We start from the raw sequence: 52,528 nt of genomic DNA on the forward strand, positions 1-52,528 counted from the left end.
TCCGGTGCCCATATTAGGCGTTGCTGTCGTCAATGCTTACCAGAACCCTGTAGAATTAGGAAAATCAGCAACAATAACAAAATTACTTAAGGAGTGATTCTCAAAACCGTTCTCTTTTTTACAGCTCTTCAGGAGAATGGGTTTATTTTTGAAATCATATATATATAGAATACCGAAATAGTCTAACATACACTTTTTTATATGCAAGTTGTTTTTATAGAATTAAAGTAACAATGAAACTTATCACTATCTTAAATAAATCTACCATATATTATATTAGCGTTATTAAGCCTACTTTAAAGGTCCCTAGTATTATGTTTTTTTTAGATATGTGTATCCAACTGGATATTGATATACGATGACATTTAATTGAAATATATTCACGTGATGAATAATTTCAAATGTACCTGACGTCTTATCAGTTACAATTACAAGTACAGATTTACGAATATCTTGCTTTCTATAGTATTAAGCAGTATGACATGACCTCATATAAAAGATTGATGACGGACGAATGTTTTATTTTTACCTACACTATTGGCGCATGTGAGCAATATTCTCTAAAGACGGGTCAAAGTATATATGAATATTAGCTTTATATGCAACGTGTCGTGTAGAATAGCTTACCATTATAGTTACACTATGCCGTAATGACATTTTTGTGTTACTATATTTGTATTCGAGGTGAATGCTTACTTCATTAGGTCTCTCACTAAAAGACATTTATGTAGAAGAATAAGTACACCCGCAGTGCTTTTAAAATGAACTTCGTTCTTTAATGCTATAAATGTCACATTTCAACATACATAATATATACAATAGTTATATTCATGGGAGATGTATATTGATATAAGTACCACCGTCGTGTGGACAGGCTGTGTAAAAACAGGTTCTTTAACAACCAAACAAATACAAAGGAAATTAAATTGTATTTAAATATTTCAACGACATTCGTTCAAATTTAAACATTCTGCATGTTGAGGAAATTAAACCGAAATTAAATATCTCAGCATTATTTATATTCGTGCGTAATTATAAACAAAAAATAATCTCAAGTAATCTCAATGTATTGATTGAAAGCACAACCCGTTTGAAGCACAGTCGATAAAAAGGATCCATTGTAAATATTAACAATAGAAAATACCATTGTTCTAAGTACAATGGGATAACCGATGTTGCAATACATTATCAAATCACCATTTCGTGTCTTTAAAAATCTTATTGGGAGTATAATGCATAGTCATTTTGTTACGTTTCTCAAATTTGATTTAATAACGAATCCCAGGATATATTCTTTTCATATTGTCACCATAAAAAAAATATTTATAATATATTTATTTGTTTTGGCGGTAAATCTAAATTTTCAAAATTATCACATTAATTGACATTTCAGAATATATAATAGTGTTCCAATCAACATCGTGTGCTTCAGTACCTGTCTTTGAAGTGTACAAGGTAGTCGCTGTTAATGAGAAAATATTTAATTTGAATATTGCGTTAATTACAATTGCACTTTCTTTCCCGACCAAGAGCATTTTCCAAATTTGGCTATGAAAAACTGCATAGCTAAACAACCGTAAACTGTACAATATAGGCTATTAGAATACCTGCCAACCAGATCAATACATTAATAAATAATAAATAGTAACTTATAACAACAATACATGTCTGTATAAGGTTGCCCACTGTCACGAAACCACATGTTCAAGCAGCATCATCTATCGTGCACTCTTCATTGTTCTCAGTTGTACAGAAGGATGTCCGTGAAGATGGCCTCCAAAATGACGCACATGCCCAGAAAATATAGAAACCATGTCTTCTCTTTCGGAAGTTCGCCTTGCCGGATGAATATTATCTGAAAATGATAAGATTTTGAAAGTGGCAATTTAAGGCTTATATTTCCCATTCGATGCTTGTATTCCTAGAATGGGTGTATCAATGTATCATACTGCAATATTGTTGAAAGGGAACGGAAGTCAAAGCTTATGTTGACGGAAGCACTAAGATAAAAATACAAATGACCATCTTTTGAGGTTAAAGGTTTGCCGTAACCCTGCACTTCACGTGCTTAATCAAAATGAATATTGGCAGGATTCATAATGTAACATGTGCTTAACGTTCTTTTCAAATCCAATTCATCTAAAATCATGAAATTTATCTTATCATGGAGACAATTGCACCAGTTAAATTTTGACATTTCTTTCGACCTGTTTCGAGGACGAAACAGCTGTATAATACAGTTTAATCCATTTTTACTCGCTCGAACTCTGAATTTGTAATAAAAGAAGCAGATATCTTACGCACCTTTTTAACATGCAATCCAAATCAACCAGTTCCAATTAAAACATATGACTTATTAAAAGACGAGTGGGAAAAGTCATGAACGTTTTTTATAGTGTATTCCCATTCTGCAACTTACAATACAATTGCAAATGCATATTCATTCAAAGCTATCAAACTCATTCAAAGATGTAAAGCGTTTTTTGAAATTACGTGAGATATTACCAATATTATTTCCAGAATCACATATCCAACCAGACAGACTCCCAGCATGAAGTACAGGCCGCCATTCTCTCCTACGACGATTCCGCGGTATATGGCAAGTACTACGCATACCTGTAGAAGAGGATGGGGGAAATGATATGTACTATGGCATTAACTATCCAATCCGGGGTAAGTATACAAATTATCAATGCGGACGTAATACTATGATTTAATTGATACCGTTTATGGCAATATCAACAGGGACTTGGCACAAATTTCCAAGACACAGTGAATACACATGTATTTTATGATAATATATATATAAATGCATGTCCTTTGGGATGAGGATTTATGAAAAGTCCCTGTGGTAATATTGTAATATCACATTCATTATATACTGTGAACCAACTTATTTCCGTGGAAACTTCTTTTTGCGTTTTCATGCCTAACGTCTTTTTCGCAGCGCGATTAAAACTATTACGCGAAAATTAATCGCACACGAAAATAATTTGGTTTATAGTAACAATCGAGTATACCTACCATGACCATTATGATGATCAAAACGACGAATACAATCTGCAACGCCCTCTACAAACAGAAAAAAACAATAGTCCGAATATAAGCCGCTGAGTGTGGCATAGGGTACATATCTTTGACTCATTTCTTAGTAAAATGAGCCAGGATTTTAAGCAATGTCTTTTGACTCATTTCTAAGTGAGAGTTGTCAGAATATTAGCCCATGCTTTTGACTCATTTGAAGTGAAAGTTGTCAGAATGTTAGCCAATGCCTTTGACTCATTTCTAAGTGAGAGTTGTCAGAATTCTAGCCAATGCATTTGACTCATTTCTAAGTGAGAGTTGTCAGAATTTTAGCCAATGCCTTTGGCTCATTTCTAAGAGAGAGTTGTCAGAATTTTAGCCAATGCGTTTGACACATTTCTAAGAGAGAGTTGTCAGAATTTTAGCCAATGCGTTTGACACATTTCTAAGTGAGAGTTGTCAGATTTTTAGCCAATGTCTTTGACTCATTGAGCCATTTCTAAGTGAGAGTTGTCAGGATTTTTGCCAATGCCTTTGACTCATTTTGAAGTGAGAGCAGTCAGATTTTTTATCCAATGCTTTTGACAAAGTCTCGTTGTAATATGAATATTTACATATTTTCAATATTGAGAGTCGTATAACGTCATTTATTCATGACGTCACGATAACTTTATTTACAATATTTATGACAAATTAAAAGCTATTTACCACATATCCCGAGTTTCCTCTGGTCCTTACGTCATGTCTTGTGTAGGAGGAGGAAACTCGGGCAGTATTGAACCTATCATCCTTTATAATATTCAGCTTGGTTTTACAGCTTTACGTTTTAAATGAATGACAGCACGTAAACATCGATACAAGGCCCTGTTAATGTCGCCTCCACTTACTGACAACAGATCTAAAGGTCAGTTCTCATCAATTTCATATTTAAGATACATCGATACAAGGCCCTGTTTTTTTGTCGCCTCCACTTACTGACAACAGATCTAAAGGTCAGTTCTCATCAATTTCATATTTAAGATACATCGATACAAGGCCCTGTTTTTTTGTCGCCTCCACTTACTGACAACAGATCTAAAGGTCAGTTCTCATCAATTTAATATTTAAGATACATCGATACAAGGCCCTGTTTTTTTGTCGCCTCCACTTACTGACAACAGATCTAAAGGTCAGTTCTCATCAATTTAATATTTAAGATACATCGATACAAGGCCCTGTTTTTTTGTCGCCTCCACTTACTGACAACAGATCTAAAGGTCAGTTCTCATCAATTTCATATTTAAGATACATCGATACAAGGCCCTGTTTTTTTGTCGCCTCCACTTACTGACAACAGATCTAAAGGTCAGTTCTCATCAATTTCATATTTAAGATACATCGATACAAGGCCCTGTTTTAACGTCGTCTTCATTTACTGACAATATGAATAACTCATAAATGATGGCCGTATGACGAAATGTCATTATAGTAAGGAATTGAACAATTATACACGTTTTGATAAAAGACGTACAGAACGATGCCCAACAATGCAAGTTATGGATGACAAAGAAACATTAATGGGGGTAGTCGAAAAGGATTCAGTAGATGAAAGAGTGAAAATCTTACGGCTCGTGGTCCCTGCCATTTGTCATGGTAAACAGCGTTGTCTTCGGTAGAGGTTGTTTGCTGATTTCTCATCAATGACGTCGAGTCGTCTGCCATTTTGAAATGTCAAACTTCCGTATATCGGACCGAGGCTGTTTTACAAACAACCATGTGAATTTGATAAATAAAACGTCGCGCTATTTAGAGTGGATGATGTGATACGACAATGAGCGTTTATCTCGCGTCAATAGCGATGTCTTGTGAGCCCTTATCACATGATGTTGTGTCAACATGGCGGGCGGCGAGGTCACCAGCACGGAGTCTAACGCTATTTACTATGAAGTTTCTCCGACAATTGTATGTATAAATATATGTAATTTTTACTATAAGATTGTCGTTATATTTTCTTCATTTAAGGTTATTACTATTTGAAAAGAAATGGATAATTGATCTTGATTTAAATAGTCCACAGGTATCGTGGTGACTCATGTATATATATACACTGTATATATTGTGTTATTTATTGCCAACCAATCGCTTCCTGTTTCATCTGTTATGAGGGAATACGATTGTTTGTCTGCTAATCAAGATGATAATTTTTGAGTGAATTTTCATCTAAATGGCTTTCTATAGAAATAAAATGTCCTTAAAGATTTGCATGTCTTCAGCAACATGGTTTACTTTATGTTCCAGGCCTACCTTCTGCAATTCTGTAACTTACTTTGCCCAAATTTATTGCCTTTTTTTAAATCAGTGTTTTTCTATCAATCTTATGACTTTGTATCGTTGCAGACCTACGTTCTACGGTTCGATAACTTACTTTGTCCAAATGTTGCCGTTTTTTCAACTCAGTTTTACTATCAATAAAAATGACATTAGCATGGTGTGTACGTTTTGACTTTTTATCGTTTCAGACCTGCCTTCTCCGGTTCTGTAACGTGATCATGGCACTAATGATAGTGGTAAGTGTTGTCCATTCTTTGTTTCTTATGCCTTTATTGACCCCCATTACCCTCATTCTGTCCGTCCGTCATAGATTTGGTTCAGAGAGAATTGTGCACTTATAAATATAGATGAATAAATATTTTTGTTGAAGTAAACTTCTATGTTCAGCTGTCAAACCTGGTATTTTTAATACTTTGGCAAGTTTCGACGTTCAATGTTTTGGCTACAGTTTCTAGATGGAAGGTTTTGGTTTAGAAGTTTTGTAGAGTTTGTCATTCATTCATTTAGTACTCATATGATGCTTGTATTTCCCATGTTTGTTTCTTTGTCTGATATTGTTTTACTCCAAATCAACAAAACAACATTTTAACAAAACATTTTAAAATTCCTTTGTTTTATCTGCGCTTTCAATGTTGTCTCCAAGCGGGCTCTTCTTCTTCTTCTTCTTCTTCTGTTCACTATTTAGAGATGGAACATATCAATTTCATGTTTTCTTGAAAAATGTCTTTTTTTTCATTTTAAAAGTGAAAACAATGAAAATTTGAATCTTTGAAAAGAGCCATTTCATTAATGATACATAAAATGTGATTATGTTTATTTAGACTTTGGCTGTTTTTGTTTTGTGTTTTTTGTGTTTTGTTTGTTTTGTTTTTGTTTTTGTTTTCGGTTTGTTTTCTCCATTTTTGAATTTGAACACATTTTCTCGTCTTTTGATCCCCTCATGCATCAAGAATGTATAAAATAACGGTATTGTTTGTCTCTGTATTAAATTAACGATACAGAAATCACTCTTAAACTTGGTGTCTGACGATCGATAAGTTACAAAAGCGTGCCTATTTTAATGTCACTCTCCGTGTATGAACTTTCCTTTCGAAACATATCCTATATCCAGTGGTATATATGCCTTCTTTGCTTATGCTTTTACGTTCTACCATCGACTTGATTCATTGGGACCTTTCATCAATAAACTGTTCTGGATAGAGGCGGCTGGCCAGTAATAAAGTATTCATAATCGGGGTTTTCTATCAGAAGACTTCCAATCTACGCTGAAGATTCTTTATTTGATACTTTGTCTGCCAATGTTGTCTTTATTGGTTTTGTCCCGGTGTTAACGTCTTCTGTAATAGATAATGTATATATCTCTTTCCTAGAGGAGGCTAAAATAGGTCAATCAGTTAGAGCCCCGGCCACGAAAACTCAGATGATGATCCGCGGTACGTGGTTCGATGCCCCTTCCCATGTCGGTTTGTGTTTCTCGGAAAGCTGAGGAACTGGCTGGTCTGTACTGTCGTGGTTGTGTCCCTGGGCAAGACACTTCGCCGTAATTGTTCTGAATGGCATGTGACGGGCCTCCCGTATGTTGGTCGGTGAAGTAGTCAAAAGGTATCTTCGCGCCACGCGGAGTGAAACGTAATCAGTGGCCAGCGAAGATGATCAAAAGGAGACCTCGCCTCAAAATGACCCTTGCTGTTCTAGAATCGATAAACCCAGCAAACAAACAAACAAACAAACAAACAGACCTTTATGTAGCATTATGATGGTAATGAAATTAATATCAATAAAACATAACTTTCCTGTTGTAGATATCATTTACCATGTGTCTGGTGGAGGGTCACCGGAATCAGACCTTCTACCTACTGGCCTGTAATACCGTCAGTAAGTATACCTGAATCGTAACAAGTGGAAGCTTATCTCGTGTAGAATGTACACTTAGATGAAATGCAAATGAGCGTATCATTAACAGAGACGGTGATATATATATACATGTAGAAGTGTTTATTATGCAGTCATTTCTCCGCGAAATGTAGGAGTCGTATGCCATATATGAACATAACGAGTTCCATTTGTGATTTCTTTCTTATGAATTGTGGAATGTATGATATATAGGGACTGAATGGATTTTGTTTCACTTTTATTGCGGCTTTGAATACTAAGTAGCAGTAGTTATCTACATACCCCGTGGTGCGCGTTAGCATACCTCGAAAGATATGCAAGTCAAGTATTTCATTAATATTTTTACAGCCAACCTTTTATTAGAACGTTTATAACCAACCTTTCATTGATACTTTTACAGCCAACCTTTCATTAATATTTTTACAGCCAACCTTTTATTAGAACGTTTATAGCCAACCTTTCATTAATATTTTTACAGCCAACCTTTCATTGATACTTTTACAGCCAACCTTTTATTAGAACGTTTATAACCAACCTTTCATTGATACTTTTACAGCCAACCTTTCATTAATATTTTTACAGCCAACCTTTTATTAGAACGTTTATAGCCAACCTTTCATTAATATTTTTACAGCCAACCTTTCATTGATACTTTTACAGCCAACCTTTCATTAATACTTTTACAGCCAACCTTTTATTAGAACGTTTATAGCCAACCTTTCATTAATATTTGTACAGCCAACCTTTTATTAGAACGTTTATAGCCAACCTTTCATTAATATTTTTACAGCCAACCTTTCATTAGAACGTTTATAGCCAACATTTCATTAATACTTTTACAGCCAACCTTTTATTAGAACGTTTATAGCCAGCCTTTCATTGATACTTTTACAGCCAACCTTTCATTGATACTTTTACAGCCAGCCTTTCATTGATACTTTTACAGCCAGCCTTTCATTGATACTTTTACAGCCAGCCTTTCATTGATACTTTTACAGCCAGCCTTTCATTGATACTTTTACAGCCAACCTTTCATTGATACTTTTACAGCCAACCTTTCATTGATACTTTTACAGCCAACCTTTCATTAGGGTTTTTACAGTCAATCTTTCATTAATACTTTTACAGCCAACCTTTCATTGATACTTTTACAGCCAACCTTTCATTGATACTTTTACAGCCAGCCTTTCATTGATACTTTTACAGCCAACCTTTCATTGATACTTTTACAGCCAACCTTTCATTGATACTTTTACAGCCAGCCTTTCATTGATACTTTTACAGCCAACCTTTCATTGATACTTTTACAGCCAACCTTTCATTGATACTTTTACAGCCAACCTTTCATTGATATTTTTACAGCCAACCTTTCATTGATACTTTTACAGCCAACCTTTCATTAATGCTTTTACAGCCAACCTTTCATTAGAACGTTTATAGCCAGCCTTTCATTGATACTTTTACAGCCAACCTTTCATTGATACTTTTACAGCCAACCTTTCATTGATACTTTTACAGCCAACCTTTCATTGATACTTTTACAACCAACCTTTTATTAGAACGTTTATAGCCAACCTTTCATTAATATTTTTACAGCCAACCTTTCATTAGAACGTTTATAGCCAACCTTTCATTAATATTTTTACAGCCAACCTTTCATTAGAACGTTTATAGCCAGCCTTTCATTGATACTTTTACAGCCAACCTTTCATTGATACTTTTACAGCCAACCTTTCATTGATACTTTTACAGCCAACCTTTCATTGATACTTTTACAGCCAACCTTTCATTGATACTTTTACAGCCAACCTTTCATTAATGCTTTTACAGCCAACCTTTCATTAGAACGTTTATAGCCAGCCTTTCATTGATACTTTTACAGCCAACCTTTCATTGATACTTTTACAGCCAACCTTTCATTGATACTTTTACAGCCAACCTTTCATTGATACTTTTACAACCAACCTTTTATTAGAACGTTTATAGTCAACCTTTCATTAATATTTTTACAGCCAACCTTTCATTAGAACGTTTATAGCCAACCTTTCATTAATATTTTTACAGCCAACCTTTCATTAGAACGTTTATAGCCAGCCTTTCATTGATACTTTTACAGCCAACCTTTCATTGATACTTTTACAGCCAACCTTTCATTGATACTTTTACAGCCAACCTTTCATTGATACTTTTACAGCCAACCTTTCATTGATACTTTTACAGCCAACCTTTCATTGATACTTTTACAGCCAACCTTTCATTGATACTTTTACAGCCAGCCTTTCATTGATACTTTTACAGCCAACCTTTCATTAATGCTTTTACAGCCAACCTTTCATTTATGCTTTTACAGTCGACCTTTAAGGCTATCAAAAAACCTTCTAAAGAATGTACATGCCGAGTCCAGTTTACATAGGAACCCTTAACAGTATGTGTAACAGGGTGGTTTATATACATTTTTCGTTATCTATTTCAGTCAGTGCGCTCGTTGGAGTAGTAGTGGTAAGTATTATATCTGTTCTTAAGAAATGAAAACAAGATATTTAACATAACGATGTATATTTTTTACTGGAGTTACCTATGGGTAGCAGAAAGGACATAAATCCATTAAAACAAAACCATTGTCAAAAACATATCAATAAAAATCCTTTTCAAATCAACATATGTTATGGAACAATTAACGTTAAAAACCAAACCAATAGACAAGAAAACTAAACCAATAGACAAGAAAAACACACCAATAGACAAGAAAACCAAACCAATAGACAAGAAAATCAAACCAATAGACATGAAAACCAAACCAATAGACAAGTAAACTAAACCAATAGACAAGAAAACCAAACCAATAGACAAACGGAAATCATTAGTCTCGGCTGCAGAATCAAGAAACCTAAATTAATGAACTCACAAACTGACGCTAGATGCAAAAGACACCCAAGGTATTAGCGCCATTCCAAACAAAATGAAAATTAATCAAAGTAGAGCTGTTTCGTCTATCTAGGACTCGTCAGTGACGTTAGGGACATCATGCAAATTGTATGTCCTTCTAGGACTTGTCAGTGGTGTAAGGGACATCATACAACTGTTTCGTCCTTTTATTTTAAGACTCGTCAGTGTTGTAAGGGCCTAAAGTGACCATAGGAGCAGATCAAAACTCAAACCGCACTAACAGTTCAAAAGAAATGTCAAATCTGGATAGGTGGTGTAGAAGACCCATTATTTCAGTAAATATTTTGTGTAAAATAATTTTCAAAATTTTCATTATTGCATTCCAAAAGAACATAAAGTGCGTGTTATATTCTGAACCGTGTGACTATTGAAATTAATCTAAAGTGTGACAAAAAGTTTACGATAAACCTCTGGCACTACAAATCCACTAGCAGTGGCTATCATTAGCCCGAGTTTCCCCTGGCCCTGACACCATGTAGGGGCCCTACACCAGACATGGCGTCAGGGCCAGAGGAAACTCGGGCTACGCTACCATCTGCAATCTCGAATGACTGTATGGAGGACACAAAAATATTTGTATTTTTCAAAACAAACTTTGATTTTGATATAGTGGAGCCAAACTGAACTAGACTGCATCATACAGCTGTTTCCTCCTGTTAGTATGACAAATGTTGTGACGACGAATTGAGCAAGCTTTGCAGGAACTAGCCTGTAATTGTCACAACGCTGTCATAGTGTATGAGCTGATGTCGTTGTCACAAAATTATCCAAGATTTCCCATCTCTATAATCTAATGATGTTATTGAATCGATGAAATGAATCATAATTTAATATTGATGAAAATATTAGCGATAAAATATTTTCCTTCATTTGTTCTCCTTACATTTCCGAGAATTGAAGCGAATGAACGATGAAATCGACGAATTTTTAATGAATTTATAGTTTTATACAATTTTAACTAATTCAATATCATGGTACCAAGGGGTTGCGTTCACTAACAATCCCTCAAGACGAGGTTACTAAGCGCGATCGTATCATATAACCATACAGGGTCCATGTATATTATCTTGACGAACATATTACCGTTACGTAAAACGGTGAGGGATATTGAAAAGACAGTATTAATTTATATGAGACCAGAATCTTTCGTTTCTATGTGAATTAACAATGCCAGTCATACAAAATGTATTTCCGGCGATATATTTGCGAATTTTCAGATATTTCTCAGAATATCGCAATTTGAAAATTTGACATACGATAGTGGCCAGCTGTATACTGAAAATGTGGTTATTTTCGCGAGTGGTTAATTTCGCGATTTCGATATGTTAACCATACGCGTGGGGGTAATTTTCGCGATCGATTCACCTTCGTTTATAATTCGAGATTACACAAATTGTATAATTTTGCATCTAACATACGTGTCCGGGGCTTCATGATGCATTTGAAAGTATGAAGGACACAAGTATATACATGTATATCAAATATTCTTTTCTGAATTCTCGCACAATTCTCAGAATATCGCAATTTTAAAATTTGACATACGAGAATGACTATGCTATTTATACGGCATTAAAAAGGTGACATTTTAAACAGTATTAATAACACAAGTATATGTAGTGAATCTTGTTTTTTTTATTCTTTATTGCTATTCTTTACTTTTTGCAGAACTGGTGGTATCGAGGTGGTGATTTGGTAAGTTTCTGATCAAAGAAAAATTGTGGTGATGGGATTGCTGGTCACAGGTTCATGGATAAACACTTAAAGGGACATTCCTTCGTTTGAATAAAGTTTAAGTCGTCAAAATTATACTTACTCGAAAATATATATTTTTTCCAAGAAGTAAGTAATAATCTTTACATTAATACAGCAGTTTTACTCTCAAGATAAACCAAAGTTCTTCGAGTATTAAGTCCTGAAAATTCTTAATTCGACCCGAAGTATCACTAATTACTGCAAAGACATACGGTATTTGTATACGATACACCCTTTTCCTGTACATTTCGGCGTTAATTTCATTACATGTAGGCACAAACACTCGTATAATCATCGTTCGGACATAATTTCATCAATAGAAATTGTGCATGTTTCTGATGTCCGAACGAAGGAATGTCCCTTTAAGAAGCCATTTTAATTGTTTCGATTGGTAACCGTTGTTAAGAGTGTTCTTCGACTCAAGAAATGTTTTTCAATGGCATTTCTATGGATAATGTCCATGAGTCTGGAACAAAGCCGAAATGTAAATCTATTACATGAAATCCCATGATAAAACTTTCAAAAGTCTTACACTTTCATTACCCGGCGAAACAAGGATATTGGCAGACTGATATAAAGTTGCCTTGTATTTGTTCCACTGTAAAACCCTACCTCATTTACTAATCATCCCTAGTTCTCATTTTGAGGACGTTACATTACTTGATTTGACCTAATTTTAAATGACTGATGTCATACACTTCCAAAACACCTGGTGATATTTTCTTCTGTTGTGCGTTTCCATGAAAATCTTGTCTTTTGTTGACATTTCGTATTGATTTATCTATTATGGGTTAATTTAAATGTTAATTTATCTTATTTTTGTTTTTGTTTTACAGAGTTCAGATAAATACTGGTACCTGTTCATCGTAGCGGCCGTGATAACATTTCAGTGCATAACAACAGATGTATACCTGTTCAAATCCACACCAGTCCACGACACAGACATCCATCCGGCAACTATTCGGACCACTCCCCGACCTATTAACCGGTCTACGATTACTGCAGCCACCATAAAGAATCTGATGGACTTCTACACACCCGAGCCGACTGAGTTCTAAAAACCAAATCAATATGGCAGGTCTAGAGAGGCAATCTGAGTTTTATAAAACTCCAACCCTCCACAGGACCAGAGAGAATTAGTTCATCTCCACAACCATCGTCACATAGGCGTTATGACTCCTCACCTGTAATATGAACCAGCTTTTTGTTGCATTAGAATACTCCGTGGACAGATTTTACTGTCGCTTTTCCTTTGAACAAGTTTCCATTTTCCAGAAGTAGTCTAGTCATGTCAGTGTAAGTGAACATTTTCACACCGCTTGAAAATGTTTATTCTTTTTTTTTTCCTTTTTTTTTTTTGTAAAATTGAAGGATAACTGACAAACAATACCATATCCAGGTAGTTTTGTGTTCATAATTATTATTCCTATTTTCTACCACAATACACTGTCTTATTCCACTCTCAAGCCATTGTATAAATGTCCCGACTGTTGGATAAATGTATGTTATATACCATAAGTGGAATATGATCAGTCACCAGTGTGACCTTCCCGTCTTTTGGTCGGTCAAGAATTCGAACTTTGACGCGAGCTGCAATTGTAATTGACGTCATCAATAATCGAATGACGTCACATCACCGGCTATCACCTGTACACCTTATTTGTATATGCAAAATAAGACTTGGCAATGTTTCACTTTGATTCAAGCCGATATCATTGTGGTAGAAACAGGTCACAGACTCGTGATTTTTGGATATGGAATTTATTTCACACTCAGGAGTTATTTTTTAAAAGTTACAAAAGACACTCGCTAAAGCTCGTGTCTTTGGTAACTTTTAAAAAATAACTTACTCCTGTGAAATAGATTCCATATCCAACAACCACTCGTTGTGTAACCTCTATATCTTGAATTACTACAAGTATTTAAGATTCTGTAAAACTGTCAAAATTTATCACCTACTAAGTAGTATGTACGGAGCCTTTGATTTTGTGTCGAAATATTACCAGGCTGCAAAAAAACGATACGTTTGTTGGGTATAGAACCCTTGGATTTTGAAAGTACATTAGCAAGGACCCTACACCATTGAATGGTGGTCAGTTTTTGCATGGGTGAAAATGTCAGATTGTGGAAATACTAAAACTATTAGTTTCATCAAAATTAACTGTAATGGGATAATAATTCGAAAATACTGAATTCCTTATTAAAACTGAACCCTTTCTCCCCTGGTTTTGTGTAGAATGACGCCTGTATATTATATATTTACATTTCAGAAATTCTGTTAATCAAATTAAGATTTCTCCTTGTTTAGTTTACTAGAATCTGAAATCAAAATCATCTAAATGATTGATGCCAACCTATAATATGTGATATCTTGTGCAACATGCAAAGCATTGAAGTTACACAGATCAATGTGGCACCAAAATATTAACGTCATCATATTATTGTCATGTGATCTAGAATGTATCTATACTTGTGTAAATACTATCAACATTTTAAAATATAAATATGTCCACTATGCCTTTGACATGAATTCAAATATTTAGGTGACCCCATGTTCTACTGTGTATTCTTAGTGTCAATACAGTTCGGTTTCAATTCCAATCACAATGTACTTATTTGTTTCAAACTTAATATTAATCTCTGCTGTAAAAAGCTATTACCAGAAATTAATTTTGTTGTTTTCTCACAATATTTGACATTTTTTTCCAGATTTCACCCAAACAATTTTTTTAGTTTAAAGAAAGAGACTTGACAGATTTGTTCTATTTTGTACATTTTTACAAATCATTCAATTTACTGACGTGATTGATTTGATAGTACTTAAATGCAATGCTTCATGTTGAAATCTTATAACACAAACTGATGCTTCATGTTGAAATCTTATAACACAAACTGATAATTGTTATGTTTTATATTTGGTTTTCTTGGTGCAATATAGCTTTAAGCATGATCTAGGATATTATATACCCATTTGATTCTTAGTCCAATACATGACAAGGTTAGAAGTTCATTTTCCTTATCCAAAGTGATTGTCATGAAAAATGATCATTGCAATGCACACTCCTGCACCGACATTTAGTTTTGAGAAACTGTAGAAATATTTGACTGAATTAGTTATATGAACAATATATGTAAACATATTTAGCTATAGACATAAATGTGAAATTAATTTTGAAATAAAATTTGCAAAAGTCCATGAAAATCTTTTCAGCATGAAAATCGCTGTGGCATCATAATCCTCATCATCGTTCTCATCATCGCATATCAAGATTATTAAATCTCGTCAAGGCAGAACCCATAATTATATTGATTATTTGCAGTATTTCATTTTCGATAAACCTTGACATTAAATTATGTAAAACAAAACAGATGAATTACTATTTACTGTATTGATTTTTTTCTATTTTCTTGCGTCTGGGGCTGCGGTGGCCAAGTGGTTAACATGTCCCGACACTTTAACACTAGCCCTCCACATCTTGGTTGTGAGTTCGAAATCTACGTGGGGCAGTTGCCAGGTACTGACCGTAGGCCGGTGGTTTTTCTCCGGGCACTCTGGCTTTCCTCCACCTCCAAAACCTGACATGTCCTTAAATGACCCTGGCTTTTAATAGGATATTAAACAAAATAAACCAATAAAAACTTATGTCTGAAATCCAAGGGAAATAACTCCATTTAAATTCAATTAGATTCTTGTTTAATATAGTAGCTACACTGAGGAATATTTCTATTCACACACCCAAGCATACACAATACATGTACTATTTAAACCGAATCTTCCTATTAATAATGTGTAAAACACATTATGAGCACTTTCCGGAAAAATTCCCCGGAATTCCAAAACGTCCATACACATTCCTTGTCCATTGTTCATTCTTCACAAGAGGATAGCAACATGTTTATATGAACTTTTAAGCTGTCTTTATAAATAGCACTATTGATCTGAAGCATTCTATCACATACGTTTACAGTAGAATTATGGTATTTCCTGTTATCGTAAGAAACCAATATTCTGTGAAGATACAGGAACCTCAAGAAATTAATCCTTTTGTAAAATTGCAGTCTTTACACAATTTCCATCGTCCATATCAACGACAATATAAACACATGCGTTCTTGTTGTGATTTCACAGATATTTAAATTTCCACAGAACAAAGCGTCTAAATCCTTTGGCTGATCGTTGCTATGGTTACTGGGCCATTTGCGTCTCCATAAACTTGACCATCCAGTCGGGTGCCGTTTGGTCGATTTTCTCGATGATCTGGTTGACTTGGAAACAGAGGCTCTGAATCTGTTTATCCCATGTGGGTAACGCCTCACGATCTGAGAAAAAACAAAAAGGGCAGCCGATACAGACTATATTACAAATACATGTCGTCATGACAACATTACCAATACCTGTCTTCACGACTACATTATTGAAGACGAAGTCATTTTTTTTTTTTTACAAATCCTACTTTCTATTTGTCTGCAACCCAGTGAATTTCACAAATATTCCTGAAACACAAACCCAAATTTAAATCACACTGGAAATTAAAACTAATGCATATTTATGCAATACAATAATCATATAACATTGGATTTTTCCAAATTTCAAACCAATTAAAGCATTAAGTTTTTATTTTTTTTAATTTTCGAGCTACATGATGGCAGGGGAGGTAATCTGGTCTTAGATTATGTTCTCCATGGCCGATTTTGTTTTTTCGGTCCAATCAGTTCGACCAGTTGGACCGGTGTTGTTCGTTTATGAAATAAAGACGGACCAGGTGATTTTATATTGTTTTCATACGAGCCTTGACAAATACTTCCAAGGCCTGTATTAACATTTGCCGGTCCGTCAAGATATATATTTGAAATATTACAGCAAAACTAACATGTACTCAAATTTTTGTTCCAAAGAAGAAAAAGATGTACCTTCAAAATGTACAATGGAGTCAATTTGATCTATACATCCATTCATTCTCTCTTCCGTTATCATCTGGGAAGCAATCTTTTCTGCCTGTAAATACATGTATAGTAAAACACATTCAAAATGACAAACAAACAAAAACAATTTTGATATAATTTAATTCCTTCTAAGTTTCATCCACTAAATGGAATTTCTTATATTTTTTTAAATCATAAAGATGACCAAAAGAATTAGATAAAAAAAAAATATCTAAGATTTGCAGTACTTAAATGGTACAAGATTTCAAAAATTATTTAAATCACAAAGTTATATATGAACCAACCAATTAAAATTGTAAGTGTGAATACTCATCAAAATATCCATTTGACAAAAAAAATATAAAAAATATTCAAAATACCTTTGTTGATGGAATTTCTAAAAGGGATCCAAGTTCATCAAAAGATATATTATTGTAAAGTTTACTGGCTGAGAGAAGGTTGTGCTCGATAACCGCTCGGTCTAGAATTGTAGATCCTTCAAAATACAAAAGATTACATGTGGATTGAAATCACCATGAACCAAACACAAGCTGCCAAGCAGTAAGCAACCAGAGGCTGATGTTCCCAACCATTTAACAATATGTGTATAATTATCTAGTGTATTAAGGTATTTATATTGCTTCTTAATTTCAGTCATATCATCAGAAAATGCAAGTTATTATTCAATGAATACCTCAGAACCCCTAAAATGTCCAACCAACTGAATTTCAGTAGGCAAAAAGGAAAAGGAACTATGATAAATTGAAGTATTTTGGCAATCATCAGTAAAAGACTTTTATGAAATGTACAGCAGAATTGTCACACAAAGTGTCAACCTAAGTCTTGGCAGTACAGGTGGGTATATGCTTTGTAATTAGAGCTGTGTATCGCAAGGTGGGAAGCGATATGATTTATATCGCGATACATGGGTCACCATACGATACGTATCATGATATATGAGAAGCTGATGACCTATCAGATATTTGATATTCCATCGTACAGTAGTCATGTTTTGTTTGTGGTATTTCCGGAATATTAGAGTCCCACAAAGGGTTCTTGACTTTAGATAATTCAGATTTGAAAGAACTCCAATGGTCAGCTTTATAAGCTGCTAGAACGGCCTTGTCAGCTGTGTTGTTTACTACAAAACATGTAAGCTAACGTTGGTCAAGGGAGATAACTACACATTTTCAAGTATCGCGATACAAATCAAGGACAGACGATGCACCACTCTGCGATCCAATACATCGATACATCGGTGAACTGTTACACCACTATTTGTAATACAAACATTTGTAGTAGGGTACAGTAGACACTCACCATCTGAAGTAACAGCTTTCTGGTGAGACTGTAAATATGATGCAAATTCCTGTAAATCACTGCTGCGGATTATTCTGTCCAAGTACCTGAAATTTTTCAACGAATTCAATAATTGTTATGAGGAATTAACAGTCAATGTAAAATTATAGTTTCCGAGACATAATGGCCACAATTTGTGAATACTGGAATGTTGATGTGACTTTTGATGCTTGAACCTTGACTGGTGATCACCAAACTTTAAAGCGACCAGATCTGTCGATTTTATGATCGTTAAACGGTGATTTATTTTTATAAACAGTGAAATGGGTTTAAGCAAAAGCGATACCAGTGCCTATACTGTTAAAAAAACATTCCATAAATATACAAGTTTTGAAACACTTTTCACCCTGGTTGATGTTTATCAACCATCAACCAGGGTGAAAAGTGTTTCAAAACTGATATACTTATAGCACATTTTTTTTGAAGTATAAGCTTGAGTAAAGAAAAATATACAGCAAAAAACAAATTGGGTCACGAGGGTGCGAGTGCATTGTAATGTTATTTGTTTTGAACTGGTTTAGGTATTTACAAAACAAGGTCACAGACACTTTAAGTGGAAGTCTTAAATATATGAAATATTTCTTAGAAACATTATGCCTGATAACATTTTCCAACAGTGATTTTTACAGTTAGTGTCGCTTTAATCAGGTGTAAAATTTCAAACTACAGAGCTATACAAGAGATCCCAGAGGGATCTTGGCGCCAACCATTGATTGATCTTTATAGGTTCCATGTCAGATTGATCTTTTCTCTATTTTCCCTTCCTCTTACTAATCTGTGCAAATTGAGAAACATCTCTCAAGAACTTTTCAAACAAGGGGAACCAATATATGAAATTTGAGAAAGATCCCTATAGCACTTTCTAAGAAATAGTGATAACAAACTTCAATTGTCAAAATCCAAGATGGCTGCCTGTCAGCCATGTTGTTTTTCCGATTGGTCTCAAAATGTAATATGCATAACTAGGCACCAAGGGGAACCTACATATGAAATTTCATAAAGATCCCTTCAGTACTTTCTGAGAAATAGCGATAACAAACTTCAATTGTCAAAATCCAAGATGGCTGCCTGTCAGCCATGTTTTTTTCCCGATTGGTCTCAAAATGCAATATGCATAACTAGGCACCAAGGGGAACCTACATATGAAATTTGAGAAAGATCCCTTCATTACTTTCTGAGAAATAGCGATAACAAACTTCAATGGTCAAAATCCAAGATGACTGCCTGTCGGCCATGTTGTTTTCCGATTGGTCTCAAAATTCAATATGCATAACTAGGCACCAATGGAACCTACATATGAAAATTGAGAACGATCCCTTCACTACTTACTGAGAAATAGTGATAACAAACTTCAATTGTCAAAATCCAAGATGGCTGCCTGTCAGCCATGTTGTTTTTCCGATTGGTCTCAAAATGCAATATGCATAACTAGGCACCAAGGGGAACCTACATATGAAATTTCATAAAGATCCCTTCAGTACTTTCTGAGAAATAGCGATAACAAACTTCAATTGTCAAAATCCAAGATGGCTGCCTGTCAGCCATGTTTTTTTCCTGATTGGTCTCAAAATGCAATATGCATAACTAGGCACCAAGGGGAACCTACATATGAAATTTGAGAAAGATCCCTTCAGTACTTTCTGAGAAATAGCGATAACAAACTTCAATTGTCAAAATCCAAGATGGCTGCCTGTCAGCCATGTTGTTTAACGATTGGTCTCAAAATGCAATATGCATAACTAGGCACCAAGGGGAACTTACATATTAAATTTGAGGAAGATCCCTTCAGTACTTTCTGAGAAATAGCAATAACAAACTTTAATTGTCAAAATCCAAGATGGCTGCCTGTCGGCCATGTTGTTTTTCCGATTGATCTCAAAATGCAATATGCATAACTGGGCACCAAGGGGAACATACATATGAAATTTCAGAAAGATTCCTTCATTACTTTCTGAGAAATAGTGATAACAAACTTCAATTGTCAAAATCCAAGATGGCTGCCTGTCGGCCATGTTGTTTTCCGATTGGTCTCAAAATGTAATATGCATAACTAGGCACCAAGGGGAACCTACATATGAAATTTGAGAAAGATCCCTTCAGTACTTTCTGAGGATTAGCGATAACAAGAATTGTTTACGGACGGAGGGACGGACGGAGGGACCACGGACCACGGACGCAGGGCGATTTGAATAGCCCACCATCTGATGATGGTGGGCTAAAAATGCAAGTGCCCTGCCATGGATAAATTTTTTAAGTTACCAAAGCCTCTGCAAGTCTTGAATTTGACAACTTAAACTGCTTCCTTCCCAATCAACACCATAAACCTGTCGTATCATTTCCTGTCATCAAAGCTATTAAATTTTTTTGACTTACATTTTTTCTAGTATGTGGTATGCTGGTAGCTGTTGGCATCGCTCATCTTTAAAAAGCGTAGCTAACATTCTAGATCTCTGTTGTCCTGTGAAAGAGAGAAACATTTTTTGATCAGATATAAAAAGAGTTTTAAATGTTATTACAGTTTTATCAAGAGACCACTGAATCCCAATATCACTGGTTTATAATACGGCTTTTGTAATTGAGTCAAAAAGGAAAGTAAGACCAATTTCATTTTACTATGAGTTCTTTAGCTGAACTCTATGTTTGTGTGTGGTAATGTGTATGCTAAGGTCGTATAGCTATAGGTGTTCTTGTTATGGGGCTGTGTTTCATTCATTTTATTATACAATTAGATTTCTAAAACATGGAAATAGAGGTTACACAATGAGCAGTTTGGTTTGTTTTTTGTTTAACGTCCTATTAACAGACAGGGTCATTTAAGGACATGCCAGGTTTGGAGGTGGGGGAAAGCCGGAGTACCCGGAGAAAAACCACCAGCCTACAGTCAGTACCGGGCAACTGCTCCACATGGGTTTCGAACTCGCTACCCAGAGGTGGAGGACTAGTGATAAAGTGTCGCGACACCTTAACCACTCAGCCACAGCGGCCACAACGAGCGGTTGTACTTTGTTGGATATGGAATTTATGTCACTCGAGTAAGTCATTTTTTTAAAGTTACAAATGTCATGAACTTACGAGTGTGAAATAAATTCCATATCCAAAAATCATGAGTAGTGTGACCTGTTTCTACCACAATTATATCGGCTTGAATCAATGCGGAACCTGGCCAAGTATGCTTTCCTGTATGCAAATAAAGTGTACAAGTGACAGGCGGGACCCGGTGATGTGACGCCATTCGATGATTATTGATGACATAAATTGCAGTTCGGGTCAAAGTTTGAACTCTTGACCAATCAAAAGACCAGAAGGTTTATATTCCACTAGTGGACTATACACTGAAACATATATATATCCAAAGGTCAGCACATTTATACATTGGCCTGAGAGTGGAATAACACAGAAAATAGACAGACAAATAGACAGACAAACAGGCAGACAAACAGGCAGACAGAAAAAAGCAGATATGTTTATATAATTACCGGCTGATGCTAGAATGGTACAGATGAGAGCATTTTTCAGTGAGGTGAGTCTCTCTTCCTCGGCTATCAGGGTACGAAATGACAGCTCATTGTATCTCTGAGCTGCTTCAATGAACTTTCTGCGGTAGTCCAGCACACGGGCATAACAGGCCTTTAAAAAACATCAGATGTGGATATTAAGAGTGTATGCTATCATTTGTGTGAAGAATTCAACACATAAGAGATTTAATTAAAATATAGAGACACATTTGATACAGAATTTACAGCACTACAGCAGCCATCTCTCACAGATACAGGGGATACAGAATTACAGCAGTCATCTCTCACAGATACAGGGGTTACAGCACTACAGCAGCCATTTCTCACAGATACAGGGGTTACAGAAATACAGCAGCCATTTCTCACAGATACAGGGGTTACAGAAATACAGCAGCCATTTCTCACAGATACAGGGGTTACAGAAATACAGCAGCCATTTCTCACAGATACAGGGGATACAGAATTACAGCAGCCATCGCTCATCTCCCACAGGTACAAGGGCTACAAGCTTTCTTACATCTCTCACATACAGGAGTTACAGCATTACAGCAGCCATCTCTCACAGATACAAGGGTTACAGCAATACAGAAGAATGATGAAAGCGTGATGTATTTACCTTGTAGTGTATCTGTAGCATGTATTTACCTTGTAGTGTATCTGTAGTGGACTGATGAAAGCGTGATATATTTACCTTGTAGTGTATCTGTAGCATGTATTTACCTTGTAGTGTATCTGTAGCTTGTATTTACCTTGTAATGTATCTGTAGCATGTATTTACCTTGTAGTGTATCTGTAGCCTGTATTTACTTTGTAGTGTATCTGTAGCCTGTATTTACCTTGTAGTGTATCTGTAGCATGTATTTACCTTGTAGTGTATCTGTAGCCTGTATTTACCTTGTAGTGTATCTGTAGCCTGTATTTACCTTGTAGTGTATCTGTAGCATGTATTTACCTTGTAGTGTATCTGTAGCATGTATTTACCTTGTAGTGTATCTGTAGCCTGTATTTACCTTGTAGTGTATCTGTAGTAGACTGATGTATTTACCTTGTAGTGTATCTGTAGCATGTATTTACCTTGTAGTGTATCTGTAGCATGTATTTACCTTGTAGTGTATCTGTAGCATGTATTTACCTTGTAGTGTATCTGTAGCCTGTATTTACCTTGTAGTGTATCTGTAGCATGTATTTACCTTGTAGTGTATCTGTAGCCTGTATTTACTTTGTAGTGTATCTGTAGCCTGTATTTACCTTGTAGTGTATCTGTAGCATGTATTTACCTTGTAGTGTATCTGTAGCCTGTATTTACCTTGTAGTGTATCTGTAGCATGTATTTACCTTGTAGTGTATCTGTAACATGTATTTACCTTGTAGTGTATCTGAAGCTCCTCATTGCGGGTATCTGCCTGTAGTAGTGATGCTCTATTGATGTAAGCTTCTGCCTGAACCGGATCCTCATCCTCCAGATAGAGTCTGGCTATCTTTAGGTACGTTTCTAGCTTGTAGTCTGTAGCATACTGCCTGGATTTACCAAAGAGAAATAAAACGTGATACAATGACTTCAACATTTAAATCATGTGCATAGCTACTGGCAAACCAAAATCTAACATGACAAATTAAATAGCCCAGGCATGATACATGTTCCCTACCACAACACATTGTCTAGTCATGAACTAGCATACTGGTAAGTATGTACAAAGCATTCTATTCCAATCTACACAGTACAAGAAGAAACTTATTCTTTGCTTGGCTTACTTTTGTCCTGTCTCTAGGGGAATTCCTACCAACACATTGGCAGCTTCTCGCCAAGACAATTCCCTTTCATAGATGTCTGCCAGGTGTTGACGTATGGCTGCCACCTGAAACCGTGCCAAAAAGAATAGTGTTTAAAGATAAAACAATATCAATCAGTTACATAACTGTAGATATATTTTCACATATTACTGTAAGCAAAAGCAAAGTGAGTCACAGTTAGCCGGGGCTCACAGATATACCCACCTCCCTCATCAACATGATAAATCTTTCCAGAAATTCATGAGATATCTTGTCTACCAGCTTTTTTGAAAGTGGTTAAGTTTAACCTTTGACCTTTAACTTTGACATTGACCATAAAATTCTGATCAGGTGTATGATAGGTATATATAACACCAAAACATAATTTTATGGTCATTGTTCAAGGTTAAAGGTCACAAGCTTTTTTTCTTTCAAGAGTGGTCAAATTTCTTTACAGCAATATTATCAGAACTTAACGAAAGCAAGGACAATTTTGGGCCATGAAGAAGAATGTGGATGGAATTTTCCCGTTTGTCCCAAAATAGGTGAAAATTGCCCTTAAATCTTGTCCCAAAATACTAAAAAATAATTTTTAAAAAATACAGAGATATAACCCCAAATCTTGTCTCGAAATATCGAAAAATTGCTCCAAATCTTAAAATAGGGATAAAATTACCTAAAATCTTATCCGAAATTAAGAAAACTGAGTATTTACCTGTTCCTCAAATGAGATAACTCGAGTGTGGACCTTCTCTAGTGTGAAGTGGGCCACTTGTTTGGCCAGAGGGTCACTCAGCTTGGACAAGTGACTACAGAAGTCGGACAGCAGCTGTCGCGAGATCACCAGACTGACATTCTCATTGACCACTGAAAAGTACAATTTTACACTGAAGATGATGTCCACATGGTGCTTATATTGCATGGATGAGAATGTTTGTGTTTTGAAATACTCAAATCGGTGGTTTTGCCAAAATTGAATATAGAAATACAATGGAAGGAAATTAAATATTTCCACTGAAAATGCTGGAAATTTTCACTTATGATATTGTTTACAATAAGATTTGTGAAAGACAATATAGCTCGCCAAGTGGGATGAAATTCAGAAATAGTTTTTTAAAATAAGGTCAAAGGTCAGAGTTAAGGTTAGCAGGTCCACAAATGTAGTACCAATTCAAAGGTCTTGTCACAACTTAGGAACACAATTGGAAAATACCTACTGGTAAGCTGTATCCTCATTAGTTTTGACTCAACACTGTTTTATAAAAACTTTAAACTAGCTGTCTACAGATGCCGACGACACCAGGAATATAGCAATAGTTCACTTAGCCTTCATCCCAGAAAGCAAAAAACTTCAACTTAAAATTATTCATCCACCTGAGTACTTGAATTTCTTTGAATTCATATATACAGTTACATAATACAATTTGTAATAAGACACATTTTCTATATTTTCTCAAACCCACCACCCATAGAATCCATACATTTCTGGAACATTGGGAAGTATTTTACTGGAATAGCCCTCATTTCTACTTTGATATTTAAGCCCATATCTGCAGTATCACTAGGGATTAGAAAAGTGGAAATTCGCTCGCCAAAGTGGAAATTCCTTCCACTTTTGGCTTAACCTACCAGAGTTTTTTTTTATTTCCACTAGTTTTTTTTATAGTATTATTATATTGTGCTCCTGAACAATGATTCAGGAGTTTTTGAGAAGAAGTTGAAAATGTGACAAGAGATCCCAGAGGGATATTGGCGCCCACCAGTGAATGATCCATATCAGTCAAATGAAACACTGATCTTTTCTCTTATTTTCCCTTCTTCACTCTCCTTCAAAACATTTGATAACTTCATAGTAACGTTATATTAACTATATAGCAGGAGCAACCTGCAATTGTCAAAATCCAAGATGGCCATTCTCTTTGAACAACTTGAGACCGAGGGGAACCTCTACATTCAAATTTGAGAAAGACCCTTAATCAGAGATGAAAATGGCATTTTGTGGAAAAGGCTGAAAGTGGGGGTTGCAGGGGGCGAAAGCCCCCTGCTCAGGGTCCAGGGGTGAAGCTGTAGAGTTTATGCCACAGTAAAACTGTAATATCTGTTTTAAAATTGACCATTTATGCAGCAAAACAATGTTTAAATAATTGGACAAATGGCATAATTTTCTCTTCTTAAAATGAGTTTTTCTCCGTGTTTTGTTGTCATCACGTGGTTTTTAAGTGAGGTAATACCCTTTTGCCCGTAATTAATGATGTCGTTGCACACTTCACAATTTGCCTTGCCGGGAACGTTAATCTTTTTGATGGTATCTCCGATCTTTATATTGACATTGCCCTGGCGAAGTTGCACAGAAATTTCCTTTTCCCCTCCCATGTCAAATTCCATTTGTTTTTGATGTTTTTGTCACAATTCCGAATTTCATCTGGTTTTGACAGCGTTTTTGCCATTTTTTAACCCACCAGGTTACTATGCCTCGGTGTCAAAGACGCTTGAAAATCGCTACAAATTCAAGCGTTTACCAAATCGTATTATCTCCCTTTGTCCACACTTTCGTTTTCTATATATATACCATACAATACTCATGATACTAGCGAACAGACGAAGGATTTTCGTGGAATCAAATACAAACAACGAGACAGGAATGGTTTAGAAAACGTCTTTTTTAAGTCTATAAATGTTATTATATCGAATATTCTTTTATACAATGACATAACATTAATCTGACAAAAAAAAATAAAGGCTAAAATTTTCTCAACGGTTCTGCATCGATCTCAAAAATGATAACAAGAGGCCCATGGGCCTTAACGGTCACCTGAGATTTGAAATATTTCAGTTTATTTAATTGACCCTTTTTGCCCCCCCCCCCCCCCACCCTATCAGCCCCTAGGGGTCAGTCAGGGCCAACATATGCATATTATCAAACATTCATTCCATGCTGAAAATGTTAACCAGAATGAATTCCAATAGAAATCAAAACAAATCAGTCAAAAATGTGATTTCCCTATATAAACTATAGTAAAATTTACCCCCTCCCCAGGGGCAAACTTGTGACCCCAGGGTCATGAAATTTAAAATTTCAATAAAGCACCATAAGACCCTTCAAACTATAAAGAGTATTTGATTCCACCTTATTTCAGTCTTGAGAAGAAGATTTTTGAAATTTCAGTCAATTTGAACCTTTTTAGCCCCGTCCATCAGCCCCAGGGGGGTCAGTCAGGGCCAACATGTGCATGCCATCAAACTGTCATCCCACGCTGACAATGTTTACAAAATTAGAATGAATTCCAAAACCAATAAAAGTCAAAAATGCTATTTCCCTATATAAACTATAGTAAAGTTTAGCCCCGCCCCAGGGGCAAACTTGAGACCCCAGGGTCATGAAATTCACAATTTTGGTAAAGAACCTTCAAACCCAGCCATCTATGAAGTGTATTTGATTCTATCATATCTGAGAGTAGAGAAGAAGATTTGTGAAATTTCAGTCAATTTGACCCTTTTTAGCCCCGCCCATCAGCCCCTGGGGGTCAGTCAGGGCCAACAGGTGCATGCCATCAAACTGTCATCTCATGCTGACAATAGTTACAAAATTAGAATGAATTCCAACAGAAATAAAACAAATTAAAGTAAACAAGAGATCCCAGAGGGATCTTGGCGCCCACCATTGAATGTTCTTCATAGGTTCCATGTCAGATTGATCTTTTCTCTACTTTTCTCTTCTTCTAAGTCTTACTAATCTGTGTAAATTCAGAAGAAACCTCTAGTACTTTTCAAACAAGGGAAACCTATATATACAAGAGATCCCAGAGGGATCTTGGCGCCCACCATTGAATGATCTTTATAGGTTCCATGTCAGATTGATCTTTTCTCTACTTTTCCCTTCCTCTAAGTCTTACTAATCTGTGTAAATTCAGAAACAGCCCTCTAGTACTTTTCAAACAAGGGCAACCTATATATAAAATTTAAGATTTAGCAATAATGGCTGTCTGTCGGCCATGTTGTTTTCCGATTGGTCCCAAAATGCAATACCAGGGACCAAGGGGAACCTACATATGAAATTTGAGAAAAATCCCTTCAGTACCTTCTGTACAATAGCGATAACAAACTTCAATATTCAAAATACAAGATGGCTGCCTGTCGGCCATGTTGTTTTTCGATTGGTCTCAAAATGCAATATGCATAACTACGCACTGAGGGAAACCTACATATGAAATTTGAGAAAGATCCCTTCAGTACTTTCTGAGAAATAGCGATAACAAACTTCAATTGTCAAAATCCAAGATGACTGCCTGTCGGCCATGTTGTTTTCCGAATAGTCTCAAAATGCAATATGCATAACTAGGCACCGAGGGAAACCTACAATTGAAATTTCAGAAAGATCCCTTCATAAGTTTCTGAGAAATAGCTATAACAAACTTCAATTGTCAAAATCCAAGATGGCTGCCTGTCGGCCATGTTGTTTTCAGATTAGTCTCAAAATGCAATATGCATAACTAGGTACCGAGGGAAACCTACATATGAAATTTGAGAAAGATCCCTTCATAACTTTCTGAGAAATAGCTATAACAAACTTCAATTGTCAAAATCCAAGATGGCTGCCTGTCGGCCATGTTGTTTTCCAATTGGTCTCAAAATGCAATATGCATAACTAGGCACCAAGAGGAACCTTTATATAAAATTTCAGAAAGATCCCTTCATAAGTTTCTGAGAAATAGCGATAACAAACTTCAATTGTCAAAATCCAAGATGGCTGCCTGTCGGCCATGTTGTTTTCAGATTAGTCTCAAAATGCAATATGCATAACTAGTCACTGAGAGAAACCTACATGTGAAATTTCAGAAAGATCCCTTCATTAGTTTCTGAGAAATAGCGATAACAAACTTCAATTGTCAAAATCCAAGATGGCTGCCTGTCGGCCATGTTGTTTTCCAATTGGTCTCAAAATGCAATATACATAACTAGGCACCAAGAGGAACCTTTATATGAAATTTGAGAAAGATCCCTTAAGTGCTTTCTCAGAAATAGCGATAACAAACTTCAATTGTCAAAATCCAAGATGGCTGCCTGTCGGCCATGTTGTTTTCCGATTAGTCTCAAAATACAATATGCATAACTAGGCACTGAGGGGGACCTACATATGAAATTTCAGAAAGATCCCCTTATTAGTTTCTGAGAAATAGCGATAACAAACTTCAATTGTCAAAATCCAAGATGGCTGCCTGTCGGCCATGTTGTTTTCAGATTGGTCTCAAAATGCAATATGCATAACAAGTCACCAAGGGGAACCTACATATGAAATTTCAGAAAGATCTCCTCATTAGTTTCTGAGAAATAGCGATAACAAACTTCAATTGTCAAAATCCAAGATGGCTGCCTGTCGGCCATGTTGTTTTCAGATTGGTCTCAAAATGCAATATGCATAACTAGGCACCAAGGGGAACCTATATATGGAATTTGAGAAAGATTCCTTCAGTACTTTCTGAGAAATAGCGATAACAAACTTCAATTGTCAAAATCCAAGATGGCTGCCTGTCGGCCATGTTGTTTTCCGATTGGTCTCAAAAATGCAATATGCATAACTAGGCACGAAGGGGAACCTACATATGAAATTTCAGGAAGATCCCTTCAGTACTTTCTGAGAATTAGCGATAACAAACTTCAATTGTCAAAATCCAAGATGACTGCCTGTCGGCCATGTTGTTTTCTGATTGGTCTCAAAATGTAATATGCATAACTAGGCACCAAGGGAAACCTACATATGAAATTTGAGAAAGATCCCTTCAGTACTTTCTCAGAAATAGCGATAACAAACTTCAATTGTCAAAATCCAAGATGGCTGCCTGTCAGCTAGGTTGTTTTCCGATTGGTCTCAAAATGCAATATGCATAACTAGGCACCAAGGGGAACCTACATATGAAATTTCAGGAAGATCCCTTCAGTGCTTTCTGAGAATTAGCGATAACAAACTTCAATTGTCAAAATCCAAGATGACTGCCTGTCGGCCATGTTGTTTTCTGATTGGTCTCAAAATGCAATATGCATAACTAAGCACCAAGGGAAACCTACATATGAAATTTGAGAAAGATCCCTTCAGTACTTTCTCAGAAATAGCGATAACAAACTTCAATGGTCAAAATCCAAGATGGCCGCCTGTCGGCCATGTTGTTTTCCGATCGATCCGAAAATGCAATATGCATAACTAGGCACCAAGGGAAACCAACATATGAAATTTGAGAAAGATCCCTTCAGTACTTTCTCAGAAATAGCGATAACAAACTTCAATGGTCAAAATCCAAGATGGCTGCCTGTCGGCCATGTTGTTTTCCGATCGGTCCCAAAATGCAATATGCATAACTAGGCACCAAGGGAAACCCACATATGAAATTTGAGAAATATCCCTTCAGTACTTTCTCAGAAATAGCGATAACAAACTTCAATGGTCAAAATCCAAGATAGCTGCCTGTCGGCCATGTTGTTTTCCGATCGGTCCCAAAATGCAATATGCATAACTAGGCACCAAGGGAAACCCACATATGAAATTTGAGAAAGATCCCTTCAGTACTTTCTCAGAAATAGCGATAACAAACTTCAATGGTCAAAATCCAAGATGGCTGCCTGTCGGCCATGTTGTTTTCCGATCGGTCCCAAAATGCAATATGCATAACTAGGCACCAAGGGAAACCCACATATGAAATTTGAGAAATATCCCTTCAGTGCTTTCTCAGAAATAGCGATAACAAACTTCAATGGTCAAAATCCAAGATGGCTGCCTGTCGGCCATGTTGTTTTCCGATCGGTCCCAAAATGCAATATGCATAACTAGGCACCAAGGGAAACCCACATATGAAATTTGAGAAAGATCCCTTCAGTACTTTCTCAGAAATAGCGATAACAAACTTCAATGGTCAAAATCCAAGATGGCTGCCTGTCAGCTAGGTTGTTTTCCGATCGGTCCCAAAATGCAATATGCATAACAAGGCACCAAGGGGAACCTACATATGAAATTTGAGAAAGATCCCTTCAGTACTTTCTCAGAAATAGCGATAACAAACTTCAATGGTCAAAATCCAAGATGGCTGCCTGTCGGCCATGTTGTTTTCCGATCGGTCCCAAAATGCAATATGCATAACAAGGCACCAAGGGGAACCTACATATGAAATTTGAGAAAGATCCCTTCAGTACTTTCTGAGGATTAGCGATAACAAAAATTGTTTACGGACGGACGGACGGACGGAGGGACGGACGCAGGGCGATTTGAATAGCCCACCATCTGATGATGGTGGGCTAAAAATGTTAACTTATGACGGATGACGCATGAAGTCAGATTGGAAAAGGTCATTGCAAATGAAATTTGAGCTTGATCAGTCCATTTGAACTTTAGTCATTGTTCTTCAATCTTTTGATCGGATCATCCCCCCCCCCAAAAAAAAAATGACTGCTTCCTCAAAAGCACCCATTATCACATGTCACAGTATGAGAGTTTGGAATGCATAACTAGGATTTTGTCTCTGATCGTAGTGATCGTGACGGCTGGTTAAGAGTGACAAGTTCCTCTAAATACTCTGTAGCTGTTCCATTTGTTGTGTACATAAAAATCTTGTACTGTGACCTTAATTGCATAGGTAGCAATGAATGAAGCACTGGAATCATGTGCTCCCTCTTTCAAGTATGGAAAACTAGGTGTGCTGCAGTGTTCAAGAACTTATTGTCTGGAAATGATGATGAAATAGGACGGATTAATAAACAGATGGATGGAGGGAGGCATTACAATATTCTCTTCCAATTTTTGAACAGGGGGCTAGAATTAAGACAATACAGTAAAACTCACTTGTGTCGAACACGGTTGAATCGAATAAGTCAAACTTTTCGTTCGGTCCCGATTTTTTCCCTTCTTTATCTTAGTAAATTAAGCACGGATGATTCGAACACTGTTGAATCGAATACTACGGTTGTGTCGAATATATTTTGATACACATGGCCGCCGAAAAAAATAGGAAAAAGTAAACGATAAATTACATATCTTCCATCGAAAAATGCACAGAAAAAATACTTGTCTGTCATTGATTTATTTATATATGCCTAAATTCTGAATATGACGATGCAATAGTAAAAATGATATGCGGGATGTTTTTACTCTGTTCAAAAGATCGTGGCAATGCATATCATGCAGCCGATAAACACTGACCGCAGCCTTCACCTTTGATACAAAATCAGCACGCGTACGGTCGATCATTTTTCCTGAACTGTTTATTGTTTAATATTGTTAAATTGTAGAACAATATGAACGGATTTCAAGATAATTAATAATGTTAGTACAATATATACATTTATATTCTTATAATGTATGTATCGTTTTCATAGAATATTATGCTGTCATTGTACGACTCCCGTGTGTAAATCGCGTGTCTATGTCAAAGATGATTTTACGCATGAACTGTTTTGATCTGTAAATGTGCACAATATTGTTTATTAGATAAAGGGATAATTCTTATCATGTACAATTAATTAATTTCTTTGTTATTATTTATTGCTTATTTTCGACTATGTTATCAAACACTTGTTCTGCATACAACCGATGATAGTCGGATATTTTGTTTCCGTATACACACGAACACGGATAAGTCGAACCATCGGATAAGTCGAATATTTTGCTTGGTCCTGTCGACTTGACTTATCCGAGTTTTACTGTAATTATAAATTCAATGATTCATAATATATACTTACAAGCCTCCACAAATGCCTGAAGGCATGGCACTAGGTCACTGCCACCTGTTTTTAATATTGTTTCCAATATCCCTCTGTATCTGTAAAATAAGCAAGAAAATTAATATAAAATAGCAATATCTTGTATCTGTACAAACTTACTGGGAGAAAGATGTGCTGTCCATGTTTTGAAGGAACCATGTTGTCCACTTAGTGTATAATACCTTACCAGTTTTATAACTCGATCATCAGAAATGAAGTGAGCCGAGTGTGCAGGACACAGTTTAAATATTGTATATATTGTCTTTAAAAGAATTGGCTCATGTTACTGGGAAAGAATTTCCACAAATTTAATATTATATGCTTATTTGTTTTACTTTATATGGTAAATTGTGGTGTACAATTTCTATGAGAACATAAGATTTTGCACAATTTAAAAAAAAAAAACATCTTATGAAATCCTATGGTGACATGTTGTTTCACCATAAATCCTGTTCGCCCTATTTATTTTAAAAGGGTTGTTTCGCACTATATCCTGTTCTCTTTAAGCATACAAAACCTACAAATTTCTTTTCAATATAACGATATTATCAACATGTATACGAGATGACTGAATGAACCTGTTCATTTATCACTGAAGTCGAGAACGGACATACCAGGCCTACTATCAAGAAAATAAAACATTGTAACACATTAAATTAATTTTAATGAAAGTTGATTTGTGACTAGAAAATATTGTACAAACCTAGGGCAAACAGATTTAGGGCGAAGCGACCCGGATTCAACCCTATAGCTAATTTGTGCAGAAATCCCTATTGTGTAATAACCAGTTATGACATATGCATTCAAAACATCCTCGAGTGCATGCTTTTGACTCTTGAGTTTAAAGGGACACGTTTATCTGAGATATATATTTTTTAACCATTCCAATTTCTGATAAATAGTGAACTGATAAAAATCAAGGGTGAACAGGATTGCTGACATTTAGGAAAAAAGAACTACATAGGCTCGTTTTTAATGATATAAGCTTATACGTTTACTTTGTAGCTCATTTCCTAAAAAAGACCCTCAAACTCTATTGCAACAAGGTAACAATTGCTCACAACAGCGAGATTCATAGCCCTTAGCCAGTTTACTTACACGCCAATACACGGTGATAACTTGTTACCTTTACACAGAGACTTGTATATCACAATATACAAGTCTCTGCTTTACAGTAGCCCACTGTATTCTTACTAACTAACACGAACTGGTTACCGGGAACATTATGATAGTAATTATACGCCAAAATAAACAAAATCAGAATGTATACGTATGAACTCCTATAAGTAAACTTGACGTTTCTAGAAATAAGCAAATATACTTTTCTGTGACTTCTTTGTGAGATCCCCCTGAATGTGAAAGGCTTGCAAGCTGCGAAAGTTGTTGACGAATGGAAGTCGCCATTTTGCAGCATGAACATTCGGCAATATAATTGGTTGAAATGTTATCATTTCTTAAGATAATTAATAATACTGAATGTGCATATAATTTTCAACTGTTAAAAATAGAAAACCGTGATTTTTTCTCGTGAAGTTAACTCTCATTTTTTTTCTCAAAATATTTACATTATCGATACCAATAAAAACTCAAAGATTAGTTTCTGCATTTTCCTCCGCGGAATACGGACCCGAGTATTATGGGATGGTAATGGTGGGCGCGTGATTTTGAACAAACACAGAATGCCTGCCCAGAGAACAGGTCTGTAGTATTCAATCGACAAATACAACTATGATATGTCACAGATATAGCCGTAGAGCAATATCTCATGAAGTAAATCGCTTCTTTTATTTTGTGATATATCGAATATTTGCTTGCATATTGACAAAATAATGGGACGACCCTTGCGTCAATTCGCCGCTTCGCTTCAGAAAGTTACGATTATTTTTATTTACGTGCATAAATAGGGTGCACGTGGCATTGCTAAACTATTGTCAGTGCTGTAAATATGAACAAGCTAGTGTGATTATGTCACAGTTGTATTTAAATGACAAGATTAATGTTTTTCGATTTCCATAACATGTTTCGCAGTTTAAATTTCCCTGCATTCCTGTCGGCATAATGGCGCGCCATTTGATTGCTATTTACTTATTGCGGTAGATAGCAAGTATCCACCTGCGAAATAAGTCTGTAAAACGTGCATATTTACCAATGCAGTAAAAGTAAAATAGTTTTGCAGCAACCGTTTACAGTGCATGGTCTTATCAGATGTGAGTTTGGCCACATTGTTCCCGGAAGTGACGATAAATACACAGCAGGTGCAGCTGAGCCTGAAGGCCTAAAGATCGTTGCAGCATGCATATTTTGAGACATTGATTTTTTACTGTTATAAAAGTATCTTTTAGCATGCACTATATAAAAGTTAGTTAATCAAAGATTGAAGAACATCTGTCTTATATAAAATTTCAGACTTTCAGTTTGATTGAACTTTCAGCTTGAAGACTAATATGATGTTAGGTATAATTTTTAACACAATTCTCATAGTTTTGTGTTAATCATTTTACATACTGTATTTTGAAACTTTTGACAAATATCTCTATATCAGAACAGCTTAATATGGATAACTATGGTATCCTTGCTAAGGTCATTGAAATAATCAATTCAATTAAACATTTCTGATTTAAAATGTAAAGAAGTATTTTCAAAAGAAAGTTTATTATTTTTATGACCGTAATGTATGTGATATTGAGATTTTGCAAACATTTTTCCATGGTGTTAAAATTTGGTTTTGTTGGTGTCACTTGTAAGTAGCACTTAGAAGTAGGTCAATATCAGTAATGCACACATGATGTGACCTAAATTGATTCTATATTTCAGGCATTGGAAATAATGAAGCTTTCACAGTTGTAACAGTTGCGAGTGATGGAATAAATTCTGAGACCATAAGCAGTTTAGAAAGTACTGCATCAACATCAAAGTACGTTGATGTCCCAACAGCTGTGGACTACGAGCCTGTCGAAAATCTGGATACCCCTCTGGATTCGTTTGTAATCTCTTCCACGCCTGAAATAGGTGGAGTGGAAACTGTGCTAGTGGAAGGTCAGTCTATAGACCAGACTTCAGGCTCTGTTGCATTGTCGCAGAATGATTCCATATCGAGCAATGCACAACAGCCAGAAATCATTTACGTGTCTCAGCCACCGGCTGCAAAACCTACACCAGAAGTAATTGTTGTGTCACAACCTTCTACAACAAAAACTGCTACAGTTACAACCATCAAGAGACCTTTATCAGGATCTGGTGGCAGTCCAGTAGTGACTAAAGTTATAATTACAAAGAATCCTAATACTAGTCAACCTCAAGCCATGCCAATTCAACTGAATCAGGTCTTAGGCCAGACCATGTCTCTGTCATCTGGGGGGCAGGGCATAAGTATAATACCCCAGGGCTCACAGACTCCCACAAAAACAATAACTATATCTCCACAGGGTATTGTGTCGGCCTCTTCTGTGAAGCTTACAACTATGTCCTCTCCAGGAAAGGTTGGAATACCAGTGCGACAACTTCCAATGTCGCCCACAAAGACTCCTACGAAAATAACTATGATTCCTGTGTCAGTTGGAAAATCTCCACAACGGATAGCACCAGCTGCAATATCTATGTTAGCAAAGAATCCATCAGAAACTGTGTCGTTTACGCCAGTGACTATCTCCAGTACAACAGGGAATACTGTGACAGTGTCAAGGCCTGTGAATATGATAACGATGTCACCGTCAAAAGTTATGAAACAAGGGACAGTGGTATGTGTTTCCATGATTTTGTATGTGCCGCATTTCTTTGCATTAATATATCATTTTAGGTATTTAATATAATTTCTGACATACAGTGTTCAAATATTGAATAATCAACTAGATAAATTATTAATTCATTCAGATATTTTTATAGATAAAAAAATCTGAAGCATTTTAGATGTTAATGGCAGGACAGAGTTCAAAATTAACTCTTTATTACTAGCAAAATGCCAGTTAACATTTGTCCCTTGCAAAGTTTTGCTAGTATGTTTTCCCTGGCAATCTGTTCATATACGTAATACACGAGCATAAATAGTGAAAATATGAGTGGAAAATAAATATCAGCATTAGAGATTATGATTTTATGACAAATGAAGTCTTTCTGGTAAGTAATGTGATTCCTGTGTTTTCCCTACTTTGTATTAAAATTAATGAAAACACTGCTGTAAAGTTTGCTAGTTCAAAATTTCAATTTTTGGCACTCACTGTCACAATCTCAATGATTTGCTAGTGATGAAAACAAATAATTTCGATCCCTATAGGATGTTTTTAAATGGAGTCAGTTGATCAATTCATTGTATAATAATGGTATTAAAATTCATTTTTGATACAATTTCCATTAAAGACAATTAAAAGGAAAAGTTATGAGATGTGTGTTGGAAATCTGTACTGAATTGACAATTTTGGTACACTGATATGTTGTTTTTAGCTACAGTCTGCCTCCGGCCAGACATTGCTTGGCACTAGTCCACAGATCATTACACAGGCCGGTGTAAAACAGATGGCCATTCCTATGTCCAGTGTCCACTCTGTCCAGGGCAGCAAGTTCCAGTATCTCCGGTTGGTCGCTCCTTCCTCCCAAGGTTAGAGTCACATTGAAACTGGTGAAATTCAAGAATGGATGATTTTTTTATCTGTATGGATTTGAATGTGTTGATGTGTTGATTATGCAAGAACATTGATTCTCTAGTAAGCTGAGAACAACAGGCCATATTCAGTTGGTATCAAAACATTTTGCCATTTTGCATTTACTGTAAATCAAGATAAATATGGATTTCATGGAATCCTCCAGTACTGTCCTAGTTGTAATTATTAATCCCCTAGCAGTGTAATCGTGGGGGGGTTGTTGTTGTTGTTGTTGTTGTTGTTGTTGTATTAGGTTTCCCCCTGTCTGTCTGTCTGTCTGTCTGTCCGTCCGTCACTGTTTTCTGCACTTTTCTCAGCCATGCTTCAAGGTGTGTTGGTGAAAGTTGGAATATGTGACTTCAGTATGAAAAGCTACAGATCAAGTTTGAGTTTCAAGTTTTTCAAGGTCAAGGTCACTTACCTTTTTTAGCGGGGGCCGGTAGGGGACATGTATTGTTTCTAACAAAACCCAGTATGCTTGTTCTGCCAGATTTAAAAAATATATTTTGTAAATGTAACTTATAATCTAGCTGACTAAAATGTTCCAGAATAATTTTCTAAATCTTAACTAATATTCTTATTCTATAAAAAGCTTATGTTAAAGTAATTCAGGGAAAAGAAGCTCAAGTCCTCTTAGTCATGTAGTTCATTAGCTAGAACTGAACTGTAAGTCTGTTTTGTAATGTTATAGGGAAAATATATATAAGAATAGGAATAGGATATATTATCGGAACACAGACTTATGTCTCAGAACAGGTTTCTTTTAGATATATGTGATTATAATTAACATAAACCATAATTATTGTTTTAGCGGGGAAGACGCCAGCAGGACAGTTAACATCAGTAGTACATGGGATACCCGGTTCTAATGCTGGGACAGTTTCCTTAACACAGCAACCTGGACAACAAATGAAAATCACACTTCCAGTGCAGGTATGTTGATCTGCTGATAGTTACATAAACACACATACCCCCTTCCATCCCTACCACACCCACACCCACAATTTCATACCCCAATTTGGTAAAGAATACTTCAAGTAATGTAAATTAATTTGTGTGTTTAATTCATGCATTTTACCAAACACACACAATTTCATACCCCAATTTGGTAAAGAACACTTCAAATAATGTAAATTAATTTGTGTATTAAATTCATGCATTTTACATGAAAGTTTCAAAAACTGATTATTTCTTTTGCTTACAGATTTTATGTAAGTACTAATTTTATGAACAATTCATTTATCAGAAAACAGTTGTATCCCAGGCTGGTTCAGCAGGTGTACATCGAATCCTGTTACCTGCACAGCCGAACCAAGTACGTACCGCCGGTAACACTACTGCAGCTACCACACTTCAGCAGATTCGCCCGGCAACCTCTGGGTCACTCGGACAGCTGCCACCCGGTGCAACCATACTGTCTGCGGGTAGCAGTGCTCAAGGCTTGCAAGGATTTGCTCTGGTGCCAGCATCATACCTCTCACAGGTCAGTCTGCAGGTTTTGGAGGTCCAACAAAATTGGGGAAAATCAGTTCTCCAACAAGCATTTTTTTTTTTTTGGCTATTTTCGGACAATTATATAATACCATCTGATTAAATGGAACTTTTAGGTCACTTCATGCAAAGTCTCAAGTGGCCTATTGCAATTGCCTTTTGTTTGGTGGCATTCGTCATTCATTGTAAACAGTTAGCATTTACGGCCTCTTCTCAATAACCAAGAGGCCCAGAACCATGATATTGGGCCAGTAGAATGCTGGGATGAAGGTTTGCAAAGGTTGTTCAGGGGAACAACTTGACCTAATGTCAAGGTCACAGGAGCCAAATGTGTTTAAATATTTAAATGACAATAACAAAGAGGCCCAGGGCCATAATATTTGGCAAGTAGAACACAGGGATGAAGGGCTACATAGATTGTTCAAATTAATGACCTTGACTTACTTTCAGGGTCACAGGTCAAATATGTTTAAACGACTACTTCTCAACAACCAGGAGGCCCAGGGCCATGATATTGAGAAAGGTTTTTAATAGGTTTTTGAATATTTTAAATAAGGTTTAATGAAAATTTGTTTCAGATGCATCAAGCTGCTCCTAAGCCAGTAGCTCAGGTGGCCCCTCCAGAACCACAAGTTCAGCAGAACAGACAAGATTACATTGCCATTGCCAGTAACGACCCTTCCGTTAGTGCTAACGCTATGGCCAGAAACTCCGTAAATGGACTTAGGTATACACATACTTCAAGAAAAAAGGTGTTACATTTGTTCTGCCTGCAGTTATGGCTGAATTTTTTATGCCATTGAGATACACATTTTATATTGTTTGTCTCACTTGGCTTCTGGGAACCAACCTTGTGTTTTTTGGTGTTGTCACACCAGAACATTACATGCTGTTTGGTAATGAGGAGAGGGTACTTAGGATTTGTTCGAAGTCAGCAGGTCAAAGGACTTGGGCCTTGTAATGTGTTAATAGGATGTTAATGCCAATATTAGTTATATTATATAATTTTCAGTTCACTGAATTTGGTGAGATATTCGTTAGAGTAGCTCACCCAGGATTCATGTTAAAGTTTGGTTAGCCAAATTTTAATTTGTTATATATCTTGACAGTATTTTAGAAATTTAAAACTCATTTATTAGCTCACCTGCCCGAAGGGCAAGTGATCATGAGCTTATGCCATGGTGCGGCGTTCGTCGTCCGTCCGTCTGTCCGGCCGTCCGTCCGGCATCAACTTTTTCATTTAAACAACTTCTTCTCTGTAACCAAGAGGCCCAGGAGCTTCATATTAGGCCTGTAGCATGCTGGGGTGAAGGGCTACAAAGTTTGTTCAAATAAATGACCTTGACCTTCATTCAAGGTCACATGGGTCAAATAAGCTATAATCTTCAAAAGACTTCTTCTCAATAACCAAGAGGCACAGGGACCTGATATTAGGCCTGTAGCATGCTGGGGTAAAGGGCTACCAAGTTTGTTCAAATAAATGACCTTGACCTTCATTCAAGGTCACATGGGTCAAATAGGCTATACTCTTCAAACGACTTCTTCTGAATAACCAAGAGGCCAAGGGACTTGATATTAGGCCTGTAGCATGCTGGGGTGAAGGGCTACTAAGTTTGTTCAAATAAATGACCTTGACCTTCATTCAAGGTCACATGGGTCAAATAGGCTATACTCTTCAAACGACTTCTTCTCAATAACCAAGAGGCCCAGGGACTTGATATTGGGCCTGTAGCATGCCGGGGTGAAAAGCTACCAATTTCGTTCAAATAAATGACCTTGATCTTCATTCAAGGTCACATGGGTCAAATAGGCTATAATCTTCAAACGACTTCTTCTCAATAACCAAGAGGCCCAGGGACTTGATATTGGGCCTGTGGCATGCTGGGGTGAAGTACTACAAAGTTTGTCCAAATAAATGACCTTGACCTTCATTCCAGGTCAACATGGGTCAAATAAGCTATAATCTTCAAAAGACTTCTTCTCAATAACCAAGAGGCCCAGGGACTTGATATTGGGCCTGTGGCATGCTAGGGTGAAGTGCTACAAAGTTTGTCCAAATAAATGACCTTGATCTTCATTCAAGGTCACATGGGTCAAATAGGCTATAATCTTCAAACGACTTCTTCTCAATAACCAAGAGGCCCAGGGACTTGATATTGGGCCTGTGGCATGCTTAGGTGAAGTGCTACAAAGTTTGTTCAAATAAATGACCTTGACCTTCATTCCAGGTCACATGGGTCAAATAGGCTATATTCTTCAAACAACTTCTTCTCAATAACCAAGAGGCCCAGGGACTTGATATTGGGCATGTAGCATGCTGGGGTGAAGGGCTACAAAGTTTGTTCAAATAAATGACATTGACCTTCATTCAAGGTCACATGGGTCAAATAGGCTATAATCTTCAAACGACTTCTTCTCAATAACCAAGAGACCCAGGGACTTGATATTGGGCCTGTAGCATGCTGGGGTGAAGGGCAACAAAGTTTGGTTAAATAAATGACCTTGACCTTCATTAAAGGTCACATGGGTCAAATAGGCTATATTCTTCCAACAACTTCTTCTCAATAACCAAGAGGCCCAGGGACTTGATATTGGGCATGTAACATGCTGGGGTGAAGGGCTACAAAGTTTGTTCAAATAAATGACCTTGACCTTCATTCAAGGTCACATTGGTCAAATAGGTTATAATCTTCAGATGACTTCTTCTTAATAACCAAGAGGCCCAGGGACTTGATATTGGGCCTGTAGCATGCTTAGGTGAAGGGCTACAAAGTTTGTTCAAGGTCACAGGGTTGAAATTTGCTTAAATCTGTAAACAATAATTTTGCGATAGCCAAGAGCCTCCGAGATCTGATATTAGGCCAATAGAATGCTGGAATGAAGGACTAGAAATTTATTAATATGAATAAACCTAGCTTACTATGATATTTGAATAAAGAGGTAATCAGCATAGTATCTGTAGAAATGACCTCAATCAACTTCAAAGTTGCTGTAGAGCCAGGTGAGCGATACAGGCCCATTGGGCCTCTTGTATTAATTTTATTAGGCAAAATCAAAATTTCTGACTGACTTTTAAAAATTTGAATAAATAATAACACTTTTTTACTTATTTTAAAATCAAATGTTGCCTGTGTTTGTTTTTCAAGACAATACAATTTTGTTTAAAATATTTGTACTTAACATAGCCCTGTGATAGAACCAACCGGTGCCCGACCAAGAAAGCCATGTAATTGTACCAAATCCCAGTGCTTAAAGCTGTGAGTATATATGGAGGCTGCATTGACTGATTTCTACATGAGCTGATATTGATAAGCAAGTTATTTTTTGAGAGAAAAAGCCAGATATGAATGAAGTCATTTTACTTTCACTTTCACGCTGGATAAATGTGTTTGGGATTGTATCCGCTGCATCAGCCCTACAGTCCCATGAAATTAAATAAGATATTTGTCATTTTATTGTTTCATATTCGGTAAGAAAGGGAGAAATCTTAACAAAATATCAAGATAAGTAATAGACTTTTCGACAATAATTGTTTAGGTCAATACTTGTGCACTGAAATTTGTTTGTGCTGTCCAAAACTGTTTTAGCCTCAATCACTCAAACATAATGAAATATATCTTCCCAATAATTATATCGGGAATTACATGTAATAAATGAATGGAAGCTTCATTATTGTATTTTGCTACGTCATTGTGTTTTCAGGTATTGTGACTGTTTTGCTAACGGAGAGTTTTGTCATAATTGCAACTGTAACAACTGTGCTAATAATCTGGAACACGAAGAAGAAAGATCTAAAGCTATTAAATCGTGCCTGGACAGAAATCCAATGGCGTTTCATCCAAAGATAGGTAAGAGAGGACAGTGTATGGACAGTGTGGTCTGATCGTCGACATTTGAATTAGTGGACTTCCTAAAGCAATTTAAATGGCAATAACAATTTTACATCTACGATAGAGAAAAAGTATATGATTAGATACAGAATTTGATAATTATGTTTAATTGTTTCTCAACATTTTTCAGTACTAAAAAAAACTTTTGACAAATTCTCAATTTTTAAGTCATCTGACTAATTCTCAATTTTTAGCTCGCCTGGACCGAAGGTCCGGTGAGCTTATGCCATGGCGCAGGCGTCCGTCTGTCTGTCTGTCCGTCGTCCGTCCGTCCGGCCGTCCAGTCCGTCCGTCCATCCGTAAACGTTTGCTTCAAATCGCTACTAGTCAAAAAGTTCTTATTGGATTTTGACCAAATTTGGCCAGAAACATCCTTGGGGGAAGGGGAACAGATTTTGCATAAATGGTGACTCTGACCCCCGAGGGGCCAAAGGGGCGGGCCCAATAGGGGAATTAGAGGTAATTCCTTTAAATCGCTACTAGTCATAAAGTTATGAATGGATTTGAACCCAATTTGGTCAGAAACATCCTTGGGGGAAGGGGAACAGATTTTGCATAAACGGTGACTCTGACCCTAAAGGGGCCAAAGGGGCGGGGCCCAATATGGGAAATAGAGGTAATTCCTCTAAATCGCTACTAGTCATAAAGTTATGAATGGATTTGAACCCAATTTGGTCAGAAACATCCTTGGGGGAAGGGGAAGAGATTTTGCATAAATGGTGGCTCTGACCCCGAGAGGGGCCAAAGTGGCGGGGCACAATAGGGGAAATAGAGGTACAGTGGAACCTCTATAAACCGAACATGCATGGGACATGACTATTTGTTCGGTTTACAGAGGGTTCGGTTTGGAGAAGTTGATCGAAAAATGACCGGTCGAATTCCGGATATAATTGGTCGGACGATTTTTTATTAGAATGCACCCGATTACAAACCGGCACGTACACAAGTAGACAATATTTGGTTTGTCTGAATAATATGCATATTATGAAAGTTAATCAATGTACATGTATATATTGCAGAATATATAAGAAAGGCAAATGACTTTAACTATAGTTTTAAACAGTTTTTTCACATGTACAACTACACTTTACGATCGACCTACATTTTGTTACATCCGGTGAAGCTTCCGTCATGTGGATGGGGCCGATAGTCCAATATGGAATATTTTACATATCGACTAATATTAAAGGGTGTGAAGATGTTTTGTTTCAATATCAATTACAATTGATCAGTTGATACTGGTCGTATTTCCGACATCGCAGTTGTCTAAAAAAACATCAGTGGCTTCTTTTACGAAAACAACCCCCTTTGGGCCTCATTTAAATTAAATGCGAAACTCAGGCTTCTAGCTCTACTTGCATTGAGAAGATAAACGAACTGACGCGCTTCAATGAAGTGTGACATTGTTTCATAATTATCGTGTTGATTATACACTAGGCCATCCGTCATAATGCCCCCTTGGGATATATATTGGATACCTGTACAATCACCTACGAAGGTCCCGAGACAATAAGGCTTCACACAATACCCGTCACAGTTGTTGTTTCACGGTTGACTGGCCTGACCTCGTGTCATAATCGCTCAGGTAAGGCCGGTTTTCAGAAGTAATTTTTGGTATATTTTAACAGGAACCGGACGCAAAATCTGTCCGGTGTTCGGAATTCAGAGGGATCGGTATTTGGAAGTTTATTAATACTATAATAAAGAAGGACCAATTCCGTACAATGTCAATTCGTTCGGTATTCAGAGGTGTTCGGTTTTTAGAAGGTTCGGTTTTCGGAAGTTGCACTGTAATTCCTTTAAATCACTACTAGTCATAAAGTTATGAATGGATTTGAACCCAATTTAGTCAGAAACATCCTTAGGGGAAGGGGAACAGATTTTGCATAAATGGTGATTCTGACCCCCAAGGGGCCAAAGGGGCGGGGCCAAATAGGGGAAATAAAGGTAATTCCTTTAAATCGCTACTTGTCATAAAGTTATGAATGGATTTGAACCCAATTTAATCAGAGATATCTTTGGGGGAAGGGGAACAGATTTTGCATAAATGGTGGCTCTGACCCCAAAGGGGTCAAAGGGGCCAAAGGGGCGGGTCCCAATAGGGAAATAGAGCTAATTCCTTTAAATCGCTACTTGTCATAAAGTTATGAATGGATTTGAACCCAATTTGGTCAGAAACATCCTTGGGGGAAGGGGAACAGATTTTGCATAAATGGTGACTCTGACCCCTGAGGGGCCAAAGATGCGGGGCCCAATGGGGGAAATAGAGCTAATTCCTTTAAATCGCTACTAGTCATAAAGTTATGAATGGATTTGAACCCAATTTGATCAGAAACATCCTTGGGGGAAGGGGAACAGATTTTGCATAAACAGTGACTCTGACCCTAAAGGGGCCAAAAGGACGGGGCCCAGTGGGGGAAGTAGAGGTAATTCCTTTGAATCTCTACTAGTCATAAAGTTATGAATGGATTTGAACCCAATTTGGTCCGAAACATCCTTGGGGAAGGGGAACAGATTTTGCATAAACGGTGACTCTGACCCCCGAGGGGCCAAAGGGACGGGGCCCAATAGGTGAAATAGAGGCAATTCCTTTAAATCCCTACTAGTTATTAAGTCATGAATGGATTTGAACGCAATATGGTCCGAAACATCCTTGGGGGAAGGGGAACAGATTGTGCATAAATGGTGACTGATCCTAAAGGGGCCAAAAGGGCGGGGCCCAGTGGGGGAAATAGAGGTAATTAATTTGAATCGCTACTAGTCATAAAGTTATGAATGGATTTGAACCCAATTTGGTCAGAAACAGGGGAACAGATTTTGCATAAATGGTGACTGACCCCCGAAGGGCCAAAGGGGCTGGGCCCAATAGGGGAAATAGAGGTAATTCCTTTAAATCGCTACTAGCTATATATAGTCATAAAGTGATGAATGCATGTTCTATAAACAATTCTTGAGGTCTTTCAGACCTTAGAGAATCTGGACTTCATTAATCTTTAAAGCAGTTCGGATTCCCACACTATAACCATATATAGCATTGTTAGAGTTTTACAAATAAAACAAATTGAATATGAACATTATTTCGACATTTGGTCTAATCCAACCAGGTGAGCGACACAGGCCCCATGGGCCTCTTGTTAAGGTCATCTAACTAATTCTCAATATTTAAGGTCATCAGAATAATTCTCAATTTTTAGGTCATCTGACCTAAGTGTCAGGATGACTAGGTATCATGTTTCATCTGTCATACTTTGCTGTCCATAAACATTTTCACATTTTGACTTGTTTTCATAAACCCCTGAACCAATTTCAATGAAATTTGGCATTAACCTTCCATGTCAAAGGGCAACCAAATTTGTGGATTATTGTCCCCAACCGCAGAGGCCTGTAGGGTCTTGCCTTTTTCTTTAATTGATAATTGTCTGTTTAAAGATATATTTAATACTGCTTCTCACAAAAATGCATAAAATGGCACCCATGATATAGAAATATTTGCACATCATGGCTGAAAATAACATACAAAATATAGAGGTGTAGCTTGCTGCTTGATAGAATTTCTTTTGGATATTTACATTAAATTCAAAAAGAGAAGCTGGTATTGTATGGAAATGTGCAACAGCCTGTTCTTGATCATAATAAAAAAAATTTCAAATAGTATCTTTAAATAAATTGTGTGATCATATTTACTGTATCTGTTGTGGAACAGGTAAGGGCCGAGAGGGTAATGGAGACCGACGACATAACAAGGGCTGTAACTGTAAACGATCCGGATGCCTTAAAAACTACTGTGAATGCTACGAGGTAACTACTCAATCATGTGTTGATGTTGTGTACATGTATTGCCTGTTCCTTTTGGTAAAAACTAATATTGTTCTGGATGTTTTAATTCTGTTTAAATTGATTTTAGTCCCTGAGTGGGAGAAGGGGAGGCTGTGTCTATCCTTCTGCACTTTAGACTCTAACTCTTACAGCACTTGTCACTCAAACTTACATGGTGCATGAGTTAACCTTGGTGGGGCATTGTATCCTGTATCAGAAGTAGGTCGCTGTGACCTGAATTTTGACATTTGACCTACATCCACCGACAAAGTTTGTCCAGACTCTACCATCTGCATACTACTTGTCACTATTTTTGTAATTAGGGCATGGGTTGACCTTGGTGGAGCGGTGTGTCCTGTATCAGAAGTAGGTCGCTGTGACCTAAATTTTGATATTTGACCTACATCCACAAACAAAGTTTGTCCAGACCCAGTATCATCTACAAAGTAATGTCACTGGATCTTTGTAATTAGGGCATGGGTTGACCTTGGTGAGGTGGTGTGTCCTGTATCAAAAGTAGGTCACTGTGCCCTAAAATGGGGACTGCGATAGCCAAGTCAGAGCGCCGGCCATGTAATCTCAGATGAAGTTCTGAGGTGCGTGGTTGATGTTTCCTGGGAAGCTGAGAAACAGGACAGTCTGTGCTATCAGGGTTGTGTCCTTGGGCAAGACACTTTACCCTAATTGCCCTGTTTGTCATGCGACAGGCAACTCCTATTCGCCTCCTATATGCGATAGGCATATCCTATTCATTGAGGTAGTCACCAACTACTACATGATATCCTGCCTCAAAATGACCATGACTATTCACAGGGCGATAAACACCAATTGATCCACATCAATGAACAGATTGAAAGTTTGTTCAGGCACTGTTTCCTGCACTGGATTGTCATATTTATGGCACTGGATTCCATACTTTCAGCATGGGTAGACCTTGGTAAGGTGGTGTGTCCTGTATGAAGAGTAGGTCACTCTGACCTCCATGTTGACCTTTGATCTACATTAAAGAAAAATTTTGTTTGATCTATCCTACACCTCTTGTCACTGGAATTTCATACTTCGGTCATGGGTTAAATGGCCTAGGTGAGGCAGTGTATCTTGTATAAAAAGTAGGTAGCTCTGACCTTAATTTTGACCTTTAACATTCATAAGAAGACAAAGTAGTTACCAGAACTTGATACTTATAGCATGAGTTGACCTAGGTGAGTTGGTACCAAAAGTAGGTTACTTTGACCTCCATTTTGACCTTTGACCTACATCAAACAATAAGTTGTCACTGGAATCTCTTATTTAGAGCATATGTTCATCTTACTTGGGGCTAACATACACTGAAGGAAAAACATACCTGTTTATCATACGAGCATACAATTTTACATTCAGGGGGACTTATTGACCAAAGTGTATTATTATAATATCTGTGATCTGTGATGTAACTGGAAAAATTTCTGGATTACCAAAACAAAATGGTACTCTCTTTAGGTCAGCATGACTTCCACTTCTATGTCTGATAATGGTGCATACATATCCGTGAAATTTTGCTTTTGAGTTGACACTCACCACAAGGTCAAAGATGAAATAAATGCATAATATTCACATTGTCTTATAAGAAGGTTTCCTTATTCACAAAATTAGTCTGTAGTTTTTCGGTGTAATATAACTTTGACTTTTTTCTTTCAGGCGAAAATTATGTGTTCAAATCATTGTAAATGTGTGGGATGTAAAAACTTTGAGGAAAGTCCAGAAAGGAAAACCTTGATGCATTTGGCTGATGCAGCAGAGGTACGGGTCCAGCAACAGACAGCAGCCAAAACGAAGTTATCCTCACAAATTTCTGGAATACCTTCACGACCACCAGTCTCCTCCGCTACCGGGGAAAGGTAAAATTGAAGTATTTTGATGTCCGACTATATTGTAGAAGGGTTTTAAAAATCTGTTTTAGCGAAATAATGCCATACTATTTGGGCAATTTTGTTGAAAAATTGTGATGTCATTTATAAGCTGACCTGCCCAAAGAAAAAGTGAATTAGTGTCATGTTGTGACATCTATCATTCATCTACCTTCAAACTCCTCAATCTGGTGTAGTCCTTATCTAATTTCATGATATTTGGCTAGTAGGGATCTGGGATGAAGGGCTACACTACTAAGCTTGCTTAAGTAATTGGCCTAGGCCTACTTTCGTGGTCACTGGTGTCAAAATGTGTAAGAATAATATTTCGCTTGAGTGGTAAAGGTGTCCTGACACTTTATCACTAGCCCTCCAGCTCTGGGTTGCGAATTTGAAACCCATGTGGGGCAGTTGTCTGGTTCTGACCGTAGGCCGGTGGTTTTTCTTTGAGTACTTCAGCTTTTCTCCACCTCCAAAACCTGTCTTGTCCTTAAATGACCCTGGCTGTTAATAGGACATTAAACAAAATAAGATAAACTCTACATCCATATCTTATGTACAAGATTAGGTCATGAGGTCCTGTACCGGTATAATTTATATCTGTATCATAACATCACTCCATAAGTTCTACAACTGATTAGATTTTGATGATCATCGGTATAGGTCATTGATTGCACTTGATCACTCTCAAAATGAAAATTTGGTGTACAAGATATTATTTATTTTATTGATTAGGGGGATTGCAGTATATATATGTGAACCCCTGCTAACTTTGCTTTTATTTACCAAAAAAGTTCCTACTTTCCAATGCTTCTTAGTCCCCTACCAGTAAAACCGGGGGGACTAAAGGTTTTCTCCCTTCTGGGAGTCTGTCCATGCAATTTTCCGCACTTTTCCCAGGTATATTGGGGCCTGGAGGAAAAAAAAGAAGAAAAAAACGGCCCCGATGAAAATTGGTATGTAACGTTAGTATGAGTAACTACAGATCAAGTTCAAGTTTCAGGGTGTTTTTTTTCAGTCAAGGTCAGTTTCTATTTTTAGCGGGGGCTAGGAGGGAACATGTTTAAAGCAATACTCGGTATGCTTGTTTTTCTCTTGTGATTTTCCCAAATCGAGTCACATGACATGAAATTCTGTTTTTTGTCCAGGCTGCCGTACACATTCATCACAGCAGAGGTAGCTGAGGCAACGTGTGCTTGTCTGCTGGCACAGGCGGAAGAAGCAGAACGACTCAAGATGCCCCCAGTTGTTCAAGAGCGAATGGTGATTGAGGAATTTGGGCGATGTCTTCTACAAATCATAGACTCTGCAAATAAGACAAAAGGTATCATCATTGTCCTTTTTGTTATTTTCATTCATTCCTTATTCATTCCGTTCATTTCATTTATTCCTTCTCTTCCTCCTTTGAGAAAAATTGGACTTTAATTGGTAAGCTTACAACCTTCCTTCAATACTCTCTGCCGTTTACTATGTATTTGGACTTGGTAAGCTTACAACCTCCCTTCAATACTTTCTGCCGTTTACTATGTATTTGGAAATTGTGAACATACAAATTTTATAGTTTTTCACGCTGAAAATATTCAGCTAATTTATGTTTGTGCTAATTCCACTTTCTTTACATTGTATTCTATGCCAAGCTTTTTGGGTGCACTAAATCATCCTGGCTAATCCTTTTTGAATTTGGTTACATTTGCTAAAATCTGAATACACTAAACTAAGTATGTTCACAACATTCACAACTCCTTGTGGATGGTTTGGTTTGTCCTATCACATTAGGAGCCAGCCGAGGGCTACAGATTTGTCTGATAGCATCAGGCTATATACTTGGCAACCCTGCTTGAATTTCCGACCTCACCTGTAAAGTGAAACCATGCTAATTTCAATTATACTATTATGATGCCCTACAGACCATATAAGTCACAGACATTTAATTTGCTAGACATGTATTTATCGTATTAAAGAAAGATAACTTAATATAGTAACTTTAGGATTGTGATATTAAATATGGAGTACTGTGCTACACAAATGATGAGTAAAAATATGTCTCTGTGTGTTTTCATAGCATGTCTATGTTTTCCTGGATTTATTTTAGAAAAGTGCACAATTAGCAAACAATTGTATTTGGTTGGGGGGAAAACATACAGAAAAAAAATAATTGCTAAATTTTTGTTGCAGAATTAGTCAATTCGTTTGACCCTAACTGGGATGTAAGATAGGGTAAGGTAACAGTTTCTCTGTGAAATGATTTATATTTGTTGCATTTAATGAAAAAGCTTGCTGAGTTTCTTCCATTAACGACGTGAAATAATTAATCTGGCTGTGTCGGAATTTGGATGTTGATTTGGTGTAATCATCTAAATCACGCTCACAAAATACAGAATTTTATTTGATTTTTCCCCTGTAATTTATTAAAAATCCTGGCTCTTGGTTTAACTGTATAGTTAACAATTTCCTTGGCAGTCTTCCCTGTTAAGAGATGAACAGTTTAAAGATTGGGAGATCACCAGTATGTTATGTGTCATAAAATGGAGATGTTTTGTGAAGTAACTCAAATCCAATCGTGGTTAAGTTATTAGAATAATCAAATTGCTTTTTAGCCTAAACTCAGATTTAAGCATAAAACACATATGTCAAGTGGAGGTAATTTATCATATCAAAAAATCTCCAGTTTTTGACCAAAATTATGCACCTGAAATTTGCCAAATTTACTTGATAAACTGGAATCTCCAGCCTTGAGACTTGACATGTATGATGGCATTCAACGTACTATATTTCTCGGTTGATAATGGAAGAACTTAATAAGTTTTAGTGCATTTGTTGTCATGGCCATAAGGTGATTACTAGTGTGTTTCTTATGTAGACTCTGACTCGAATTCCTGAGACAAGATCCAGCAAGCTTAGACAAGAAGGTCCCTCCCACTAACAAGAGCATGCTGTCCCGGTCCCTTGTGTCGCCACACCTGTCCTGTACCATCGCACCTGTGCATGCTGTAGACCAATGTCCAGTCTCCGGTCATTTTGTCCTGCATGTTTCCCGAACATGTCACCCCAAGTGCTGACCATACAGTTGCTAGCTCATCACATCAGCTGTCTCATCTGTGCATTGTCCTTTTGCCTCAGTTTCATCAACAAAACATCATCATTGTATTCAAATCATGACGCAAGACTTCTCAGATTTGTTTACATTCCCAAAAGTTTTTTTTTCATCTGAAAGACAGGCTATTTCTTGTGAATTTTTTTAAAAGAAAGAAAATAAGATTTAGAGAAAGATGTGTTAAAATTGGATTATACTTCAAGATACTTAAAACAAAATCCTTCAATGTTACTGCATGGATTTTGGATGTGAATTATTTAGAAAGAAAATGTTGATTATAGAAACCATAACTGAAAAAGATTATAAAAGATGAAATGACAGGCTTTTGATGTTTGTTAACGATGTACAGTGTTCTAGACAGGTAGAGCTCTTGAGAGTGACAAATATGTACATTGTTCTACATAGATATACCTCTTGAGAGTGACGGAGAACCGTGATCCGGTGTGTGAAGTACCTGGGGGAAAAAGCCAAGCATGTAGACAATGAGGGCAGATTCTCTCTGTGAAAAACGGGAACAGTGGCACGGTGCCGGACTTGATTGTCTAGCTTTGTGACTAACTTAGATTCTATGCATCAGGTGAGAATGGGCATGTCTGCGACGAGTTGAGTATGGAGACTATTGACAGAAGGACTGCATTGAAATGTGTACATAAGGGCCAGTCGCACAAGTACGGGATTAGCCTTTGTAAAATTCACCAGTGATGAGTTGTATATTATGAGAATGGTGCAAGATGTTGTACAGAAAATTTTATTTAATATATACAAATGTATTATGAACGACGGATTTTGAAACCAAACATGCCTATTATCAAAGTGTTATGAACTGTTGTCATTATGCTTATTTTCAAATGGTGTCCCGTTCCCAGTCGTCATCAATGCAGCGTCGAAACTAAACTTGACTTTTTTTTTCTTCATTTTTCGTCCTTTAATTCTAGCACATTTGCATCAGGCTGCAAATCAATACAATACCAGTTAGCTTCCTTTAGATCTGATTTTTTTTTTTTTTTTTTTTCAAAGAAAATTAATTAATAGATAAATTGCCAGAATGTTGACTTCAGAGTTTAGTGTGATATGTTAGTATATCATAAGAAGGAAGATAACCTCAATTCACACAAAACTTAAAGATAGACCTACATAATTATTCAGCAGGATCAATCTTGGTGTTTAATAGGGTAGATCTTTGATTGTGTTACTTGTTGGAGAATTACTTGATAGATCGACCTTAAAACAAGACAAAAATCCAGTGTAACATAGAAATGGCTTTAATATCATTTTTTTAAAGATATAAAAAAGGGACGGGAAAGTTCCATGTTTAAGCTGTAGAAGTGATTAAAACTTCAAATGTAATTTATCATGGAGGATATTGTCAATGTTTATAAAAATTACTGTAGTTGACAAGTTTTACCTTTTTGTTATCAAAGTATTATATTTGTATATCTAAATGTTGATCTGCTCTCATGCCACCTATGAAACTCTCCACTGT

General features: G+C 36.7%; 4 protein-coding genes across 6 annotated transcripts; 2 read left to right on the forward strand and 2 right to left on the reverse strand.

Moving 5' to 3' along the window:
* Positions 1-751: 751 nt before the first annotated feature.
* LOC117338327 lies at positions 752-4,880 on the reverse strand. Its single transcript, XM_033899633.1, has 4 exons — positions 4,630-4,880; positions 3,025-3,072; positions 2,506-2,616; positions 752-1,855 (listed from the first exon to the last, which is right to left on the reverse strand). The coding sequence occupies exons 1-4, from the start codon at positions 4,723-4,725 to the stop codon at positions 1,742-1,744; spliced, it is 369 nt and encodes a 122-aa protein (XP_033755524.1). The 5' UTR covers positions 4,726-4,880; the 3' UTR covers positions 752-1,741.
* On the forward strand, positions 4,855-15,291 carry LOC117338321. Its single transcript, XM_033899620.1, has 6 exons — positions 4,855-4,965; positions 5,523-5,570; positions 7,137-7,209; positions 9,701-9,726; positions 11,839-11,865; positions 12,762-15,291. The coding sequence occupies exons 1-6, from the start codon at positions 4,900-4,902 to the stop codon at positions 12,981-12,983; spliced, it is 462 nt and encodes a 153-aa protein (XP_033755511.1). The 5' UTR covers positions 4,855-4,899; the 3' UTR covers positions 12,984-15,291.
* A 305-nt stretch (positions 15,292-15,596) lies between these two features.
* LOC117338349 (COP9 signalosome complex subunit 4-like) lies at positions 15,597-33,673 on the reverse strand. Its single transcript, XM_033899677.1, has 11 exons — positions 33,556-33,673; positions 32,214-32,293; positions 24,208-24,359; positions 23,475-23,578; positions 23,087-23,240; positions 21,684-21,834; positions 20,581-20,665; positions 18,169-18,254; positions 17,229-17,344; positions 16,837-16,921; positions 15,597-16,245 (listed from the first exon to the last, which is right to left on the reverse strand). Exons 1-11 carry the CDS (start codon positions 33,636-33,638, stop codon positions 16,112-16,114), a joined length of 1,230 nt encoding a protein of 409 aa, XP_033755568.1. The 5' UTR covers positions 33,639-33,673; the 3' UTR covers positions 15,597-16,111.
* A 189-nt stretch (positions 33,674-33,862) lies between these two features.
* LOC117338334 (protein lin-54 homolog) lies at positions 33,863-52,055 on the forward strand. Of its 3 annotated transcripts, XM_033899646.1 has the most exons (13): positions 33,863-33,932; positions 35,049-35,971; positions 36,672-36,825; positions 37,680-37,801; positions 38,115-38,351; positions 38,938-39,086; positions 41,545-41,616; positions 42,062-42,207; positions 45,953-46,047; positions 47,743-47,942; positions 49,100-49,275; positions 50,127-50,168; positions 51,451-52,055. In XM_033899646.1, the coding sequence occupies exons 1-12, from the start codon at positions 33,914-33,916 to the stop codon at positions 50,165-50,167; spliced, it is 2,334 nt and encodes a 777-aa protein (XP_033755537.1). In that variant the 5' UTR covers positions 33,863-33,913; the 3' UTR covers position 50,168; positions 51,451-52,055. The 3 variants fall into 3 exon arrangements, with proteins under 3 accessions (XP_033755537.1, XP_033755555.1, XP_033755545.1); XM_033899664.1 differs by lacking the exon at positions 50,127-50,168 and having other exon boundaries at positions 50,812-52,055; XM_033899654.1 differs by lacking the exon at positions 50,127-50,168.
* Positions 52,056-52,528: the final 473 nt, after the last annotated feature.

This window comes from Pecten maximus, chromosome 1, assembly GCF_902652985.1.
Source record: "Pecten maximus chromosome 1, xPecMax1.1, whole genome shotgun sequence".
NCBI classification, from domain to species: domain Eukaryota; kingdom Metazoa; phylum Mollusca; class Bivalvia; order Pectinida; family Pectinidae; genus Pecten; species Pecten maximus.

Bases quoted from the DNA above. Each gene is read 5' to 3' on its own strand.
- LOC117338321 (XM_033899620.1), top strand. From the start codon at position 4,900: ATGGCGGGCGGCGAGGTCACCAGCACGGAGTCTAACGCTATTTACTAT. The intron at 9,727-11,838 runs GTAAGTATTATA...TACTTTTTGCAG, and splicing joins CGCTCGTTGGAGTAGTAGTG to AACTGGTGGTATCGAGGTGG. The intron at 11,866-12,761 runs GTAAGTTTCTGA...TTTGTTTTACAG, and splicing joins GGTATCGAGGTGGTGATTTG to AGTTCAGATAAATACTGGTA.
- LOC117338349 (XM_033899677.1), bottom strand. From the start codon at position 33,638: ATGGCGACTTCCATTCGTCAACAACTTTCGCAGCTTGCAAGCCTTTCA. The intron at 23,241-23,474 runs GTAAGCCAAGCA...TGGTAAATCCAG, and splicing joins CCCCTAGAGACAGGACAAAA to GCAGTATGCTACAGACTACA. The intron at 21,835-23,086 runs GTAAATACATGT...TGTTTTTTAAAG, and splicing joins AGCTTCAGATACACTACAAG to GCCTGTTATGCCCGTGTGCT.
- LOC117338327 (XM_033899633.1), bottom strand. From the start codon at position 4,725: ATGGCAGACGACTCGACGTCATTGATGAGAAATCAGCAAACAACCTCT. The intron at 3,073-4,629 runs GTAAGATTTTCA...TTCTGTTTGTAG, and splicing joins AATGGCAGGGACCACGAGCC to AGGGCGTTGCAGATTGTATT. The intron at 2,617-3,024 runs GTAGGTATACTC...CCTCTTCTACAG, and splicing joins TGATCATCATAATGGTCATG to GTATGCGTAGTACTTGCCAT.
- LOC117338334 (XM_033899646.1), top strand. The intron at 35,972-36,671 runs GTATGTGTTTCC...TGTTGTTTTTAG, and splicing joins TTATGAAACAAGGGACAGTG to CTACAGTCTGCCTCCGGCCA. The intron at 38,352-38,937 runs GTCAGTCTGCAG...AATTTGTTTCAG, and splicing joins CAGCATCATACCTCTCACAG to ATGCATCAAGCTGCTCCTAA.